At 42.8% G+C, this 71,007-nt stretch overlaps 3 protein-coding genes across 4 annotated transcripts; all 3 read left to right on the forward strand.

The window, feature by feature from the left end:
* Positions 1–12,197: 12,197 nt before the first annotated feature.
* On the forward strand, positions 12,198–20,457 carry RGS18 (regulator of G protein signaling 18). Of its 2 annotated transcripts, none has more exons than XM_058843122.1 (5): positions 12,198–12,531; positions 13,211–13,312; positions 16,333–16,397; positions 17,425–17,591; positions 19,465–20,457. In XM_058843122.1, exons 1-5 carry the CDS (start codon positions 12,416–12,418, stop codon positions 19,648–19,650), a joined length of 636 nt encoding a protein of 211 aa, XP_058699105.1. In that variant the 5' UTR covers positions 12,198–12,415; the 3' UTR covers positions 19,651–20,457. The 2 variants fall into 2 exon arrangements, with proteins under 2 accessions (XP_058699105.1, XP_058699106.1); XM_058843123.1 differs by having other exon boundaries at positions 12,199–12,531; positions 16,336–16,397.
* Positions 20,458–23,865: 3,408 nt separating this feature from the next.
* On the forward strand, positions 23,866–31,714 carry RGS21 (regulator of G protein signaling 21). The gene is made up of 5 exons (XM_058843124.1): positions 23,866–24,052; positions 26,239–26,488; positions 28,800–28,861; positions 30,072–30,238; positions 31,145–31,714. The coding sequence occupies exons 3-5, from the start codon at positions 28,819–28,821 to the stop codon at positions 31,346–31,348; spliced, it is 414 nt and encodes a 137-aa protein (XP_058699107.1). The 5' UTR covers positions 23,866–24,052; positions 26,239–26,488; positions 28,800–28,818; the 3' UTR covers positions 31,349–31,714.
* A 28,390-nt stretch (positions 31,715–60,104) lies between these two features.
* On the forward strand, positions 60,105–63,628 carry RGS1 (regulator of G protein signaling 1). The gene is made up of 5 exons (XM_058843268.1): positions 60,105–60,273; positions 60,645–60,728; positions 61,366–61,427; positions 61,995–62,158; positions 62,772–63,628. The coding sequence occupies exons 1-5, from the start codon at positions 60,170–60,172 to the stop codon at positions 62,955–62,957; spliced, it is 600 nt and encodes a 199-aa protein (XP_058699251.1). The 5' UTR covers positions 60,105–60,169; the 3' UTR covers positions 62,958–63,628.
* Positions 63,629–71,007: the final 7,379 nt, after the last annotated feature.

Below are 71,007 nucleotides of genomic sequence, written 5' to 3' on the forward strand. Positions count from 1 at the left end.
AAGGGCAGGGCTGGACCTAGCATGTACAGAGCTCAGAAACAGTTTAACTGCAGACTGGAAATGAGGAAAAGCCTGGAGATTTAGAACATGAGCAATCCTGCCCGGGGAACGAGGGGAGGGAGAGCAAAGTGTGCCATGCACACAGACAGGCTGCTGGAGGTCAGTGCAGGATGAATGGATGAGACACAGAAGCTTTCAATCCACTACATGGCTATACAGAAAACATTTTTTCCCAGGAGGTAAAAGGCCACCAGGACAGTGTGCAGAAAGGGAGCCTTAAGCTGTACACACTGCCCTTCCTGCCACCAACAGCACAGGATAAACCCTTCAGATTTGAGACTTATCTGCTTCTCTGGTCAGGACATGTTTGTTTTCCTGATGGCCCATCAGGAAAAGCAGTGGTGTATGAATTGCTGCAGCCTCCATGGCATTCTCTGGGTGGGACAGGGGGTCTCGTGATGCCTGTCTGTGCTGTGATCTGACCAGAGTGCAGGTCCTTGGGGCATGCCATAAATACATTCCTCAGTTTTACAGCCAGGAATGGCATCCTAGAAACCCAGTCCTGGGAGCAGTGCTCCACCTTGTCAGTACAGGTCATGCTTTTAATCCTCACTCACCCTGTTGTTTTTTCCCCATTCTTTACATGCACTACAACTCAGGCTGCACTTCAACCTTAATATTTCTGTTACACATCTCTTACACGTGGGAAAATCACTGTGCTCTGCCTCCTTCAGACATCCAGTAAGAGCTTGGAAGATGGGTATTACTCTTCAAGGAGGCTGCAGACCGACTGGAAAGGGTCCAGATTGCAGACCTAAAAGGTAAGATGGAAGAATGAGAGTTTGTTCAATCTAGAAGTGGGCAGACCAAAGGGACACAGGGTAATGATACATGAAGTACCTAAATATCACAGCCATAAAAGGCTGCAGTTACACAGAGGAAGATGATAAACTATTAGTGTGTCCAAGCTGGGTAAGGACAAGAAATGTTTGTCCTTAGTTACACCAAGTAAGGATTAGATTAGGCAGCAGACAAGATTTTTCCAGCTGCAAGATCATGAAGTACTAGATTGGATCACCTGGAGAAGGGCTTAAACACTGCTTTGAAGAGCTCCCACTAAAAATATAATTTATCTGCCTCTGCCTTGGAGCTTGGTGAAGCTCTAGAGAGCCTTTCTGCATTCCTTCAGAGAGGGTTTTTTGGGCAGATGGTAAAACAGGAGTTTAAAGTTCAGCTTTGGTCTCCATGTTTGTGGAGATTTGTGGCTGAATGTTGGGTGCATGGCATGTCCTGATCCCAACAATCCCACCTGGCTGCCCTGGGGACAAACACCCAGCTCTTGCTGGATAGCAGGGACCCGGTGGCTCTGCACAACCCTGACCTTCCCACTCTTGCCAAGCTTTGCTGCCCTTTGACCACTGCCCTAAGCCAAGCTAGGCTGCATCATCGAAATGGTTCACTTGTATTTTATTATTTTTTTAGCTAAATGGATTTCCACCTACTCTGCAACCCCAGGGGAAAAGGAAGTTGAATTTCTGGCTGGAGACAGCAGCTCACAGTGACCAGTCCCAAGGGAAAAGATGATATCAGTGTTTCTGAGTTTCCAGTTAATTGTGTTTACCGAAGAATACATAGCATTAGAGTGCCTTGAGCTTTGGCCAAGTCTGTAAAAGTAAATAAGGACAATTCCAGCCTAATGTTAGAAAACTGACCCTTGGATTATTTCTGAGCTCACTTCTTCCAAGAGCTAGAATAAGCCCAGATGTGTATGATGTGAAATAAGGAGCACTGGACTCATACCTTATTATTTCAGCAAAGAAACATGTTTGCTGTAGGGAGAAGGCACCTCTCCTCCACGTCAGGTCAGACCAGGGCTTTGTCTGACCCCTGTGCAGCTCAGCAAACTTCCAGCCACCCTCTCAGGAGGACGTGCTGTGTGAGGAGGCAGCAGCAGGGAGATGCTGCCCCAGGCAGGAGCTGAGCATGACCCCAGCACTGGCTGTGTCCTCAGCGAGGGCACCATCCCACAGCTCCTGAGCAGAGCAGGCTGCACAGGGACAGGCAGTGGGCAGCCACAGCCCTGGTGTGGGTCAGAGCAGGCTGCACAGGGACAGGCAGTGGGCAGCCACAGCCCTGGTGTGGGTCAGAGCAGGCTGCACAGGGACAGGCAGTGGGCAGCCACAGCCCTGGTGTGGGTCAGAGCAGGCTGCACAGGGACAGGCAGTGGGCAGCCACAGCCCTGGTGTGGGTCAGAGCAGGGGATGTTCAGCAGGAGATGGGCTTGGGGACAGACCAGCCTACAGCAGGGCTCAATCCCTGAGTTGAAATGGAGCTCCTGGTCCATGAGCAGAGGGGGCGGGTGGGGGTCCAGGTGGGGCTGTTTGGGGCAGCCAAGGCCTGTCAGTGCCCTCGGGGGCTGTGGTACCTGCCCTGTGCCCTGAGCCTGCCCACAGACAGCAGAGCCATCTCCAGCCAGGAGCCGTGCTCTGCCCAGGGGCCACGGCACCCACCATGGGCTGGCTAGCTCCTCTCTGCCCTTCCCAGCCTCTCTTCCCCTGCTGACCCCTCCTGTGCTTTGTAGCACACCTTGAAAACTGCTCTGAGCATCCCCAGCTCAGCCACTCCTGCCCAGTGCAGCCCCAGAAGCCAGCAGCTCTCTCCTGCACCTTTAATGATTCAAACCACAAAGCCATTTGTCATGCTGCATCTTCTCTCCCAGTGAGTAAAAGTCAATTAGTGTTTTCAACTTTGCTCTGAAACAGCCTGGCTCCCTCCTGCTTCTTTATGCTACCAGGAAACCATCTACAATAATGACTTCCTAGGATGTCTAGTGCTGTGTTGCAGTGGATTATGAGCTCTCTAAACTTCCCTCCCTGTGTACCAAGCACCTGACACAGACACCACGTTTTGCCGCCAGAAATTCCACAATGAATTGGGTTTTGAACCTGTCAAATGGCTGTTTTTATATTTTAATCTTTGTGCTCAAGTAAAGAAATATGATTTTGGCTTCCAGACTTTGCTTCCTATTTCAAACATGTAAATCTTAATCCTGCCTTAGTAGAGGAATAAACCCTTGAAAAATAAATGCTCCAGAAGATCTGCAGAGTCAAAGCAAGGTGGCAGTGCTGTGGCTGTGAGCTCTGGTGGCCTGCTGTCACCCCAGGGCAGCACCTGGTCACACAGCCCAGGCTCCCTGTGGGTGACCAGCTGAGCACACAGGGGCTTCAAACAAGGGACTTTGCAGAAGCTCCAAACCCAGGCTCAGAGTCTCTCATATTTGTCAGTGTTAGGATGTATTAAGGCATTAAAACTCGACTGGCACATGATAATTGTGTTAGAGCTGCAGGGGTTTTAAAGTTAAAAGACAGTAATGTTGCTAAAATGAAAAATTCAAAACTAGTGTTTTCTGTCATATTGATATTTTGATTTGAAGGAATAGCCATTAATCAGAGCTAATTGAAATTAAATAAGATTTTTAAAATTAAGTTATTTCATTGCCTGGCCATTTTTAATTAAAGAAAGCAATTCAATTATGAAATAAAATCAGATGTGCTGGTCAGCAATGAGTTTATACATCTGCTTAAATTTCATGGAATCATGGAATGGTTTGGGTTGGAGGGTTTGTCTTGTATGAGCATATTCACAGCAGGTGAGTGGCATCCCTGAGCTCCTCCACTGAGGTCTCCTACCCCACCAACCCTCCCTTCCACGTTGTGGGAGAGCTGTGAACGTCCTTCTGTTTGTACCTATCCCCTCCTGGGCAGTTTGCAGTGTGTGACCCTCCTCCAGAAGCCCTCACGATAATTCCTGCTCTGTGGCTCACGGCAGCAGAGGTGTGGGCTGCCCTTTGGTCCCTCTCTGGCACCTGCTGGGGCAGGCAGCACACGGCTCCTGGTGCTCTGCTGAGTCCCTCAGCTGATGCTCCCTGGATCCACATCTCCTGCCTGGATGGGGCTGCCCTGGGAGCGGCCCCTGGGCCACCAGCGGAGCCTGAGTCACTTTTGGGGACAGCAGCTGCCCTGCAGACACGGCCGAGGTGCGCGGGGAAGCGCTCGGGAGGGTTTTGCTTGTCTCTGATTCAGCCTTGAAAGCAGCTGGCAAAAGTCACCGGGCCTGGCTTCAGGCCCAGCTCACACAATTAGAAAAGTATTAGCTGAACTTAATAGGAAAATCAACATTAAGCAGATAGGAGCTGGTACAGTTGTTAAAGACTATGTAGTGTTTTTCCCTGGCAGAAGCCCAGGCTAATGGAGGGCTTCCAGCACCAAGAGCAGCCTCCAAATGAAGGCTTAATTGGCCTCTGAAGCCACTCATATAATTACAAACACTTTTAATGAAGCATGAAAAATACAAGAGCCTGGGCCTGGGACATGGAGGGAAGAAATCACCTCATTCATCTCAGAAAACAAAGCAAAGCTGCTTTTCCTTCTTCCTTACACTGAAATCTTCCCAGCTCCTGCCTGGCCAGCAGACTCCTGTCAGGGGCCAGCTTCCAGGGCAGTGCTAAGACCGAGGGGAAATCTAACACAAGACAAAAGTTCTGCTTTCTCCTGACTGTGGGGGACCCCTCTGCAGGTCCCCCAGCCCCGGCTGTGGGGTGGACACTGGGATGGACTTTGACTGCCCACTGCTGGTGTGCACAGCACAGCTGATTTGGCAGAGGATTTTTTGTTTGATTCTGCTGTAACTTCAGCTAAATGGCCCCTCTGATTTCTGTTCAACAGCTGCTCCCTGGAGCACAAGCCTCTGCCCATTCCTCAGCAGCAGCACCTGTAGCACCTGGTTCAGCCAGAGCCACACATTCCCTGCCAGAGCCTGGAACGTGAGTCCCAGAGGAGAGTCCAAGGCACAGCCCCTCTGCTGCTTTGCTGGGCTGAGGCAAAGGGCCATGGGGTTAATGCTGTGATTTTCTGGCTGGCTGGGGGCACCCTGGTGGCTCCTTGGTTTGTTTCTCAAGTCCTCCTGACAGAGTAACCGAGGTCTGGAAGGGAGTCAGAACCCGTCTGGCCCAGCACTCACAAAGAGCAAGGAGTGGTGGGACATCCTGTGTCCTTTCTGTAGATCAGGTGGTGTCTGGTCCCACCAAAAGGAAACTTCAACCAGGAATGTTAGGAAGGATCCAGAGGCAGTTCAATCACAAAGGCTCCCTCCCTGTGTACACGAGCAAAACATCTGCACCAGCACCACACCCAGCCTTGTCCAATTAGCCATGCCATCATCCAGGCTAATTAGCCTACTCAGAGCTTCGCAAGGCCACAGCAATGTTGCTCATTCTTTCAGTGTCAGCTCAGATCACACCACACCACTTCCCCGTATATTTCATCCCAGTGTTTATCACTAAGGCCGGGTTGGGAGCTGTGTCTGTCCATCACCCACACCTCTGCTGCCAAAGCTCACAGCTGCTGATGCAGGGAGAGGAAACACTCAGGAGAGGAGCTCCAGTGGTCTCGTGAGGAAGGGGAATGGCACTGGGACTACCAGGGCAGCCAGAAGGGCAGCAAGGAGGCAGCAGTCAGCTGTGTGCCTGCTGTGGGGTAGATAAACACCACTGAGCATCACTTTGGAGCAAGCTGGTTTCCAGCACACACCTTGAGGGATTTGAGGGCTCATGGCCCTACCTTGGCTTTCCCTCCTGGACCCTGTGTTCCTCTCTTTGGAGAGCTCTGGTGCTCACTTCTCACGTGCCAGCACAGACCCCACACAGTGCCCACACAAAGCCACTGAGACACTCAGACTGGGCATGAGAGATAGGAAATTTCCATCCTCTCCAAGAAACTGATTTTGACTGGACTTACTCAGCCTCCTGTCACTGCTGTGGCATTCACCTGCACCTTCACACTGAGAGATGGACACTGGTCGCTGGACCACAATTTTTTTTCATGTGACTAACACGGTTTGCCAGCAAATTCCATCCAAGAGTCCTAGTCCTGCACAGGCCAGACTGTGTCAAGAAATGCTGCAGGATAACCCCACACATTTGTGATCTCAGGGGGCTCCAGCCAATCTGCTGAAGCAGGCAGTATTCAAGCAAAGGGACAGAGCATCCTCTCCCACCCCAGAAGATGGTGATTAACAGCTACTGTTTCCCTGGCACAACCTGACACAGTCAGCTCCAAAGGAATGGCTTTTTCCTTGGCTTTGCTGGGTTTTACTTTAACAGCTAAAATGCTAACATTTGATCAAATCACACTTGGCTGGAGCAAGACCTGTCATGGGCTTAACTGCCCTCAAGTGATGATGAGCAGAAAGTGCAGATAAATGAGGCACCTGAAGAGGAGCACGTTCTGCAGCAGCCTGAGTGAGCCTTCAGAGAGGCTCATTTGTGCACAGGAGCCTTTCCCTCACATGTCCCAGGCACAAGGCAGGGATTTTGCTTTGAAGTATCTGCTCTGGCTCTGCCCCAAGGGCTTGCTGGGGTTCCCTGTTTCCAGCTCTGCTCAGATAACCATCACACCGGCTAAATGAGTGCAGCATGGCAAACACGGAGGCAAAGCAGTGCCAAATGATCCTTCAGAAGGCAGAAAAGGACCCCAGCTCCCAGCCCACCTGTTTTTTACAGCTGAGATGACGCGGGTTCCTGCACGCGCTCGGCTGCCGGGCGATGACTCTGGGTGCAAATATCAACAGAACAGTTGTGTCTTTGGCCACGTCTGCACAGCCCTGCCACAAAAGTCACAGAAATAAACAGGGCCTGTGCCATCCACACGAATGATTTGTCAGATTTGTCACTGATGGATGTGTCACTGGAAGAGGGTGACCAGGAAAGCAGTGCATGATCGCTCAGCTCTGGACACTGAGATCCATCAGAAGTGAGCGGGTGATAAGAGCATCCAGGTCATTCTCTGCAGGAGCAGAAGGGTTCTCTCATGCAGATCGTCTTTAAACTAAGAGCTGATGCTCTGAGTATGCAGAGTCACCAGGGCCAAGCCTTTTTCCCCCAGGCAACCGGATCTCAGAAGGATCTTCACATTGTGGCACATGTGTGAAATGAGCTGGTGTGAACCAGGCAGCAAAACTGCAGGTACAAGGGAAGGAGGCTGGAGCCAGCTGGGGTTCAGCCTCTCCTCCCAGGATATTTGTGATAGGACCAAAGTTTTAAGCTGTGCCAGAGGAGGTTTAGATTGGTATTAGGGAAAGCTTCTTCACAGAAAGGATGATCAGACACCGGGATGCCCTGGGAGGTGCTGGAGTCACCACCCCTGGAGGTGTCTGAGGAAAGACTGGACACGGCACTCAGTGCCATGGGCAGGGGCACAGGAGGTGGTGGGTCATGGATTGGTCTCAGAGGTCTTCTCCAACCAAACTGGTTCCAGGATTCTGTGTGACAGCAGGGATCTGCTGGAGGTGTGGGATGGACACCTGGGGATGCCAGAGCTGCTCTTTCTGCTGGCTGCAGGTCTGACCCTGCTCACAGAGAGCTCCAAACCTCAGGGGAAACCCTGACAGGGCAGGCTGTGGCCAAACCACCTCCAGAGAAGAACTGGAGCGTGCTGATGAAAGGGAGGAGGGTGGGAGGGCCGGCAGGAGCTGTGCCCAGGGTGACACTGGGAGCCGCAGTCCCGTGCCCTCCATGGCTCTGCCCTGTGCTGAAAATCAGATTTGTGGTGTCTGCAGCACCCCAAACAACTGACTCCTGTCACAGGGAAGCACCTGGGGAGAATATTTCCAAAAGATCAGACTATTGCACTTGATATAATGAATCAATATTATGAAATAATATTATGGAATATATATTGAAATATATGAATATGCAATAACATTAATGTAATTAATATTATCATATTGAATATATTATAATACATTGAATTCATATTCAATATATGAAATAATCTTGATTATTTCTCAGTCCTGAAGAGAGGCTGCTGTGTCCACGCTGCTGAACCGAGCCCCCCGCACCGGCCTGAGCTGGGGAGGACGGAAGGTGCCAGCAGCTCTTTCGGGAGTGGCTGCAGGACGGGCAGAGATGCTCATGTGCCCTTTTTGCCAGGGAGAAAGGACGTGTCAGAGCTTTCCCAACAGAGGGAGCACCACGACAGCCGTGGCTGCTGCCAGCCCTCACCTGCGGTGATTTATTCTGGAAGAGCTGGGTGCCCGTGCAATCCTCTGGGCAACTGTGCCTGAGCTGTCGGGGTGAGGCTGGAACTGGATCATCAGAAAGCAAATGTTTCCAACTTGGAGACCATTCCGGGTTGGAAAATACCGAACTTACTTATCCTCAGTGAAAATCTCTAAATTGGGATTTGAAAGGCGCTTGTGGATCGAGTAAAGCAGCGGCTCTCCTGCTCTGCAGACGTTCCCTAGGAATTACAGAAACTGCCTGTGGTCCCTGCAGACTGGAATGGAAATTGTTTCATACGTGCCACAAGGACACATTTCAGATCAACAGTCTGTCCTCAGACTGGCAACAGATGAAGTGCAACATTTGTATTAGATTTGGTGACCACAGCAATATCAAACTTATTAAAGTTTCATGTTTATCAAATTGGCAGCATAAGCTGATAAATGATCACCTGTTTTCACTCAACAGAGAGATTAGAATAGCTCCCTTCCTAGTGTGCATACTGAAACTGCAAACACCATGTTTCCTCTGTTTGGAGGAAGCATTTTTGGCAAGCTCTGCAAAACTTATTTTTGTGATTCCAGTTAACCTATCTGTGGCAGAAAAACACAGAGGAGAAAGACAGGAGCAGCAGATTGGGCCTGATGAGAATCTGGTGTGAAAACCAGAGGCCACCAAGGACAACTGGTGCAAAAGCTAAGAAGTGTAACATCAAACCCACAATAATCTTGAAGCCTGCCATGACTCAGGCTAAAAGCCTGAAAAATTTGAGGAATGCCCAAATGGCAAGATCTTTTGTCATGGTCATAACAGCACGGGGTGGCAGTGAGGAATCCATAAAATCCACCCTGCTGCCTGGAGTGCAGAATGAAGGATGGGTTCAATTGTTTCTGCTGTTGCTGCTCACATCTGCTGGGTCCCAGAACATCTCAGATCTTTGCCAGCTCACACAGTCTCCAGCACAACACCGCAAACGAATGAATCAGAGAAGATTTCTCGCACTACTGGAATTAAACACTCACACAAGGACTTCACTGGAGCAAAGCCTTATCTCTGCTGTGCCTGAAGCTCCCCTGAAGGCTCTCTGGGATTCACAGCCTCTCACTGTGCTGGGAAACCCAGCAAGTTTTCATGAGGGCTCCTGCAGATCTGAAGGAGCTGGATGGCAGGGCTGCACTTTGTTCAGCTGGACTGAAAGCCTGAACCTCTCAGAGCCTCCCTGTGGAAAGGAAACGTTCCCAGTGTCCAGTACACTCTAGCACTGGGAACACTGGGTTGCTAACACTGTCACTCAGCATCGCTTTCACCAAGGGCAGCTCTTGTCTCTGTACAAATCAGGCGTGACCTGATCATCAGCTGTGACAGGACCTTCTCAAACACCAACAGGAGCCAGTGCAGACACTTCTCAGCCAAAGAACAGGAAGGCCCAAAGGATCAGGAATCACCTCATCATCCTGCCCTTTATGCTCTATTCAATTTGACTTTTGTGTCACATGAACATCATTATGAAAATACATTTAGTATTCACGTAACCATTGAAAAAGGTGTTTCTACATAGAGCATAGAACATTAATGCAATATTGTTCTCACATTTCAGAGAGAACCTTGAATTGAGGGCTTAAAAATCAGTAGCCTCCTTCCCAACAGATTTGTGAATATATTTCAGTGGTTAGAGAAACAGTTGGGAATCAGAACATTTAGTTCTCATCACAAGTTTTTTTTTAGAGCTTTCTAGATCTCTAGTCATGTCATCAACATAATATTCTGTGTCTGTTTTATCTGGTTTTAAAATAACTTATTCATTTTCCTATATCGTCATCTTGCAGCACCCAAAATGTCCCAGAAGCATTTGCAGGGTCATTAACACTGTTGCTATAACTACTGCAGCCTCCAGTGCAAAACAGGGATGCTCATTAGCACCAGCAGCAGTGCTGACAAAACACAGACTGACTTGGAGGCAGTCTGGCTACTTTGTGGCCTGGATTTAATATTAGCTTTCTATTAATGGGGGGAAAAAAAGTGTGTGTGCGTGGGGGAAAGATAGTTTGTGATTATTCCCTCCCTCTCCACATTCCTCCAGACTTCCAAGGCAATTCTCAGGAGGTGCACAGCACACTGCTTCAGTCCAGACTCGATTGCTGCAGTGTAATACAGACAAAATTCCAGCATCTGGGGCATAAAACCCACGCAGAAGAGTGAGTGGGACAGGCCCTTCAGACCATGGCTGGTGGGTGCTGGAAGAGGGGACACAGCTGCTCATCCCCAGCCAGAAGCTGCCTGGCACAGTGGCCACTCATAATTCACCTCTGAATCATATTCCATGCTCCAAATCTTTCTTAAATCAGCCTAGATGGACTGTGGTGGCTACAATTAAAAATGTTTTCTGGGAACAGAAATCAGCAGGTAACAAAATGATGGCAGACGAGCACAGACAGTATTTTATACACGTAACAGGGAAAAAAAGCTCATGTGACCACCAGTATTGCAGAAAAGTGACACAAAATCATGCAGTCTATATTTATTTACTTATCTGTAAAAGGCAGAATGAATTATCAAATGCAGCTGTGGGTAAAGCCAGTTTAAAATATGCATGATACAATGCAAAAGCCTTCTCTGAAATTGAAAATGAGCTTTAAACTGTAACCCTGCTTCTTAAAGTTCCTTGGGTTACAAAAGGCAGTTGTGCACTGTTTCCCATTCAGTCTGAATTTAAAATTTGGATCACACATGTAGCACATGAGAGTTTTTCAGTTTTTCACGCTATTTAAAAAAAAAAAAATCACACTAGATATAATCTTTTTATTCTTTCAATGTTTCACACATTTGGATTCCTAGCAGGGTTGGGGTTTTTTTTATTTCTTTTGAATATTAGTGTCTCAAATTCCCATCCTCCTCAGCTCCACAAGAAAAAAGCTGCAGTGGGACTCTCACCAGAACTAAATAAGTAAAACACAAAAAATGATGGGAGGTGATGAGCTCATGTCTTCTCAAAGCTCAGTGTCCTACCTGAGAAATCAAAATGAGACACTGCCATTAAAAACATGAGAACTATTTAATTCCTAATCAATTAACTACTGCATTAAATTTAACCCTTTCCAGTGCCTCCTTCAGCTAACACTGAAGATGTTTCTTTATTAGATGTGTCATTCCTATGACACCTCCAATAGAAACTTAACTTAAACCCAAGAAACTTCACTGACATCAGACTTGTAAGTGAAGAGGTAATTCGTGCTGAACAACCTCAAAGATTAAAACATTTTTACCTTATGCAAACTGAAATGAAAAGTTTTGGGTTATTAAGTAACAAAATAAAATTGAAAAATCCATATTTATTTTTTTTTCTGAACTAAAGGCTTTTTATCCTGGCTGGGAGATTGCAAGTAAAAATAAATCCATACAGAGAAGTTAAAGAGAGAGCATTTAGTGGACAAGCTGGAAATTAGAAGTGGGTGGTTGTAGTTTCTGAAGAATGGCACAAAAATTAAAATATCTGCTGACAAAATGATTGATCAGCCAAAGCTTGGAGGAGATGCTGAGGAGCTCTGGGTTTGAAGCCAGCTGCTGTGGGTGGACCTGTGGCCAGCACATGGCCCTGAGGCTGCAGAGGGCAGCTGGGGGTGGATGGATCCCCAGGGAGCTGGGTGTGGATGGATGGATGGATGGATGGATGGATGGATGGATGATGGATGATGGATGGACCCTCTGGAAGCTGGGTGTGGATGAATGATGGATGATGGATGGATGGATGGATGGATGGATGGATGGATGGATGATGGATGATGGATGGATGGATGGATGGATGGATGGATGGATGGATGGATGGAGGGAGGGAGGGATGGATGGATGGATGGATGGATGGATGGATGGATGGATGGATGGATGGATGGACGGATGGATGGATCCTGTGGGAGCTGGGTGTGGATGGATCCTGTGGGAGCTGGATGGATCCCCAGGGAGCTGGGTGTGGATGGATCCCCAGGGAGCTGGGGACAAGGCTGCACGCTGTTTTGTGAGGTGTCACTGGCACCAGGGCTGGTTCCAGGAGCCCTGGGCACGTTTGGGAGCTCGGAGCAGCCCCAGCAGCCCAGCCCTGCCGAGCTGCAGAGTCACTTCCCCAAGTGACGGGGACACAGGCGGAGCTGCCCCCGGAGCCTGCAGGGCACGGCCACCTCCTGCCACCTCCTGCCACCTCCTGCCACCTCCTGCCACCTCCTGCCACCTCCTGTCACCTCCTGCCACCTCCTGCCACCTGCTCTGGACACAGGGCTGGCCAGGGCAGCATGTGAGAGCCCCTGGCAGCACGGACCGGGGCTGAGGCAGCCAAGGGAGCCTCGCCACAAGCTCTTCCAGAGGAGGATGGAGAACCCACTGCTTTTATTCCCCCAGCTCAACATTTCTGCTTCTGAGGATAAAGCCCATTTCAGAGCCATGAGATCGGCAGGTCGGGAGGAGCCACAGAAGGGAAACACTGGGTGAGTGTTCAGCCCTCAGAGGGCTCTGCTCACAAGGAACACTCTTCCAGCATCACTTGTGGGGCTGAATTTGGGGCACAGCTCATTTAATTTTTGACATATGTATGAGAACTCATGAACTGCAATCCCAGAAATCATATGTGTAAAATATTAACTCTTCTTAAAGAGTTATCTCAAAGAGCTCTTGTTTTTTTGAGGGCAAGAAACAAATCAAATTAATGATCTAAAAATACTAAGAAAGAGAGGTTGCAAGAAGTTCTGACAAATGCTTCTCTAAAGCCTGAATATGATCCGGGAATGCTTTCTTCACAAATTTCAAATGACAGGAAGTAAAACTTCCTTTTTTCTTTGTGAAATATTAAAAGCAGAAGACGCTGAGCCAACTGTTTATGTTCTCTAATGGCAAGTTTGGCCCCTTTTTCTTTAAAATAAATGAAAAGGATGCTGGAAATGAAAGGATTTCCATTTTGATTTTTTTTTTTTTTGCCAGCGCTTCATATGTAAATTTGTGCTAAGCTATGAAGAAAAAAGCATTAATGTGAATAATATATGTAGGAGAAGTGACACCAACATTACTGTAAGTGAAAATAGGGAGATCTATAACACAGAAGCAGAGAATGCTTAAGAGGGAAAAACTTTCTACCATGTTTCTTGAACATCTGCTCCAATTCTGTTTTAGAGCTAAGCAGAAGAGAAACAGGCTGAGCCTGCTCCTGCAGAGACCTGAATTCCATGCAGGTGATCACCTTGGCAAACCTGGAAGCCTGACAAAAGCAGCGAGGTAAACATTGTGAAAGATGGGTCTGGCTGGGGATTCCTTCCGAGGAGCAGCCGGGTGACTCAGGGTGTTTCCTGTACCCTGTGTGTGTTCAGGGGCAGAGTAACACCTTGAAAAGTGACCAGGGCTCCCCAGGCATGCAAACACTACAGAATTACCTGGTGTGCATCAAATCTCCCACACCACTGGTCCCCATACACCTGCAGAGGGGTTTAAACCCTGTGCCAGCAGCCTTGGTGGGACTCCAGTGATTCCACAGAGCAACAATCAATTCAAAAGTGCAGCTTGCAGGAAAATCCTACAGCTCCATGCAAAGCAGGTGTTCCAGAGACTTCTGTGATGTCCAAATGCCATAGGTGTTCTAAATACTGAATGCAGAGCTCTTCAGTAACTGCAATAATTGGTTGAATACTCTTGTCTCCAAAATCCATAGACTCTGGTAGGATTGTCCCTAGGATTTACCACAAAGATGCAGGGTACAATCCAGGCTTTACTGACTTCCATAAGAGTTTAATCCCTCACTTCAGTGGAGGACCAAGATCTCATTGATATATTAAGAATTGCATTTGTAGGTCCTGGCTGAGAAGAAGGACTGGATAGAATTCTGCAGCACCATGGCCTAAAAAATGTCCCAGCCCTTGCTTTCCACCCAAATCTCCCCAGAACCCTTCAGCGCTTGCCACAGCCTTTTGTCTTGTCCAGCAGGTCCTGTTTTGGGACCAGGCTGCCTGATTTGACCAAAGCTGCTTCTCCAAGCCCTCCTGATTAACGAGCACGTGGCAGAGGTCACCCAAGGGCCCAAACTCTGCTCCTAGAACCCATGGAAAGGTGGCTGGGAGGGGGTATCCAAACACCCCCCAGGCCGTGTTTCCTGCTCTTGTTCTGCAATATCCTGGTTGCAGACAAGTGAAACCATTCTAAGAGTGCATCTGTAAGGAGAAGGCAGAGCTGCCTGCATGCAGACAGGGCTGCTGGCTCCTGCACCCCAGGTATTTAATACAAATTTAAATTAAATTTAATACAAATACAAAGTACAGCCATTCACTGCATTCTTACAATCTGCCAGACACTTTCAGAGCAGAAACAATGAATCTGAAGAATTTCCCCCTTTTAACAGACCATCACTTCCTCACCCAGCCAGCTCTCTTTTACCTTGTTACTCTCAGCTGGTGCCTGACGAACAGAGATTTCGCTGTTCTTGTATGGAAGAGAAACTTGTAGATTTTTGCTGGTCTTTATATTTGGATTAAAGTGGCAATTATATTTGCCAAAAATGGAAAAAAAAACAAACAAAACAAAACAAAACAAACTAAAAAAAATGTACTCTTTTTCAAATAATAAAGTGAGATAATAGTTTGATGTTTATTAAGTGATTTACTTAGCTTTTATGATTTCCATTTTTCCAACAGAATTACTAAAATAAGTAGAATTTAATGAAACACTGCAGATGGAAATTGGGGTGATGGTACAAAAGTTAATTGAAAGTTAATTTCTAGTTTAGATGTTTATCCATTAGCTTAAATTTGTTTGTTCTCATGTTTAGAAAGTGGCAAAGCTGAACAAATCTTGGTTTGTCTGTTATTGCACAAGCTCACTGCTGCACTCAGGGGTCTGTGAGGCTCCGGGGCTGTTGCAGATTCTGAAGGAAGAACAGAAATTCACAGTAGAAGTTTCCAAACCCAGCAAAGATCCTCTCCAGCATCCCATGCCTTTGTGGACTGAGTATGTGGTCTGAAGTCATAAGGCTTTATCTCTCACTATGACCAAAATCATTTCTGCAGGTGCAGGAGCCTGCAGCTGACAGAGCTCACTGTACTTTTTGTAATTCTCATAACCAATGAACTCTGTAAGGGACTGAGGTTTCATTTTGTCTGACTCCAGAATCTCCCTGCTTTCCTGAATTTCCTTTCTCCAGCGTTTGTATCTCTCCTCACAAACTGTTTTCCTCTCTCTAGTGAAAGTTTTCATTCTTGCAAGCAATGACTTCAGCTGTGGAACGTGTGACACCTATTAAAATTAAAATAAATAAATAAAAATCTCCTCCTTTTGAGCTTTGTGCAAACTCAGGATCATTACTGGTTTAAATTCTTTCCTAAAGAGACTGGAATTTCCTTTCATCTAAACTTCATGTGCCTACAGGTTTTGCCGAGGGAGCCCAAACTGTAAATTAGGCAACAGAACAGCAAGCCTTGATGAGGAAGTGGGATCATATTCCAGAAACATTCAGTCCATAAGAACTTGATCTGACCAATTAATCCTGGACCAGTCATTTATTGATACTTTCAGTGTCCTGTGGTTTGCCTTGGAATGAAAATGGTTGTAAATATTCACATCCACAAAGCAACTGATAATATTTTTCCTTTCTTTGCTGTTTCCTTGAAGTGAAACACGTGCAGCCTGTCATACTTGATGAATATGAAGAGTTTTATAAATGAGGCACAGAATAACACAGCATTTGAAATGTTTGTGGTAAACAAACCAGACTACATGTGCTATTGCCCTGCAAGACTGACACCTAAACTATCTTGCTACAGTTTTGTCTTCAGGCTATAGAATGATGCATATTTCATTAAAAGCAGAATGTTGTAACAGCCTCAGAGTGAGAGTATTCAAAACCACATCTCAGTGCCAGAATCTCAAGTGTAAACAGCTGACAAGACCTGCTTCCCTTAGGACTTTTACCATGCTACATGGTCTCAATTCCCTTAAAGATTACCAGCACAACACAAATGCCACAGCAGAAAGCCTCTGCTCTGATGGTTTTATAGAAAGAGGAAAGAAGTATAACTCTGCCAGAAAAAATGTCAGGAAAGAGTTAAAGCAAATATTCCTGAAGTCCCTGAGAGAATGATCTCCCTTAGTGATCTCCCTTCTCTCCCAAATTTGTCCTAAAGCAGGACACAGGATCTGATGAAAGGCTTTGTGAAACAGCCCTGAGCCCCAGTGGTAACAGATGATGTGTGTTACACAGCTCCTCAATGCACAGTCTCAGCAATTCTTCAAACTCCTTTCTGTTTCTCAAGCAGTGTGTCTCCTGAAGAAGCAGTGAAATGGGGAGAGTCTTTTGACAAACTGCTTTCTGAGAAAGGTCAGTGGTTTTTTCTGTCTCCATGCAGACTGGTAGGATGGAAAATGGATGGTAAAGGATGGAAAATTCTAAAATCCAGTTATGCCCTCAACTAGAAGTGGCAGTTACTTAAACTAGGTATGATGGGTCATTTATAGCAGCAGGTATTTCCTGCTCCCCTCGTCTTCTTATGCTATAGCTTGCTGTCAGCTTGTGAAAACAGTTTAAAATTATCTTTGAGTTTGGTGTTTTATTGAACAAAGAAATATAGCAGACAGCAAAGAGTCTCTTCAATAACCAGGAGCATTTAATCTGAATATGTCTCAAATATTCCTGACTGCATATGTTCCATGTACTTAAGAAAATACCTTGTCACTCCTGGCAGAGTTTGTTTCTAAGCCAGTGACTGGATCCAAGCTGATTTGATCCAAGATCATTTGAGAGGCCCTGCTGCTGCCATAATTATCAAATGCACATAAGTTCCTGCCTTCATTTTGGAGGGGCACACGTGTGTTTCAGCTGCAGTGCTGGACACTGTGTGCTTTTCAAACCTGTTCCCTGAACAGTTCACATCCACACAATTGCATTATTTCCACAGATGAAGTGTGCTTGGGAAAGAAAATATCCTCAGCATAGCAGCAGCAGGATAAAGTAAATGATAGAGATGCTGAAAGCCATCCATTTAAAATTACTGCTGAAGAATGGTTTGCTTATGAGCAAAGATTCAAAGAGTCTTTTGATCAACCTAAATTGATATTCAGCTGGAATGAAGTCCACCATTTCCACATATAAATACATGTTTTGCTTAATGTTTTTTCTAAATTTATGAGACCTTAGTAACATTTTTTTACTGATGCTGTGAATTCTGTGATGAGTTGCAGGATCATAATGAAGAAACTGCACTTATTTTAAAACATTTATGTATTTTAAGACAATTATCTGTAATGTGGTATTATCCCAAGGGAGAAAAACATATTTTACTACTTTGAAGGAGTAACTGTCTGATAAGGATATATTCTTTAATGCAATTCAACTTTCCCTTTTGCAGCTGGGCTGGAAGCCTTCACAAAGTTTCTGAAAACGGAGTTCAGTGAGGAGAACATTGAGTTCTGGATAGCCTGCGAAGATTACAAGAAAAGCAAAAGTGCACAAGAACTTCTGCCAAAAGCCAAGACCATTTTTGAAACATTTATACAGAAAGATGCTCCAAAAGAGGTAAAGACCTTCCTCATTATACGCAGGGTCTGACTGACACAACTGCATCAGGTGAAATCTGATTTTAAGAAGTGCGTGCCCACAAGCAGCTTCAAGAGCTAATCCTGCAGTCCCCTGACATCAGAGGAATTTCATAAAAGTCAGAACTCTGGCAGGAGGATGGATTTGTATTGCTTGGCTCCCTCTCCCTTTTCCACCCCTCCACCTCCAATTGCATGTCCTTGGTACGTTACTGTCAGCATAAAACAATGCTGATATCACAATCCCCACCAACACTAAGGCCTTTTGTTAGTATCCTAAGAATGAAAAAAGTTTTCATATTTCCAACTTTGTCATTTTTCTGAAGTGTGTTAGAAATGATTCATAAATGAACAAAAGAAGTATTTTTTTGCCTGCCCTAAGAAGGAGATGAACAGGTTGGGAGATTATCAACTTTTCAGTGAAATCACAAGCAGCCTCTTGAAGAGTTTTTTTGGACTTACAGTTTCCTGTAATGCCATCACATTTGAGCAGATCAAATATGTCACTTGCCAATCAATACCTGTATTTATTTTATTTGCCAGAATAGCAGAAGTTAAACACTGACTTCTGCTTCCTTGTGATGAGGGTGAAAAAGGTGTAATTCTCATTTTAGTGGAAGGATTGCAAAGTGGTGCAGTTTCCACCTGCAATTCCCACAGATTGCATCAGGATTCAGATCTGCTTTTCCTAGGAAATTCCCACTTTTAAGGACTTCTGTCCCTTTTCCTTCCTTTCCCTGCTGTGTGCCTTTATGGGGAAGCAGCCCTGGACAGGTAACAAGTGCTGACACTGTCAGTGCTGATGATGATGAGCAGGAGTCCCACTGGGGCCAGGGAAGTCACAGTAACATGACAATTTCTTTCTGTGCCAAACCTGAGCCTGGTGCAGGCAGCACAGTGGGTGCTGTGGGTCACCCTGGACCCTTGGCTTTGGGGTGCCTTCCTGCCTTGGGTTCAGCTGAGACCACACAGCTCTGGAGCTTGCACCTCTTCTCGGACTCCTTGTCCAGCAGGACACTTTTAAACACAAATTTCGGAGCCTAGAGTTCCATAGGATCATAACATTTTGGATGAGTGGACCCTTCTCTGATCACTAATTGCCCTTCAGCTCTTAGATCGAGACTATTTGTTCCAACTAGCTGTATGGAAATAACAGGCACCTCTCGGGAGGGAAAAGAAAAACATTATAGAAGTCACTTTTTGACAGAGTTAACAATTTATTTATATATATTCTAGATTATTTTTCAAAATAATGTGCTTGAATCAGTGTCTGTCATTCAATTAAAATTCTTATACCATTAATCCCAGGGTGAATGCAGCAGCACATGGAATAAATAGTCATTTAGAAATGCTTTTTCAATCTAAAGACTCTAGAGACCCATTTAAATTTTTTAAAAAAATTTATTAGAATTTTCTCACCTTCCTGCTACCCAAGCTACACAGAATCCAGGAATTTTAACTATTCCTTAACATTCCCTCATTAGAACAAGTTCTACTTTAATCCTTAAATGAGAGAGGGGAGAGCTGCAATAGTCGGGTGCTGCGAAGCTGGGACGCTGCAACGATACAGCCATGGGTTGGAAAGTTACTTTTGGTCAAATGTCAGAGTTTATCTCCTGTTTCACCAGTTTTGCAGGGTGCCAACGATACATTTGAGGAGACTTTCTGAGAGCCATCACTGGAGGCAAACACACCAATTCCGTGATTTAATAACCTGTTGGAGGGGGGACAAATAATAAAATAATAAAAAATAAAAAAATAAAGTGACATAACGAGGGCGCAGCAGCCGTGGCTAACGGGAGCTGCGCTGTGCCGAGCTGACTGAACCCCCTCTCTCTCCCCCTGTGCTGCAGGTGAACCTGGACTGGCACACGCGGGAGGTGACGCGCGTGGCCGTGGGGCAGCCGGGCCGCGGCGCCTTCGAGGCCGCGCAGCGCCGCGTGTTCGCGCTGATGGAGCAGGACAGCTACCGCCGCTTCCTCCGCTCTGCGGCCTACCTCAGCCTGCTGCGGGGCCATTCCCGCTCCTGCCGTGTGTGACACATTCCTGCTAACTGAATTGTAACTGTTATTAAAGTTATTATTAGAGGCAAGCAAAAGAACCAGTGTTCCAAGGCAGATGCACCCCTTTGCAGATGTTACATGTTAAAATTGAGGTACAGGATGGAGTTTGGAAGATCAGTGATGTCCCAAGATGAAAATGGCCTTGAGATGGACAAAATTAGAGCGACTTTAGGCATTGGGCCTAAAACCCAGTAATTATCAGACTAATGAGTAGATTTGCATAACACAACGCTCAGTACGCACGTGCAAACCTGTAAGGTAATCCAAAGGACAATGAGGAAGAGGAGAAGCCTTCTCCAAAAGACCCCAAAAGAAGACTGGAGACCCCCTAACAACAAGTGAGGCATGGGCCGTGAAGAAAAATGACGAAAAGTCAGAAAAATGGGAAATAGGAGGAAACTGACAGGAAGCATGAATGAATATGTATAAGCACACAGTATATGAGTTTAGCTTGAGGTGTTTTGTTTTGTACCTGAGGCAGGGTGGGGAACCCCCTCTCTTGGTGCAGACATACCTTGAAGCTTGGGGCAGTTCTTAAAATCTTAAACATTGGTCCGGTTTGGGAAGCAGCTGCAGGATTTATCTGTAACTATGACTCGTATATTAAGTTGCTGCTTGTGCAATTTAAGCTTTCTCCCTTTCTCCCCCTTTCTGTAAGTGCTGAAGGAGAAGAGGAGCAGTTCCTGAGGATGGGACTTTGTGTTCATGGTTAATTTGAGTGTATATGAACTGCTGGATCTGCAGGTTTCCCTGTCTGCTTTATTAATTTCCAATAAATCTGATCTGCCTAAAGAGTTGTCAGGATTTGATTTATCATCAGTACATTGATGAGGAAGATGTGAAGACTTCACCCAGGGTTCAATTCTAGCTGTAATCACTGCCACAGTAATGGAATCGTTACTGTGCACAGAGATCCAAACTCTGGAGATGCTGCTGAGCCACAGTGACCCAGGAGCCATCTCCAAGCTCTTACCTTTACCTGGGGAGCAGAGAGGAAACATATTCGTGATGATGATCCTTGCTGGTTTATTCCTCATCCTCCCCTGACCTCAAAACACCAGGCACAGGCTCTTTCTGACAGTGAAAGCAGTCAGGGGCTGGGCACGGGGGTTTTTCTTTCTGACAGTGAAAGCAGTCAGGGGCTGGGCACGGGGGTTTTTCTTTCTGACATTGAAAGCAGTCAGGGGCTGGGCACAGGGGTTTTTCTTTCTGACAGTGAAAGCAGGGCTGGGCACGGGGGTTTTTCACTGGCTCTCAGGTGCTGAAGGAGCTGCCCAAGGGAACAGTGGGGTCTCTGGAGCAGCTCAAGAGCCTCTGGCTGTGGTGCCTGGGCTTAGGGGTGACTGTGGATTCACCTCCAGCCCTGAGGATTCTGTGCTGAGGAGCTCTCTAGCAGCACCAGCAGTGCCTGAATTCCAGTTCTCAGGCACTGAAAATGTGCATGCTCCTGTGCCATGGACGAGGAGCCCTGCTGGAAGAAGGGAACAGGTTTGAGAGAAGCCCCACCTGAGTGCTGGCACTGGGTTTGTTCCCACACAGATGTGAGACCTACAACCTTGCAGCTAAATTCTGCCCTGGTGTGATTATGTCCCTTCATATCAGTGGAGAATCCATATCTTGGGTGGATTGCCATGAAGGAAAAGAATTAAAAAATTACATATATTTAATATTGTTTCAAAAATCCAACCAAATGACAAATACAGTACCCTGAGTAAGATTTTTCTTGTTAGCAAAAGCCCAGCTGTTAGTCAGAAGGGTCTACAATGATAAATAGAAGTCAGCAGGTGCCCTTTATTTCATTTCACAGACACATGGAAAATTTGGCTTATCTCCAGGGAGGCCTTCCTCAAACCCATCAGTCTGTGGTACTGACAGTGCTAGTCCCTCTCATGAGTTTTGTAATGAAAACAAACAAATAAGATATTCCTGGTAGCTATTTATGCATGTGTGTTTTCCAAAGATAATTATGAACCCTAGCTGAATTTGCAGCAGACTAGTGCCATGGGAACTACTGTAAAAAGAAAGTCAAGATAAACTCAGAGAAAGGAAAGCAAAGGACACAGAGATAAACCAAAATGGCATCATTATCTGGCAAAGCGTGTTTTTTCCTAGAAGAGGCTCCCTTTAGTGAGAGAAAAGGAGCACTCTACTATTTAGTGTCGTGCTGCAGTCCTGGAGATGAGCTAGGCATGGATTTAGTTCAAGTCTGTGATCCTGGTCAGACTCAGGACTGGCCCTGCACAGATGTATTTACAGCACAAATCCGAGGGTAGTACCAGAGAACACAGCCAGGCTTCTCTGGTTTTGGCAGAGTCTGAACCACAGCTTTGCAAATCGTCTCATTGAGCTGCCTTAATGCAAATAATGCAAATACAAAGCCTGCTGGGCAAGTACTTCTATTGGAGATTGTTTCATGCAGCAGCTATTTATATTTATATTTATATTTATATTTATATTTATATTTATATTTATATTTATATTTATATTTATATTTATATTTATATTTATATTTATATTTATATTTATATTTATATTTATATTTATATATTTGCCACTCAGGGCTCAGCAAGAGCTTCCAAAATATTCCTCCTGTCAATACAATACTGGCCCTACCCAAACCCTGCACTTTACTCCTTACGTAGGTGAGGTCTCAAGACACAAAGCATGAGGGAATCAATCTCCTGACTCACGTGGCACAAAGGCTTCTCCTGTTTCAACACTTCCATCTAATTAGATGCTTTAAATTGGCTGAATTATGATCTGCTGTCTTGTTTAACTCGAGGGAGGAAGAAATATACAGGAACAAATATCTTCTTCGGGTTGTGGATTTGTTATTGAGCTAAAGACAACTGATTTTTCAACTGACAAGAAGCAAGAATGAAGTCTAAGATAAAGAATCTCAAAGAAGAAGACTGATTTCCATCTTCCAGTGAAGCAGGCAATCACTATCACAGCTCTTACATGCTTTTACACGCTACAACTTTTAAGTGACTCACAAACAGCAGATCATTTTCCTCTCCTTTTGTCCCCAGCTGCTCAGCCTGCCTTAATTAGCTCCTGCTTTGAATGCAGTTCCCTCTCCCTTCCACACATGCTGCCAAAGACCTCAGCTGAGAAAAAAAAATTGCAGAAAATCATCTTCCTCTCATCAGTGATTCATACACTTATGAACTTGGTCCTTGCTCAGCTGCCTATCCCAGATCCCACTCTGTTCTTTGCATTTTAGTCAAATGCCTCAGTCAAATGCCCTTTAAGCTCCTGTGTGGCTCTGTGCCCACGATAAAAATGTATTTCCTCTATCTACCACCCAAGCTTACTTCCATTTTTACTTTATTCCTTGTAAATGTGTTCCTGTCTTCCATTTGCTGTGCCCTGAACACTTTATGAGGGCTGGTCTCATAAAGCTCCCAAAGCTTTCCTCTCTCCTTTCCTAAACAGAATCTGTTTGTGTAACCTCCTCCTAATTCTTCCTTGGGCTGTACAGGAAATTATCTGCCCTCCCAGATTTACAGTTTAGCCTTTACCATTGCCTTCTCCACCAAAGGTAACAAAAATTAACTAGGAAGAAACACAGCCCTACAGCAGCCATTTGAGAGTTTTCAAGCAGGACAGAAGATAAGGATGAAGCCCTAAAAAAAGGACAACTCTGAACTCTCATTTCTTCACCATAAAATTTGCTCATAATTAAGACATTCTTGCTTCTTCACACATTTGTGGCCTCATTTTGAATTTCTCCATCTAATGCTATTCCAGTTTTTCCTGATTTCACATTTTCTTGAGAATTGTTTTCAGTTCTTTTCCACTGGAGGTTTGCAATTGTACAGCACTTGGAAATCCTGAATATGAGGAGCCCAGAGTGCTGTAAAATATTTTGACAGATTGTTCTTGGAATCAAAACATTTCACCTGAAGGGCATAGTTTGCTTGGGTGGAAAATAACAGCTCATTTTCTTATGCAAAGCAACTCTGTGGCACACTGAAGGCACACAGAGTTATTCACATGGAAAAAGATCAATTATTCTGTGAGCTGCCCATGCTGTGCAGCACGGTGGGAAGGGGGCATTTACATAGTGCTGTGATTAGGCTGAATTTGCATCCCCCTGGGACAGGCCTTTCCATGCTCTGAGGATGCCAGCAGTGCTTGGATCATGCTGGCTTCTCCCAACATAAGGGATGCACCCAAGTCCCCTGGGCTTCACTGCTCAGGGCAGCCAACGTTGGTTTTTCATTCTGCTGAGGTTGCCTTGTACAAACCGGCACTGCCCAAGCAAATCTGTGCATGGAATGGAATTACCAGAGGAGCATTAACACCCTGAGCCTGCTCCAGGGAAACAGCAGCACATCCACTGAGGTGGGAGCTTTTCTCACCTTGTGCTCAGGTGAGTACCAGGCAGCCCTTTTAGGAGCATGTGGAACTGGAAATGATTTCTTAGGTTAATAAACCAATGGTTTGAATATGTAGCATTGCTTTAGACTGTTGTGATTAGTATCCAGGTCAGAGGAACAAAAACTGGCAGGTCTTAATCCCCTCAACAGCCAGTGGCTTTTCATGAAGGAAGATAATTCAGCAAAGCTAATGCCTAAAGACAGTTAAAGAATAAAAGGTGACACCAGTAAAAGTCAAACTGTGAGCCTGAAAGTTCTGGAGATTTAAACATTTAATAACTCAAGGGTCCTTAGCAAGTCATATTGGCACAGTTGGGAACGTTCAGTCAGGTCCACACTCCCTTTCCTACAGTTTCAGCTCTCCCATGTCATCGAAGGCAGAGGACTCAGAAATCCATAGCCCAGCCCTCACAGGAACTGAAAGGTTAAACCCCAGGCCTGACAGATAAAGAGAAAAATGCCCTGCAGTGAGCTGAGCAGGTAAGGGCTCTGCAGGTCCAGTCCAGCTCTGAGGGAGCTGAAGCTGTAACTGAGTGTGTCAGCTGGCTCCAGATCCACAAGTTTAGCACTAATCCCATGAGCCATTTCCAGCCCATCTCTGCTACCTATTCCTATTTCCTTTTGTTTGCTGGGTGCTGGTTATTATGAATAGCCAACACACTGGCACGAGCAGCTGATGCATTTGTTTTATAACTAAGATCACTTTTTCTCCTTGTGACGTTTCAGTGAAATATCAGTTTCTTTCCAGACACTTAAGTTCCAAACAGAGAGGTACAACCAACTGGTTTCTATGGGAAACTGAACTTACTGATTAGTGAACTTATTTTCCTTGTCCCAGTACAAATACCACAACAACTCCATTAACCTGCTGCACACCTGGAATATTTTCAGCTTGCACAGACTGAGCAGTCACTGACAGAATGTTGTGCAGTGATGAGAGTCCCTGACAGCTTCTTTATGCTTTTGTGGATTGTGAGCAGTGCCCCTACAGTGCAAAAGCAATCCAGCTGCATCCATGCAGTTACTGTGTTCTAGAATATTCCTGAGTTCAGCCTAGCTCTGTGGCTGCTAAGACTGGCTTGAAAAATATCCATCAGTCCTGAAAAATCTTGAAGAGACATTCATGCCTGCTTCATTCAGGCTATTAGGCAGAAATTTAAAACATTCATGTGTGGCACTATCTGGAGTTTTGTTTTGAAATAAATGTATATAATCTGATGATATTAATAAAAAATAGGCACAGATCCTCAACCTTCCCTCTCATAGTTTCACAGGAGTTACTGGAACTGTGATATAACAATGATAATACCTCGTTAAAAAAAGCAAAATGCACCAATTTATGGTCACAGTTCTAAAGAGGGTGAATAGTAGAACCTCTGGGATTAGACACAAGGTAAACACTGAGAAATTAATAGAACCAGCCAAGAATTATGAGTTGCCTAATTTAGTGTCAACTCTGTCCTCACAACTGGACTGACTTTTCTGGCAGGGCACAGTTAAAAAATTCCAGCTGTAATTGTTTACACTCTGCCCAGCCAGAAGCTCCACAGATAAATATTGGTTGGATTTTGAATTATGTTTATTCTCTTTTACCAAAGCTCAGGCCTGGGACTGAATCAGGCACAAAGGGTTGGATGTCAGTACAGATGCTGGAGGTTTTCTCCCCTGCTGAAGTTAGTCTCACTAGCACAATGCACAAAGGGCTTTTGGTCCTCTCTGGCACACAAGGTGTACTCTGGAAATAAGAGAAAATAACCAATTAAGCAAAATAAGAATCACAGAGGAAAATCAGGATGATAATTAACATTTCTGTTCTTCTGCTATAAGGTTTAGAAGCAAGCAGATGCAAAGCTAAGGAATTACCAAAAGGATTCATATTTTGCTACCAGGAATCATTTTTAGTAATATGAGGAACTAAAAGGGCATCTTAGGTCATCATTTCTAGTGTTCTATTAACAAAGACAACAATTCAAAATAATCTCATAAATATATCAAGCTCTATCTTCAAAGTATAGAGGAATAGAGAGGGCAAAAAATTCTACTGGGAGTCTGTAAAAAAACAACAGTTTGTGAAGCCTTATTCTGGTTTTCAGTCTGAATTTGTTCACTGGCTGCTTATATACATTTTTTTCTTTTGTCAATATAGCCATTATGCTAAATAATTATTTTTTCTCACCAGGTTACCTCTCTGTTTTCAGAGGGCAATCATAGCTCCTCTCTGCTTTCCTCTTAGAGACAAACTGGTCTTTCATTCCTCTCCTGCAAGACAATTCAGTTCTCCTGCTCGTCCCAGTAATGCACCTCTCCATATCTGTTTCCATCTGATTTCATCTTCCTGGAGCACAATTGACCACATTTACTGGTTTTTTGTCCCATGTGAAGTTCACCAAATAGATTGGCCTGAAACTTCTTTCACAGATCTGCAAAAGGTAAGGGTAAGGGATAACCTCTTAACATTGCTAAGGGCAAAACGTGGCATGTGGTGCTTGGGCTTTTCTTTCTGACCATAGAAGGTGGACATGGCTAAAATCAGAAAGATCTTCTCAGGCAGGCAGGAGGCAGCTTTTGCTCATGACTGCACCATAGAGGAAAATAAAATGGAACCTTCAACTCACTCCTAAGACTGCTCTATTGGGTGTAAAACATTTTAACTAAGACAAAAATCCCTAAGTTGGGACAGCTGGCATCCCACTTCCTCAACCACTGGAAGTTTATGCCAAGTGGAGACATTGAGAACCAGGGTAATCTGAATAAAGGATTTGGCCTCAGGACAAGATTTGGAGGGAGACAAGAAATCAATCAGTAAGGATTGTTCAGGAGAAGGAGGGACAGCAAGGGTTATACAGAGGAAGCAGAGCTGGGCATGAAAGAATAGTTATCAAGCGCAAGAGACAAATTACACAGACCAGCAGCTGGCCACAATCCCTTCTCAGGCAGTTCCAGGGAGCAGTAAGGTCCCCCCTGGGGCTTTTCTCAGGCTGAACAACCCCAGCTCATCAGACCTGTGCTCCAGCCCCTTCAGCACCTGCTCCCCCTCTCTGGACTCCTCCAGCGCCCGTGACCCAGGGCAGGAGCGTGTTGGCATTGCCCCCAGCCCTTCTGTGCTGTGGCCACTGTTAGCTGAGGATGGCACTGTCTGGAAATGGGCCATGTTTCTGAAAGAAATGATTTTAAAGAAAGTGTTGGAAAGGGTTTGTCAATGTGCAATGTCCTGTTTGCTTATCCACATGCTAACTGTATTGTTCCTGCTGTCACATTACCTTCAGCTTGAAGATCAGTCAGGAAAAGAAACTCTGCCTTCCCTGAGACAGTCAGACAGACAAAGAGTGGAACAAAAAATGCCAGTGAAGTGAGTTGCTGTTTATGGCTATTTTAATTGTAGGAGATTTATGTGGCAGGATGACCAAGTTTGAATAATCTGTACAGCTTTATTTTCCTTCCCCCTTTGAAGGGAATATGACTATTTTGATTCCTTGTTGTCATTTCTGCTTGCCATTCCCATTCAAGTAATTCCCACATGGTCAGTGAGATCATTCCCTGAGTGGTGAGTAAATATTAAAACAACTAATATTACCCATAAGAACAAGAAGCAGAACTCCCTGCTTTAGCTTGGTCTTTCATTTTGCTTTTTTGCTTGACAAGAAAGCTAATAAGCATTTAATAAAAATCCTGAAAATTTGTTACATATTTTATAAAAGTTTCTTATTGTCACTGAAACAAACTCTCTGCTGATTAGTTCCATCATCACATGACGTCTCAAAAAGTACAACAAAATGCTATGTTTAGTTTTCATTTGTATTTTCACAGACTTGATATATTTGCACTCCAGCTTCCCCCATGTACGTATATATATGGACTTTTAAATATGCACAACCTTTTTCTTACTTCAATGTAATTGTTTCACTGTGGATACAAGTAAATGGAGAGCTGCAAAAAACTTGTTTTATTTAAAGTGCCACTGCCACCATCCCTTGTCAGAATTATAACAGAATATAACAGAAGTAGAACAGACACATAATATCCAGACACTGTTTTATGATCTCTGCATAAATTTGCAATTGGAAATTACCATTACTGGTGATGCTGAGAGGTGGCTGTGGAACACAGATCTCAAAGCAGCCTCCATGATTCAGGGAGCAGGGTTTTGACAGCTGAGCCCTCAGTCCCCACCTTAGGAAAAGCAAATGTTTTTTACAGAACTTGGGAGTCCTTGGGATATTTTTTTTTGTGTTGAGTTTTTCCGTTTCTATTTTTGTTTGGTTGGTTGGGTCTTCTTAAGAAAACTGGCAATATTTTATATAGAATGAAGTGCTTGCCCTCATGTCTAGCAGAAGCCTACAGCAAGTTGCAGAGGAAGAGACAAAACTATGAATTTACTCGGTTATTTATACCACTGAGAAGCTCCTTCTAGGCCCATGTTTCCCACTAGTGTTAACTTGGTAACATTTTAGATAGTTCCAGTCATTCCAAGCAAAAAGTGCCATATAAATTAATGCCTAATCCTTTTAAACTCAATAAGTAATTCAGTACACTCTCTAGAACATTCCTATCTCTCCTATGCTTTATTGGAGCTCCAGCAGCTTTAGGGGTATTTTCAGGATGAAGAATGCAGTCAGCAGCAGCCAGATCCCTGTTTTTCCCTGGGAGGGATGAGGGTGAGCCCTGTCCCGAGCAGCCAGCCCGGGCTGCACAGGGCAGAGACCACAATGCTATTTTCAGGGGCAGATGTTGTTTCCACAGGTCAAACGCTGGGGAAACCATGGCCTGGGCTGAGTCTGTGGATACAGTGCTAGCCAGCAAAGGTAAGAAGTGATGGAAAAATACAGGTGTTTTTAAAGCATCTGTCATCCCAGTTGCCAAACATTTCTGCTGGGTTTTCAGCTGCTCTGCAGCTCAGCTCCCCGCGTGCAGTCAGAGCTGCTGCTGGACTGGTGCTGTCCTGAGAGCTCTGGCCAAGCTGCAGGCACTGTCTGCCTTCTGGCTAATGCTCCAGGGCAGGCAGAAATGCTGTGAAATACTTTTTATTAAGGTAACTGCTAAATTCCCCTTGCAATGGTTTCATTTTTCATAATTTCTACACGTAATAAACCACAAACGTTTTCTTAGGGATTCCTGAGAAATGCATGTGCTGTGCAGTGACTTCCAGTCAAACAAATTGACATATCTGAAGTCGCTTCTCCCAGAAATGCCATTTCTACAGACCTGATACCACACACCACACACAGCTTGGAAATTTCCTTGCCCCTGCCCCATTTCCCTGTGGCAATGTGGGGCCTGGACCCTGGGGTGCCTCCACACTGTTCCTGGATAGCAGGAACTTGACTAACACAATTAAATTTGGGTGCTGTCAGCTTTCTTTACTCAGAGCTTCTGATTTGGATTCATTTTAAAACAGTTTCTTCCTAGCAAACCTTTATTTGTTTCATTCTTCCCCTTCAAAGTGAAAAAAGTAAAACAATAAAAAGAGGAACAAAGAAGTAACCAGGAGTCCCTCTTTCATCCAAGCCTTAATCTTTCCTTGCAGGGATTTGGGAGCCCCATTTGGGCAGGGAAGCTCAGCTGTGGGGGGAACACACCAGCACAGTGTGACCCACAGGTCTATTTGCTTCTCAACCCTGGGGTCAGCCTCAAATCTCTGATTTCCCAGCCACTATAAATCCTTTTGAAGACCAAAACCTCCATTTCAACAAATGTACCGGTGCTAAGGAGACCAAACCCCAGCAGCAGCTGCTGGGAGCAATCCTTGCTTGTCTGCTCACTGAAAAACTCTCGGAGTAGTCCCCTCATCAGCACTGTAATTTAATCTATTTATTTCCCCTGCAGCAGCCTCTCAGAGCTGAGATTAGTTTGTAAAGGAGTGGCAGATAGATAGGTTACACTGTACACACCCTGTAAAAACAGATATATTTACATATATGTACACACACACACACACTCGTGTGAGTATGCACACACACAAATTGCACTGGCCATTCCATTTCCCCCACCCACCATCTGATGCACTTTCCCCAGAGGGTCTGGCAGCTTTTCGGACGTTTTTGAAGTCTGAGTTCAGTGAGGAGAATGTGGAGTTCTGGCTGGCCTGCGAGGACTTCAAGAAAACCAAATCCTCCACCAAGATCGCCTCGAAAGCCCAGAAGATTTATTCTGACTTTATCCAAGCTGATGCTCCAAAGGAGGTAAAGGTTTTTTCTGGGTGTGCTTTGGGTACTGAGGATATGGATGAAGTGGAAAGTTCCAGACCTCCAGGAATGACAGAAAATACAATTCAGCCTGGCTGAAATTCCCATTTTCATGCCCATTATTCACCAGGCAAAGGCCTTGTGCAACTCTGGGAAGCAAAAATGTTGTGGTTTACACTTCACACTCTTCACACAGGAATAAGTTTACCTCAGCTTCTGAAATTTCTACCTGAAATTCTAAGGGATTTTATGCTCAATAGAATTTATTTTCTCTAGCCATTTTTCATAATGCAGGAAGCACTATTTCTTCCATATTTATGGTACCAGAGTATTACTATGTTTATGATTGCATTTGTTCTTTTGTATAGGTATTTTTGACATGATGAGAATGCAAAAATTTCCATCACAGAATTCTATTTTATCATTATTTCATTACCGTGAAGGAATAAATTGCTCATTAATCATTATTCACTTTCTGCACCCTAAACTTTTACACTGTTTTTGCCTTTGCTAGCAGGAGTGCTTTAAATGTCCCCATGTCTTACACATGATTGAAATCCATATTATTCTTAAAACAAAAAATCCTTAAAAATTAATAGGGCCAAAATCTAAAATGATGCCGAGTGCCTTCACTTTTAATTTACCCTCTGATGATTGGTACTTCACAGGATTTGATTTGGCAGAAAGATGAGAAGGAAAAGGAAGTTTTTCCCTTCTTTTTTTCGGTGATTCCATCTTCTTAAGAGCCAAATGAAATGAAGAATTCAGTCTGCTAGAAAAGGAAGGGATGAACTCCCTGTTTATTTGCATCAGTTGGCTTATTTGGGAGGAAATTCAAATGTCCTGGGCACAAACAGATCTCAGCTTCCCGAGCAAACTGACGCAGCTCCTTTATTCCTACAGGTTAATATTGACTTCCATACCAAAAACGACATCTCCCAGAACATCTCCAAGCCCAGCCTCAGCTGCTTTGATGCTGCTCAGAGCTCAGTCTACTGCCTCATGGCAAAGGACTCCTTCCCCAGGTTCCTGCGGTCAGAGCTGTACAAGGAGCTGCTGAGGAAGGAGCAGGACAGGAATCAGAAGAGGTGGCTCCCGTTCCTGTGAGGAAAAGCACCGAGGCTTTGTGAATTGATAACGTCTCCCATTGTCACTCTGTACAGATAATTACTCATTATTAAAGTGCTTGCAGAAGCCACTTTCAAGAATCACCTGTGCCAGTTTGTTTCTAAGTACAAATTACACATGATGCTTTCTAATAACAGTAGAGAAATATTCAAGAAGCAGGATGGAATATGCTAGAACCCTTGAGTTACCTTCCTAATAAAAAAGTTTGCCATTGTTACTTTTTTCCAGTGTTTACTTCATTTTTCAAAGAGATTTGAGATTTTAAAGCAGAATACTTTGGTTTTCTTGTTTGCTGTTGATTCCACGTTAGAAGTATGGCCCCCAAAATAAATCCCTTTCAGGAGATTCGAACACCTTTACTCCTTCATTTGTCATTTTATTTGTAGCTTGCAAAAAATTTTAAATCCTCTTTTAAACATGTTTTACATGAACTCAAAACAAGAGATGTAGAAATATGGTTGATAACACACTATGATAATATTTAATAAATAGGCAGCTGCTTTATCACAAATGTTCTTGGCAATCAGAGCAAATTAATGTTTCATAATACAGCTGTCTTCTGGAAGAAGGCCCTCAAAGTTCTTTGTGTTAATTTAATTTTTTATTGAAAAACCTCATTTATTAATTGCACAGGCATTTGGGAAGAAAACCACAAGTGAGTAAATCTTCCTTTGTACATTTCCAATTAATTAATTTTCTTTGCTTTTCCAAATACATTGGTGGCACTGTCCCCCCATGTACTCACGAAGAAATCATTTCATTAATTCCTGCCAATGAAATTCATTTACTAAGTTCATTTCAATAAAATACAGATAAGCAGAAAAGTAGGGATAAATAACTGTTTTAGGCTGTAAAGTAAACATGTAAATCAGGATTTACTGAAGAAAGAATACTTTAAACCATACAGGGAAGAAATAATCTCCATATGCTATGCTACGGAAAAGAATTCTAAATACAAGGGACAGCAATAAGATTTTTCAAGAAGAAAAACATGATAAAAAATAATGTGTACCATTATTCTCATTACTGCATGAAGCCAGCACCAGGAAGCACCAGGTCCACACCATGTCTGGCTCAGCCTGGGCTATCAACAGCACCCTCATTGTCAAAAGAGGCGAGATTTCTTGACACTTTGCATATGACATTAATTTGAATAATTGCACAGTGAAGAACCATGCATGATTTTAACAGAATTTAAATTAATTTAGAATGTTTTTAAGAGAAATGTACAGGAACGGCACTTCTAGGGGGTATCCCCGACTCAAGGGTAAATTAACAGTACTAATTACTGTTCTAATTAAAAGTATTAATTCTTAATTAATTCTAATTAAGTACCTCATAATGAAAACTTTGGTACTTTTAATTGACAAAATTAATTAATAAACTTTTGCTGTTGATCAAGCTTCACAAAATTTTTATTAATCTGTTTCAGATGCTAAACATGAGATGAAACTTGGCGTGATTTAAATAAACGATCACTATAAATTCCTGTGTATCCAAAGGCAATTTGGCTGCCATTCACAAGAAATTTCTCAAACTCTCAGAGCTCTATCTGCCTATAGCACAGGCAATTACACAAAAGCATCTACAGCATACTGAAATGCTTTGGGTTTTAACAATCGGATTCTGAAAATGTCTGTAATGTAATTTATCATTTAAGCATTATAAAAGACCTGTTTCAGAAAGTGTTTGAAAACACCCAGGTGTGAAAGATGGGAGGCAGTAGTCTTTATTTCTCTTTATTTCCTAGGTCTAAAACTGCTGCTTCATTCTCCTACATCACCAAAAAAAGGTCACAGCTTAGCATCCATGCTCTGATAATTTGACTTAGGAAAGGCCAAGAACAGAAGTGTGTTTTAGGGGATTTAGATTGAACTTTGCCAAAAAGACTCAATCTTGCTCAGCACAAAAAGGCAGATTTATCCAAAAAATCCTACCAAATAGAAATGAGAGTAAAAAATGCAAAGTGAATACCACATAATAAAAAAAATATATAAAACCCCAATTTCTTCATGCGGTGCCAATCCTAAAGCTGCAACAGCAGCTAGACACAGAGATCCCACCACATCCATGACAGGACCATCCCAGGTTTAAAATTAAAGGCATATAATCTATGTTTTCATTCTAGTAATATATTGTATATTTATAAAATATGCATAGAAAAATAATAGGCATGTACATAAATATAATAAATGCAGATTTGTCCTCAACACAGGACTGATACCAGTGTTCTTCTGAAGCTCAGGAGCACAAATTAAAGGCAGGCAGGTACATTTTCAGCTGCAGACAGCATTATGTGGCACTCTTCTTTATGTCTTGTCAAAGGTTTGTTAAATTCAACACTTTCTGTAAATGCTGGAGAAGAAAACTCAGTATTTTCTCTTTTGCCAGAAAATTCTCTGCTAACACTGTAATGCAAAGGCCCACTTGAGCAGACACATAATTACAGGCTTTGCACGAGAACCTCTGGGCTTTTGTCTGGATTTGAGCCAAAGAGAAAAGATCCCACGGTGGAATTCCTGGAGCAGTGTCTGCTGCTGAATAACACAGGCATCACTCTGAGAAGCCACACAACCTGTGAGGAGGATTTCCAGTGAGCCATTTCCAGTGCAAGGCTCTCCTGGGGCGTTTGGACTGATGGCAGAGCCCAGGGTCCTGTCCCCAGGGCTGGCACCCCCTGCTCATCCTCTTCCTCCCTGAGCTCCCCACTGGGAAAACAGGGCCCTTCTCACATTGCCCTCATTTTCTGGGTACAAAGCTCTCTCTTGGTGACACGTGTGTGATTACTGACCCAGCCCATCCTTGAGAGGATACATCTTTTGAAATGAACCTCAGTCGTGGAAAGAGGCAAAAACAGCTTTGGCAGCAGCTGAATTTACCCCAACACGAGCTGGTGTGGCTGAACCCTTCCAGTGAGCAGCAGTGACAAAATGTCCACTTTGCCAACTTCCCTACACCTGCACATCAAAGCTGACCTGATGTCCTGGCTCCTGTCCTCCTCCTGCTCCACACACCTTCAGGGATGCTGCAGCTGTGGGAAATCTGTGAGCCACGGTCCATGAGCCAGGGGAACGGCCCCTGCTCCCCTCCTGGGGGTTAGGGCAGACACAAGACAATAAAATCCAGCCTGAACTAGACACAGAAAAGTTCCAGGAATTCTGAAGACTACACACCAAAATTAACCTTTTTTGATTAAAAAGCTCCCTGGGTTTTGGGGAAGAGCAGCTGCTACATCTAGACTTTAATGCAATGTCTTAGAAAGGGAAATCTTCCATTTACAATTTGACTCCCGCAAGGACAAGGCAGGGGAATTAAATTGATGAAATCACCGGAATATCTTTATTTCTGGATGATAATTACACTCTGCAGTGCTGGTAGAATTTTAAAGCACATTATGGATCTGAAATTGAAGTATGGTTTCTGCCTTTTGGTTTAAATACAAGGCAGGGAGAAAACCATGAAGAGAGGCATTGTCACAGTTGTTGACACCAATTAAAGGTCTCATGTAACTCGAGAAGCAGCCTGTGCTCATTAAGAAAAAATGAAATTGAGTAATGAAGAAGAGATCCTCATGCATATTCACCTTCATTCAGCAAATAGTGCACTGCCTAGGAACGATAATTGTCTGATATGGTAATTTGGAATTAATTTGAAATATTTAGTAACAGAAAGTGTTTTGGTGAACTGACAAGTGGCACTAAAATTACTGCTAAAAGCTCTACTTTAAGTATTCTGAATTCATTTGGAGAAAAAACATCTCCCAGCAAAGTTTCTTTTCCATTTTTTCCCAGCTTTTCAACTTCTATAACATTAGACCCTGGAAATTCGACTCAATGTTTTATTACATATTTCAAAGGAGGCCCTGGATGCTTTGATCTTTAGTAAGAAAAATGAGTCGATACTAGATCAAATGCTTCCCTACTTAAACCTTAGGTTTTTATATTGTTGCTAGGGTTTCTAGCTGCAATGACATAATTTCTCTGTTCTAAAAGAGACATTATTTTTTTCCATGTATTGCATGGGTTAGGTTATTTGCATATAAAATGAGTAAAGCTGGGTTTGTCTCTCAGTCCATATCTGTTTCCATTTAGGTTTGCATGGAGGTTATTTTTACTTCTATGAATAGTTTCCCCACTATGCATAACAGTCTTGGAAAGACAAACAAAAGCAAGTACTCAGTAAAAACTGTAGGGAAAACATTTTTTCCTAATACAGTGGCTACAACTTAACAGGATCATAAACCAGGGAAGAAGAAGAGGAGGGGAATCCTTAAATAAATTGTTTCTTGAATAATTTCAAATATTCTATGCTTCTAAATAACATGTTTTCAGGGAGAGAATAGAAGAAATAATGTAGTTAAATTATTTGGTATTTTGGACAAAAAAATGTGTTGCAGAAACCCCTCCAGGACTCCAGGTGCATGGGGAATACAGCAAGACAGGATACAGGGAGATTTCCCAGCCCAGTCTCCCACACTGGTCAGTCACCCCAAAGCTGAGATACACTGGATTCACCTTTCAATTGTTGGCCAAATTCCAGCAGCAAAAAGACTTTTATTAAAATGCATTAATTTTTATCCCTCCAAGATTTAGAATAACTGCACTGCATAAACTGCAGGCTACAGAGTCCTTGGTCTTTAGGCCACACCACACATAAACAATGATATTAATAGTTATTCTCAGATGCTTATAGATATTTCTGCCACAAACCTTGGGAAGTACCCAAGGCTCGAGGGGCATTTACTTCTAGATTGATCATATAAAATAGCAAGAACACAAAGAAGTGTAAATATCACAGACTGCAGAAAGCTCATTCTTCACGTCACAGAACAGGGGAAGCTCCTCTGAAAGGCTGAACTAGTTTGTTATTTAAAACATGATATTCAAGAGGGAAGATGCATAGGCAAATTCAGGCTGAATGGGCTGACAGGAGAAGCTCAGCAATGCTCTGACCCTGCAAAGTGACATCGCACAGAGTGGGAACTGCCAGCCCCTGGTGTTTTACCTGGGAGTGGGACAGGGCTGCTCGGAACAGCAGCGTTTTCCCCAGTCCTGGGCTCTGATTTCCCAGTCCTGAGCTCTGTTTTCCCCAGTCCTGAGCTCTGTTTTCCCCAGTTCTGGGCTCTGATTTCCCAGTCCTGGGCTCTGATTTCCCAGTTCTGGGCTCTGTTTTCCCCAGTTTTGGGCTCTGTTTTCCCAGTCTCTCACCCAGACTCCTCAGCACCAAGGGGCTGATCTTGCTTCAGGCCCATTTTGAATTTGCACAGTGCTTTCTTCCACTTTGCCTTGAAGTGCCATCAGCGACTCTGCAATGGGAATAGTTTCAAATTGATTTGAATTTAATTTCCAGAACAAATGGACTGGATTTTGATCTCTGTGCAATCATTTTGCCTGTTGTAATGAGATAAAACAGCACTAGTGAAAAACTCTTGAACTTATTGAATTTCTTGCCAGCGCTGAGCTTTTGAGGGGATTAAAATGAAAAGTGCTGCTTGATAAATGGCATAAAAGGGGTTTTTGTGACATGATATCTTTTCATGTCAAATGCCAAGTACAACATATTCAAAACTAGACAGACTCATTAATGCTGACACCTTTTACAGCCCCAAATGTTTTTCACTGTTGATAGTGACTCAGTATTGAAAATTACATCTTCTGAGACAGGAATTACCAGAAAAAGCTGTACTTGGATCATGCTTTTTACTTCCTGATATTTTTCCCCCTTTCCAGCTTTTCTCACCCTTTGTGTGGCTCCCTCTGCAGTGGCAGTGCTCTTTGCCACAAAGGCGTTGGTTTTCATAGCAAGATTGCATTTTGGCATAGATTTTAAATAACAAATAATTTGATGTTTTAAAAATAGGCTTGCTGGTTGCAGTTGCCTGTTAATGGTAATCCTCCAAGCTTGTTCTCTCATCTTTATTAGGACTAACACTAGGGGGTTTTGCTTGGCATGGTGAGGTGATAAGGCTGTAAACTGGACTGAAATTAGAATTAGAGGAATGGTAAAGGAGGGCACAAATGGAAGAGTCTGGTTTTAAAAAAAAGCTCATAAAAATCTCCCCAGGTTTCTATGAAGTGAATTAATAAAAACACATGCCTGCCACCATTATTACTTTATACCTAAAAATGCATTTTACAGGGCAACAGTATCTAGAGATTTAATAATTACAAAAATAAACCCTTTTGCTTCTTTCTTAAAGGGAGTGGTTCAATTTGTTTCTTTTTAGAATGGGTGAAAATATGAATTAATTCACACTTTGCTATCATCTGTATAAGCAGGGTTTTATGCATAGGAATTGCCCAATGAACTTCAATTTCCAAAGGGCTGCTTCTCACCAATGTGTTTACAAAGCACAAAGCGTTCACAAAGCGCTACAAAACATTGCAGTCTGTGCTACAAAATCATCTGGTTTTATTGCACAAGAAAATTGTATCTCATGTCTTATTTTTCCAATAGATTTCAATATTATTTTGTATTAGTACCCATTTTTTTTTGAGATTGTGTATTTAAAACTAACTGAGGGATTGATCTTTTGTTGGCAGTCCATATGAACAAAAGAGAAATGACAAAAGGAATTATGTCCCACTAGGGGATCTCTCAAATTCTTCAATTATATAAAAGCAAGGGAAATTCATATGCAAATTGAATCCACTGGCATTAAAAAGGGAGGTGGGTACAATGTAATTGCAGAGAAGCTGCTCAGAGGCAGCAGGATAAGGATAATGACAGAGAAATAGAAATGCTTAATAATGCTTTATAGGTGTTAAGGCAATATAAGTGAGAAAAGACAGCTTGGAATGCAGCCCCTTGGGCAGGTGACAGCTCACAGCAATGTTCCTGAAAGACACTGTGTGCCTTGGTGCAGGAACTTGTTTATTCAGGTTTGTATCAGCTCCCAGCACAGCCATCAATCTGAGCCCAGAGATAGAGTTTACACAATGCCCCTCTGGGCTTCAGGGAGAGCTCAGAGTGCAGAAACTGAATTCCAGGGGCTTGGCCTCGCATTGAGAACAACCCACTGAGCTTTGCTTCGAGGAGCAAAAGCAGTCCAGATGGATCTGAACACACAGACCCACACAGGCTCCTAGGATTCAATGCATGTCCAGAATGCTGCAGTCTGGAACTATTTAGGACTCATTTCTTCTTCAAAATCCTATCAGCATGCAACAGGCAGAGAACTGTTGCTATCTAAAATTTCCATACATTGGCATTTTGAAATTGGAGGCACCACAGTTATCTGAGAGAGGCAGGAACTCAGTGACTGGGTAATTAGGGCTACAGAGGTTTGATTTATGAAGAAACATTAAAGAGAAGAGCATAAATACAGTGTCTCAGTCAAGAAGATGTGAAGCATGAATTTTAAAGTAGCTGAAAACCAAAGGACAGGCTGTGTCTTGTCGCAGGGAGGGTGGTTCAAGGGACAAGGGATGGGCTCACAGCTACAGACCGAGGCTTTGTAAAGATTGTCAGTGTTGGTTCCAAGGGAAAGGACAGAATTCCCAAGAGACTGGATACTCAGATATGGACCAGAGTAACCCTCACTGCCACAGCTGCTGCACTTCCACCACTAAAGAATTCCCCTCTGCCCCTACTCCAGCTGGACACTGACCCCACCTGACACAGACACCAAGCTGCTGCTTAATTCCCAGACAGCAGAATTGTCCAGGTTTCTTGTTCCCTTGGCACTTAAACATCCTGGCATTTTCAGGGGAATGCCTTTGCACAGCCCAGGCACAGCTGTCCTGAACAACTGGAGAACCTTAGAGCAGCTAACATGAGGGAGAAGGAAGGGGAAAAATCAGGACAGACACCAAAATTAATTTGCTTATTGAGGCAGATACCATTGTTAGGAAAACATTAAAATTTTTAATTTTAATGCTGAAATTTCATCACCTAAAGAATCCATCTTGCATAATAATTATGGCAGGAGAGCACATTGCAAACATTGGTAAATTGGTGCTGTCAGACAGACCCAGCTGCTGCTGCCCCTGCAGGAGCCCCTCTGCAGCACTAGAGGGGCATTATCTTCAAATAAAGGCACCTTTTTGCATCCTCATCTCTTCTACATTGCACCTCCAGTAAGAAAATAGCTGGTTTAGTACAAAAATGTCAAAAGCTTATAAAATACTGTGGTACCACCTTGTGGCAGCTTTATAGATAGCTCTGTTGGCATTAAGACTCTGAATGACTTTTAAAAATTAAATTAGAACAGCTAGCATTTGCTCTCATTAGAGTTTTGAGCTGTGTTCTTCACCATCTGCATCCTCCTATTAATTAGAACACCTGACATTTGAAGCAAATTTTAAATGTATTTCAGTGAATGCTGGATATCAACGTTCCAATGCTATTTAAAAGCATTTATACAGATACAATGCCTGTTTCTGAGGCCCCAGGGTGGGAAAGGCAGCAGGCTCGGCTGCCAGGTAGGACTGACAGCTCAGGAAGCTGCAGAGAGCCTGAAGGTATCAGCAACACAGGAGGCAACCAAGAGAGGAGCCCAGGTTGCCCCTGTTGTCTCAGAGATGGAGAGGAGAAGGGAGCCAGAGCAAGGTGCAGAGGGAGGACTCAGAGCAGCTTCTGCTCTCATGGTGAGGGTTAGAGGATGGATGGAAAGCTCTGGAAGGTGAACAGACCTGTAACTGAGTTGCTGTGGTAAGCATGATCTTTTGTAAAGAAGAACACAGAAATCCAGACACTGCTAAGTGAACTGGAGGCACCAGATGCAAAAAGCTTTGATTTTAGCTGGCCTGCCTGGGCCAGCAGCTCATCACCTCCTCTGGGCTCTCCTGCTCTTGAACCCTAGAGACTCTGAAGTATGACAAACAATGACAAATTTAATGTTTCCAGGAGCTTTTGGGTTGCCCCTCCCACAGCCATCTTCAGCCCTCTTTTACACACCACTGCAGGAAATGAGATCTCGTCCCTTAAACAGGACGAAGCAGCTGTTTATTCCTTGTGCTTTGGTTGAAGACTGTCCCAGGGCACTGAAGCTTAGGGACAAATTCATCTCTTACAGCTTTGACTGATTTGAAAACACAGAGCAGGAAGGAGAACTTCTTGTGTTTGAAACCAGGAGTTCACAGGTTGTTTATTATGTGTACAAGGAAGCTCTGTGTCTTTCCAAATTAATGCTTCAAATACGAAGCAGCTGGCCACATCCCAGCTTAAACTCAGGTGTGCTTCTGTTTCATTCACAGCAGTAAGCAGCAGCTTAGTGTAAAAGAGAATAAAACTGGCACAGAAATGAGGCATCAATGAGCACATTTGAAGCAAAGGCTTTTGTCTCTGCGAGGGCTGGTTGTCCAGCACCCTGATCCTCAGCTCCCAGCTGAACCCCCAAGGGAGAAGTGTTGGGACTGTGCATTGAAGCTCTTGATTAAAGTTAGCAATGAAATATGAAAATGCAAAGTTATTGTGGGCATGGGTACAGCATGAGGCTAAAATACAAAGCAAGAGAAGAGGTGAGCAATAGCTCTCTGACACCCTCTCAAGAACATTCTCTGCGTAGGCACCTTCCTGTCACACTTTCTAATCTCTCCTGCCCTGTGCCTGGGTTACCTCTCTAGCTCAGATTTAAAGAGATCACAAAAGAGTGCCAAGGTGCCCATTAGAGGAGTAAACCCCCTTTCTCCTGAAGCACCCAGATGGGTCCTGGCTCCTGCCACAATAATCAGATGTGCACTTTTGACTATTTCTCTCAGTTTTAAAAGCTGCCCTTTAAAGGCTGCCACCACCGTGTTACCAGAGTGCCCCAGCCTGTAACAGCAGTAAAACATTTTTCCACTAAGTGGGCACTTGTGTACCTGGGACACGTGTTTTCCAAACTCTCCTGCAAGCTCTATAAGGCAATGTTGATTGTGACCTGTCAAATAATCTCCCCAAATATCCATCATTTATGGGAGCTATAAGCCCGTGCCTTGATGCTACATTAAATAACTCATAACTCATGGCAAGAGAGGCAGCAGAAAGGGAAGATATATTGAGCTAATTAAAGGAAGGTTTCTTAAACAGTTTCTTTAACCTCTGCACACTAAGCACCCATTTATCACTCTGTGCTTGCAACAGACCACGTCATATGTCCTCTGGCCAGTCCAGAAAGTGTTTAAACATGTGCTCACCTCCCAGCTGCTGAGCAGAAAGGCAAGTCCTCGCTGAAAAAGCCTGAGGAAGAGCCAGACCACTTTGAGAAAACACAGCATTTTGGGGTTGGGGTTTTTTTCCAGGCTACAGACTCGGCTGAATACTGCCTCGGTATTCAGCTGTAAAACACCATGCACAAACCATCTGCAAAGTGGGGCACAGAGAGGTGGCAGGGACACAGAGCTGGAGGAGGCTTTCATCAGATATTGCTGTAACAGAGAACATTTTTTGCTCTCAACTTCTTTGTACCTCATTCCTCAGCAAGACCCTTCGAAGTCCAGACCCTGCAATACGAATGAACAACCTGAAAAAAATTCTGTTTCTTTGTGTCAAGGCCAGGATTTTTCCACAAAAGCTTTTTGATGGAAAAATTATGAGTGAACCCCCAGACTTCTTAAAAAAAAAAAAAAAAAAGAATAAAAAAAAAAAATGTTTTTTTTTTTCTCAGGATATGGCTGGAGAGGAAAGAACAAGAATAAAAACTATTGTCTTCATGACTGCAATATTTCCTCCCTCATTTGGAAATAACCAGTGATTTACAAGCTAAGCTGGGACACGAGGAGGTGCAGCAGAGCCCAGGAGAGCTGTGTCAAGTCTCCCTCACTCCAGCTACTGCTTCTCTTGTGACTAAGGGGTGTCTGTCTGCCTGGTGAAACACACTTTCAGTTCTGGTTTGGGGCTTTGCTTTATGCCAAACCCCTCATGCCCCAACTTCCCATTGCCCCCTGCTGTCTTTTTCCTTGGTTTGGTGCACTTTGGTTTTTGAGGTCCTGGTGATGTGGTCCCACGCCTGTCTCTGCCCATGGAGGGTGAATGTTCCTCAGCCTGGGGGTGGACTTGTGGCCTCATGTGCTTTTTTTGGTTTGTCTGCCTTGGGGGAGGGTGATGGAGATAGCACTCTGGCCCACACTTGAGCCTCTCCATCTATATATAGATGTATACTGGTGCTATTTCCACAGCTGTAGGGTTTAAAGGCCATCTCAAAAAGCCAGAAAGAAGGTGGTGACTTGGCTGGAAATTTCTGTCGCTGTGCCCAGCTGCTCTGCACGCCTGAGTCATCCTGGAGCGTTCCCCTCCTCGCCACTCCTGACCTGCCCATCCTGCCCCAGGCTGGGCCACAATCCCCTTCACTGCTCACAGACATCTCCTTGCCAGTCTGGGAGTAAATCTCTAACTACAGCATTTGCACCACCCTTTTGAACGAGCTGTTGTGAGAACCCAGAGGCCAGGGCAGCTTCTTTTCTCTAGGGAAACTCGTGTCTTCTATTCTTAGCACGACAAAGTCTCACCGTGCTTCCACCCACCACCTCACCCTTCCATGAGGTTCCATCCTTGCACCCACAGCCCTCCTGTTTCACACCTTCTCTCCCCACTGCCTGCAGACCTCTGGCAAAGCGAGAGCAGCGGGGGAGTCAGAGTGAGGGGCCTCACTGACCCAGCCACCCAAGCACAGGCACAAAAATAAAACAAACATCAAATTTACCAAGGTTTAGAGGGACACAAAGAACAGTAGTTTGCAGAAAAGTAGGCTTAGACAAGCCTAAAGGTTTTTTTAAAAATGTGAAGTTTGTGACCAGCAGAGGACAGCAAGGCTTTATACATGCAGAGACTGATTTGCTTCTCTGCTCTGGGAGACGGGACTGGTCAGTGTTTAGATATCCTTGGGCAAAGGCTCCCAAAGAGAGAGTCAAGAGTGCACATAAATGTGCTCCAGGAGCAAAAACATCTTAAGAAATGACTGAGCTGCCCACCTGGCACAGGTTTTACATCATCTGGATACTGAAAGGCTCAGTTCCAAATCCTGTTTGCCTTCAGCACCAGCCAGACCTGTGGGACAGCAGCAGTGAACCCCTGGAGCACGGAGAACAAGGCTCAGTCTTGGATTAGAAACACAACTCCCTGTTCTACTTCATCAAAAGCATCCAGGAGGAGATTCAATTTTTATTTAATAAAGCTCTTTAGTGCTGTTTTACATTCTGAATGGGTTCCTACTTGCCCTTAGTTGCTATTTCAGAAGGGCAGAAACTGCAAGTTCAATGTCACAGCTGACAACCCTGTACCTTCAAGTTTCAGGGCACCTGCAGTGACAGCATGCACCTATATTTAGGCAGCAGCCTCACACTCTCTGGCTTTTGGGATGAGGAAGAAATTTTGAAATGCATGCAGTAATTTCTGGTCATAGTTGTCCTTCTCCATGACTTCATATTCCACAAGACTTAATGACACTTTATTACTAAGGAATGACAACATTTATGTAGTCCCCCATCACAAATTAACAAAAACCTCCACTATTGTCTTTAAAGATCAGGATGGGAGATTCCTTCTTTAAAAGACTGGGGAAAATCAAGGATTCTTCTTTTCAACCCTGGCAAATAAGGAGTGTCCTTTTTGAAACACTCCCAATAAGACATTTTTACTTTGTTAAAAATGTTTTCCAAAAACATGAACTACTCTGTAAAAATCTCAACATATGGAAAAAAGAATGAGACCATCCCCAAATGCAATATAGCATATGCATGTGCATTCCAAATGTGATTAGGGAGTTCATTTCTGTACTTTGATTATTCATACAGAGAGGCATTAATATCCTTGCATATCGAGAGGGACATAAATACCATCCCAAACCTAGTTTTTGTCTCCATGTGTTAAAACCATCCCTTCCAAATTTAAAGGGCTTACAAAAAGAACCATAATTGGGGCACAGTAATCTCCTTATCGATAAAGAAACAAATAAGTTAAATCTATTTAATTTGTCATGGAACAGATCAACAAATAACATCATCATAACCTATAATAGAAGTAGGAATACAAAAGCAAGGCCAGTTCAAACTAGAATGAGACACTGTTTAATGACAAGATCATGTTAACACACAATAGACTGGTACTAAGCTCTAAACTGGATATCTAACATTCTAAAGAATGTTTTACTTGCACACAAGTAAAAAAAAGTTGTAAAGCTTTTATTTTTCAGCACATCAAACTAGGTCATCTAGGTCTTTTGGGGGTTTAAAAACCTTTGAATCACTATATGAATTTATTTTGCAGGTATTTTTTAGCCCTTTAATCTTCTCAGCACTTCTGTGACCTGACATCTAGCCTCACTGTAGAGTTTACTATAAACCCCACGAGCCCCAGAACTCCTCACACAGACTCCAGAATCAGCAGAACCAGTTGCTGGTTTATTGCTATTCACAAGGGACATTACAGCACTGTGCCTGTCATCTGTTTTCCCCTCAGTAGATTTTCTTCAGGCAAGCTGAATGTACCAACATTAATCAAATAATGCTCAAAAAGAGAGAACACAGAACACCCTGGCTGTTGCACATTTATTCTATGATACGCACTGGTTGCTATTAACAGTGAGAAACAGTCTCAAACTTCTGGCAGTAGTACTGTCTCATTGTCAACAGGATTTGTTAGAACATGAAAATCATGCCAATGATTAATGGCCTTGGTTAGGGAGCATTGCTCAAGTTACATTTCTGCAGATCCCAGCTGAAGGTCTGAGGCCTGAACAACTTCAGACACAGAGCCAGGGGATCTTATTTCTTAGAGACTTCATCTTATCTTGTCCTTATTATCAGAAATGTGAAACTAAACTTGGCATTAATATAAAAGTACAGAAAGATGACCAGGTTATGGTGCATTTGAAATGGAAGAGAATGCATATGAACGCATCTGAATTTTACAAGTTCACTTACTATTGGAGTCATAGCTCTCTGAACCAGGACAGTCTTGTTCCCTTTGTGTCTAATTTAAAAATAATAAAAAAATCCCCAAGCCACAAACATCAATAATGACTAGAATTTCCCTTAAACCTTTATGTAGTCTTGTCCAAGGCAAAGTTTAATAAACCTGATTGTGTCTACATATATTCATAAGAGTAACACCTGTATCAGTTTATGACTTATAGCATAATTGAAGAAAGGACACCATCTTTTGTTCTGAAGGTCTATTAAGTGGCGTGGACATGTGCTGTCACTTTATTAATGTAAAGGGAGAGGATTATAAATATCGATGTGATAAATAAATGGATTTATTTGATGCATGCAGTTAGCCTGGACAGGTGAAGCCCAGTTTGGCCATGTGAGGGATGATGTGTCAGAGCAGCGTGTGGTTCTGTGGGACGTGTGTTCCCAGCTCACAGCCACATCCTTCTGCCCCCCAATTTCCCTTCTGTCCCCCAATTTCCCTTCTGCCCCCCAATTTCCCTTTGGGGCTGGCTGGGGCTGGCTGCTTTCGCTTTAACAGGAGGAGTAATCAGCCAGGGGCTGCTCTTACTCACTGCCCTCTGTCTCTGGGACCTGGTGGTGAGCTCTGTAGAAAGCTGTGCAGGCAGAAGAGCTCACCACAGAGCATCTCCAGTGCTGGCCAGGCTCCCCAGACACGCTGCCCTGCCTCGTGTGGGAGCAGACACCCTGCCCAGAGCTGACGTGAACCCAGCAGAGCAAGTTTTGCTCTAACTCACACGGGAAATCCATGGCAGGCACAGGAACTCAACCCAGCTTACTCAGGTTTCAGCCCAGAACTCTGCGAACTCTGAAGTGCTGCAATGACACTGAAACTGCCTCATGCTTTAACACCAAACCCCACTCTCTATCTCCCAATCACCTCAACACCTCTCAGCTATTTTCGTAGCCAACAGTTGATCTATTTCCTTCTGCTCCGTCACGTTCTGTTCTTGCTCACGTCCTGTTCTCTCTGCTGTATCAGTAAATAATGCTGATGTGTGAGCAGCACACTGATCGAGGCCCTCTGGAGCTCCAGGTTTCGTATCTCTAATTCTAATCCAATTTTAATTCTGCAGCATCACACGTGCACTGCTCTCTCTGGCAGGGAAACGGGGCTGGCAGATAACAGGAGGCCTTAGCTTACAAATAAAACCAGACAAAATGGATTGGAATTCAAAATGTACAAGTTTCCAATCCTTTGTATATTTTGAGGGAGCACGCTGGTCTGCTTTCCTCCCTCACGCCTGCACAAGGCCGCTTGTCACCAGCTACAAATGTCCTCAATGTGTTTTGATGTTCAGGCAGGTTCACAAGGCACTTTGTGTAAGGATCTCCACTTTTGGACACTTGTTTCCTCACAAAACTTCGAAGAGATTACAATTTAAAGAGAAACTCTATGAAAAAGCTCATGGGTTCAACTTTTGCAGGCCCAAAGAGTACAGCATCACCTACCATTTTTAGTTTCTTTGCTTTGTTTTTGTTTTAAACCTGTGTCAGTGGCACCAGGAGTGTCACGTGTGACGTTCAGCAGTGGTCCCAGGAATACACAAAGCACATTTTGCATTGCAAATATAGACTGGTACACATGTTGGGGCTCAAGATCAATACACCCCAGAACAGAGTGTCCAAATTTCTTTGCTGTCATTTTATTAGTGCTGGGTTTTTGTATTTTTTTTTTCTTTTAAGTAAAACTTCAGCAAAATAAAAAAATAAACAAATAAAAAAAAAATTAAAATTTTCTATTATGTAGAATATACCTCTGTATAAACAGCCAACAAGTAACCAGAACTCTGTGTTAGATAAATTACACCCTTGGCAAACAGGCTGGATAGCATGTTAAAATAAGAATGCTTGCATGTATTTACTCCAAATTGCTCATGTTTAAGTGAAAAAACACCATTAGCCAGGTTCTACAGTGATTAGGGAACCACTGAGCTGGATTTTTGGTAATGAACCAGAAAATTTATCTCAAATTATGTTGAGAGAGTTTTCTCATTAATACAGGTGCAACTCAAGTATTGTTTTTAAATTAGAGCATTTTAATTAAATACAGTGGCACACTCCAAGACTGTCTACTAAGAATGATGAATAAACTTCCTAATGCTAATCAGTATTAATGCTCAGCAGTTTTCTCAGAGATCACAGATTTCTTAGAGATCCTTTCATCTGCCTTTGAAATAAGATCAGTTCTTTTCACTGTCAGGGAAGGCTGACAACAGTCATTTATTTGTACTTATAGAGAGCATCCTACAGTTCTTTGAATGCTGCATAAAACTCCCTCGTCAGCCTCTGCAATATATTCTGCAATAAAGGAATGAATACTCAGCAGGGACCCCACCAAAGGCAGGCAGACCCATTTATGCAGAGGGAATAAAGAAGGGGAGTGCTAGACAGGCACTGTGTGTATGTGACACATTTTCAAGTTTATTCCAAAGAATCCTGGCACTGGGGTTGTCCTAAGTCTCAGGTATGCCCTCCCTACCAGATCTTGTCAGCCACTGTAGCAATGAAATCAGCTGCCTTTGAACCAGGCTGATAAAGCTTGCCCAGACAGAGGAAAACCACACATTCTGAAGTGGTTTCCTTTTGCCAGCCCCTGGGGAGAGCAGCTCGGATGCTCAGGTGTCCACAGCTGCTCCAGGTGTTCCTCAGTCAGTGCAGATCAGGAGTGCCTTGGAGCTCTGCATGGATTCTGGAGCCAACAGCTTTCTGCAGGCCAGCCCAGGAGTGCCACAATGACATCTCACTGCCCTGCTCAGGACACTGCAGAGTTTAAATCTGAGAGCTTTTCATCTATTCTAAAACCTCCCTTTACACACCCTTGGCAAGTCTTGCATTTGGGACTGAGCTTTCATTGCTATTTTCACAGAACATGAAGCTTCAAGCTGAACTGTACTATCAAATTTAGGGAAAAAAATCAATGTGAGAGGAGTTGGTTTTTTTTATTTTTTTAATTGCCTTGAGAAAGTACAGGGTTGGGACTCATTCCACAGCACAGCAACAGGTTGTATGGGAAAAGTGCCCTCTCACTCTTTCAATCCTTTGCTTTTTTCTTTCTTTCCAGCTCCATTGTTCGAGTCCCTCTCAGGCTGACCTCCCCCACAGCCCCACTGCCATCATTTTGACATTTACAATGCAGCACTGCCAGAGAGAGAGGCTGAGCTGAACAGTCTCCAGCACAGAAGAGATGCCTCATAGAAAGAAGAGAATGAAAAGCAAAGTTGATGGTCTAAGGGGACAAGGTTCCAGATAAACTAAAGGTCCAAGCTGATAAATAAAAATATACAGTTTTTAGGCAATTATGCTTCTTTGTCTTCGCAACATCACATCCCCACTTTTTTCCTTGAAAATGTGAGCAGCCCATACAGTACTGGGAAATCAGGCAAGAAATCCCGAATTCTTTGTGAGTCCAAGGCATGAGACAAGTGAGGCAAAAAGGAAACAGGTGTCAGTATGAGCCACTGAAAGAAAGAAAGCAAAATTCACAGAAATTACATTTTCAGAAATAGCAGAAAATTCTGAAAACATGTCTGGTCTTGACCTGAACCTGCCAACGGGCAGGTTGGGTAAACAGCATCCTCACTCCATCGTGAACCATAAGCTCCATGAAATGTGTGTTCCACGTGTTGGAGTGCCCTGAGGCCTGTTTTAGGCTCTTGGGTTCAGGGATCATATTTTTCCAGTTGTTTTCTCTGTGACTGGAAACCACATGGAGCCTTGGGCTATGCAGTTCCGCAGTTCCCTAATATTTGGAATGTTCCATAGCAACCCACAGAGAGACTAAACCAGATGACAAGTGAAAGTGGTGCTGGTTACTCAATGAACGTAAGAGGAGTCAAAAAGAGGTTGGCTTATAAAATACAAATCTTGCTACAATAGCAGTCAAAGCAAGCTATAAAAAGAGAACAATATGCAAACAGTATTCTGAGCTTCAAATGACGCAAGTTGGTGTTGTCAGGTCTCTTTTATTATGACCTGACTTTACAGGGTTATTTGCATGAGCCATGAGAACACAGAAATGATATTTTAAATGCTCATCAAAGTTCATTGCAGCTTTCCATTTAATGTATTCTGCTCATAATATCGTGGAGGGCCGCAGTTAGAGTGGCCCTGTCATGCAGAATGTCATTTTATACATTTTATCCCTGCCCAGTAGTCATAAAACATCCTTATTTTGTCATTTTCCAAGCAGCAGTATTAGTTTATGTGAGGGGGAAGCTGCCACACTCAAGATTCTAAGCAAAATGTAACCAAACAAAAACATAACCACAGAAAAATTTTTCCTATTGGAAATAAGCTAGTAATTCATAACTGATTATTACATGAGAAGTAAGTGGCAGGGCAATTCACTAGAAAAAGACAAATAAACAGGTACAGGCCATTTTGTATTGATGGGAGAAATTTTATAATCAATTTTCCACTATTTATCTGTGTCCGGGGGCAAGTGAATTCTTATTTCTTATTCAGTTCAGAAGGGATCTTTCTTATTTGCTGAACCATTGTCTTTACTTATTTTGGTCATAGATCCCAATCTGTTATTAAAAAAGTCTAGAACACATCTTTCCCACACAAATGTTAACAGAACAAAAATACTCACTGTGAATTTGAGTTTCCTCTGTTTGAATAACAGCAGTGAGAGGAAGGAAGTGACAACTAAAAAAAAAAAGCCTCCAGGCTGAGGGAAGTGTCTCTTACCATCACAGTTAAGGGGGAAATTTGGCAGTGATCAGACCAGGACCTCTGACTTTAATTCAAACTGCATCATTACCCAACTTGCTTTTTCATTAGGAGTAAACAGCTGGGGGTGTTATTCTTCAGTTTAAAAAAAATCCCAACCAAATACAGTGAGAAGTAGGACTTCAAAAGCATTAACACATGCATGAAAATGAGAATGTGACACCAAAAAAACTAAGTCATCTTCCATTTCCTTCACTTGCTGTGGCTATTCCTACATTATGTGAGTTCATGGTAAAAAAGAAGGGTGCAATCAAATTCTAAACAATTCTAAGAAAATGACACCCGTGTTTCTATACATAAAAATAATTATTTTAATAGATTTTTATTGTCCTTCTGTCTGTCACTGCACACTGTTTCAATTCAGTGCTCCAGTGTAAAACATGACATGGTTTAAATAAAAACCAAGAATAAACTGTGAGAGGAAACTTTGTGACTTGGATGTCACAAAGTGGATTTTAAATAATGCTATTGATAAAACACACGTAGATATCTTCAGATATTTCCTAACAGGCATTTGTTCATCCAATCTGTTGCAAGCATTCTGATGTTACGTATCACATGTGGAAAGAGAAAAGGATTTTGGAGATAATCCAGTTCTACATACACATATCAATACCCACACATGTTTTTATAAATATCTACACTCTTAAAAAAAGAAAAATATTTTTAAGAGTCTCTTTTTGCTTCCTTTCAGCCCTGCCTGGGCAGTGCCAGCCAGCAGAGCAGGTATCTCTCTAAAGGTTTGCTAGCCTGTGGTTTCCAGGCCCACGGCTGAGGTTAGAGGAACACGTACATCAGTGTCTGATGACTCTTTCAGAGTAACTCAGAGCAGCACAGGAAAGCTCAGCAGTTAGGAGCAGAACTATTATTGTCATGAAACTCAGTGGGTTCCGCTTCCTGCTGCTCATACAAAACCTCCCCTCCAGATCTGCTTATCTTGCTTCGCACATTGAAATTTTTTTTGTGTTTGTCTTCAAATTCATTTCAAAATGAAAGGGAAGTGGTGGCATGTGTCAAAGCTCACCTGGTTTCCAGCCACGCACAGCACACGGGCGGTGGGGAATCCCAAACAGGGCAGCCCACGCTGCAGGAATGATGGCAGTCTGAGTTCTCTGTGGAGGTCAGAAAAACAAGGCTGAAATAAGGAGTTTTCACCACAGGTGGGGAACTGGTGGAACATGGGAGTTTGGTTTTTCACAATGACACATATTAGGAAAATCCATTCTGAGGATATGACATCCCCTCTTTTGCACAAAGATTACATTTCAGTACTCTTGTCAGCTGAGGTCTGTGAGCTTCCAGACAGGTAATTAATGAAGAACTGAGCAGAGGTTCAGAATTACAGGGGCCCATGTCCTGTAATTTAGATGTAAATTAGAGCAGAGTCATTTCCCACGCACTTTAGAGAGGAGACAGAGATGCAGGGACACAAAGAGGTGTCTATTCATTTTAGCAAAACCATGGGGACATACATAAACTCTGTTCCTAACCCTGCCAGGAGAAGGTGTGTGAAGGATCAGGCTGTGCTCAGTGGAACTCAGACACCAAAGGCTTTGCTGAACATTCATTCATTCATTCTTTGGCACAGGCACCAGTGACATGGGTGAATAGTCAGGAGCATTTGTCTTGTCAAACACAGACCCACTTGTTTCTTACTGATAACTGTCCTTAAGGTTAGGGAGTTCAGTGATCCAGGAGGAGTTTGGTGTTCAGGGAACTGCAGCAGAGTTGAAGTTTAATAACAAACCTTTGCCTCCATCCTTCCCAGGAATGATCAGCTGCCTGCTGGAACGTCCCCAGATGCGCGGCTGTGCCAGCATTCTCCAGCAGCAGCCAGGCCAGGGCAGGCACTGCAGAAATTCCTGAAGTGCTTTGACTTGGAAGGGGCCTTGAAAGGCCAGGTCCAGCTCCCTGCCTTAGGCAGGGCCACCCTCAGCCAGGCCAGGAACCCCAAAACCCTGCCCAGGCTGAGCTCAAGCATTCCAGGTGTCCCAGAGCTTCGGGGGGTGAAATTCACGTGGAAGGGAGGGAGGTCACCAACAGCATGGATGGGTTCTGTCCCTGGGACACAGCACAAAACTACAAATGCAATAAATAAAGGAAATTCAAGTATTTCTGTTGCAAACATTCCAGTTCCTGAGAAGTGAAATTAGACAGCAGGTGAGATTCAAAGTAAGTGACAGGAAATACAATGAAGCTCTCTTCCTTTCCTGGTTCATCACAAGAAGAGCTGGTTCTCAGAGATCATAATGGAAAACATGTAGCTTTTAAATCTTTATAGATTTAAATTGAGTCCTCATAGCTATCTTCAATTTTCCCGTTTCTTGAAGTAACTTTCTGTTGTTTCACCTATATGCCAGGCAAGTATTTTCAGAGGGAGATGGAAGAAATGGGGATTTGAATGTTGCACTTCCAGTGTGTACTTCTCATTCAAAAAAGTCAAGCTGGAAACCTGGATTAATGTATACAATTACCATTCTTTGCCAAGTAGTTCTTTTTTAACTGAATTAGAATATTCCAGTCATTATTCATTAGTTATACACAGAATCTCAGGATAAATCATGCTGGGAATAAACTGAGGAGGTTTCTAGTCCAAACCCTGCTTTCAGCAGGATCAGCTCTGAGCTCATATTGCTCACAGCTTTATCCAGTCTGGTCTGGAAAACCTTCAAGGATGGAGAGGACTCAGCACAAAGATGATTTTCTCTATAGCCATAGTTTAGACAGTGCTTCTAATTCCCTTCTCTTTAGGACATCCATTTGTCCACTCCCTGTAAGATGTTGGGGTTTTTTTGGTTGCTGTTTGAGTGCTTTTTTTTGTATTTTGGAGGTTTTTTTAAGTGTTGCTGATTGGTATGGTTGCTGTATTTGGGTTTTTTTGTTGTTGTTTTTGAGGGTTTTGGTGGGTTTTTTGTGTATTTTGGGGTTTTGTTGTTGTTGTTTATTTGTTTTGTTTGGGTTTTTTGTTTTTTTGGGGTTGGGTTCTTTTGCTGTTGCTTAAGTTTTTTTTAATCTGAGCACCATCATGTGTTCCTTACTTAGCCAAAATAGAGTCCTGGTATATCTGCTTGTCCTCCTGAGTGTCAGGACAGATCCTCCTTGTGTCTGGAATGGTTTCCATGAACAAGGAGATCTTTGGGTGAACCCGTCCTTGTGAGGGTTTTTTTGTTAAAGACACCTGAAGACATCTGGGCTGGCACGGAAGTGAAAACTCAATCAGGAAATTCATAACACCAAGTACAAAATGGACGCTCAAAAGTGCAATTCTTCAGATATGTCTTTATCAGCATAATGCCACTAAAAGCTTCAGTAATATTTCTGTGGTTTAGAAGTTCTTAAAAGCATTTTTTAAATGGATACCATGAGTTTTAGCTTGCTGCGTTCAATCAAATAATTTTATTTGATTGATACAATTAATATAATAGATTATTATATATTATTACATACTATCATGTATTATTATATAATATAATAATAATAGATGTAAGAATATAATACATATAATTAATTGTAATTATAATACTGAAATATATATAATTTTAGCATCTCTGAGAGAAAAAATGCATCTGATTTTTCTCCATTAAGATTCAGATGAAACTGAAGCCTCCAAGCTTTGAAAGCTAAGCTTGTGTTGTGTTCCCATATCCCATTTCCATTCTGGCAGTGGAAACCCAGCAAACTGCTCCACACCCCAGTGCCACAGGCCCTGCTCTCACTGTTTTGCTTAATAACACATGAGAAAGAAGGTGCTGCTCCAGTGCAGGTGTGAGGAGGCAAAGAGAAATGTGTGTGTTTCCCAGACAGTGAGCAGTGAACACTTCCTGCCCTACCCAGCAGCAGACACAGGAAGCATCACCCAGAAGTCACTGTGCTGCACAGTCTTCTCCTCTCTTCTTTATTTCTTCTTCATCAAGGGGTCAGCTGAGAACAAAAAGTCCCCTGATTTCACAGAAATTCAACAGTAAATTTATTTCAGATAGAAAGCCCCAGAAAGAAAAGGATCAGGTTTCTGATAAACTGTATAAGCTGCTTACAGTCAAATTAAGAAATGGTTATAAGAAAGAAGGAATTACTGGGTATGCATGTCAGTGAAATGTTTTTTAGTATGGAGAAATACACATCTAATTCCTTGCACTGTTATATGAACACAACCCTTAATGCCAACAACATTTATCATAAAATATTGATAATATTTTTCTTTAAAGCCAAGCCATGAAAGTTTGAAAGCTTTAAAAGATGCCATAGAGAAAATAATAACCATAAGAATAAATTTCTTCAGCAAAGTTTCAAATCAAAGGCTTCCTGTAGGTAATGGTGACTTACAGCAGCCATGGGAAGCAGTCAGAGGGGTTGGGGACACAACTAAAGTCACAGCAGCTGAGAGCAAAGCACTGTGCTTAAATGTGGAGACATTTAAAGGCTGAGACAGACAAAGGAAGGACCTGTTGTCATCTCTTCACAGAGCCAGTAAGCCTAGGAGAATGGGTTTTAATAACTGTATTTTAATCCCCCTATGACTGATACAAACAGGGAAAACAGCATCGTGTGCTCTCCACAGTGACTTCAAGAGCCTCTGCCAGGTTTCTCCTTCACTTCCACGGTGCAGAAAAACCCCCAAAATTCCACAAGGTTCCCTCAGAAACGAGGGGAAGCCCTACCAAAGGACAAAAAATTTCCCCTAAAAGCATTCTGCAGATACTTCAGAGACAGACGGGGCAATTTGGGGCTGAACTGGAATTTCGCAGGAAAGTTCCTGCATTGTCATTTTATAGGAAGGAAGTGAAAGAGCCAAAAACAGATTTTAGGAAATCGCTGGTCCCTTGTCCTTCAGTGTCAGGTCTCTCACGGACCTGATGCCACGAGACTCCCTCAGGTGCTGCTCAAAGTTTTTCACTGCTCAAAGCTTTTCACTGTTCAAAGTTTTTATCACTGCTCAAAGTTTTTCACTGCTCAAAGTTCAGCTTGTAGCTTGTGGCTACTCCTTGATGTAGGTTGGCATTGGGCTCCATTTATTTTTCAAATCCAGAACTCCTCCTGTACTTTAAGGAGTCTGATGCCATTCAGCCCTACTCATGCCTTAATGGTTGCAAAATTAGAACTCACTGAATTAATCAGGAGCAAAACTTAACATGGGGAACATTTTAACTTCGAAAACAAATAGCCCTCAAAAAGACCCAATTCTCAACCAAATCAATCCAAGCCCACTAAAACCATTAGCAAGATTTTTATCTTGGTAGGCTCATAATTTCTTTCCTGAAAACTTTGCTTGTAGGAGAAAATAATTCTAAAAATAATTGATGATGGCTACTATTACTCTGTTATGGACTGACCTCATAATTTGAGAGAAAATGTTAACATTTCAAATGAATATCACTGCAGCGCAAAAGCACCTTTTTTTTTTTTCAATGCACACTATTTCCTCTCCCACAGAAACTAGTTTCTATTTCGCTTAAGTGACAGAGAGATGGATTATCAGTAGTTGATTTCTTTAGGTCACATAAGAGACAGACGCATTTCAAAGAAATCACTTGTTTTCACAGCTGAGCTAAGGCTCAGTTACAGGATGGGCAAGGGGAGTTCTGCAGCCTGGCTGGGCACTGGAGCTCAGCACAGATCCGCTCCAGGGAGGTTTGTGCTCAGCAGCAGAGCTGGAAATTGGCCACGTGAGGAAGACAACAACCTGCCCAGGCCAACAGAAAACTCAGAAACAAAGAGGGGCTGAAATGGAGAACGAGTGAGACAGATGAGAATGAATGGCCAGACAAGAGTGACCAAAAAGAAACAAAAAAGAAGAAGTCAGAAGGAGAAGCTTGAAATTATTTTGACCAGCGAATGGGACTTGGAGTTCATGGAACTTTTTGTCCTCTTTGCTTTAAACAAACTTGTCCAGTGTTGTAACCTTGGAAATTTTCTCTTTTTTTCTCTTATACCACATCAAATGGTCTCCATAAAGAATAGAAAATGAATCACAGACACAGGTTGAATATCAGCAAATATTTGTAAGCATCTTCCGTGAACATAAAATTACTCTTCACAAGCCTCCAAGAGATCTGGAATAGAGTAGAAAGCAGCTGGTGACAGCCAGCTATGCTGCTGCTCCTGCAAAAAGATTTTCTCTGTCCTTTTACTGGACAGAATCAACCAAGACAATGCCAACCTTAAGACAAAGAGGGTTTTGTATCAAATATTGGGATTATTCTAATAAGCCCTAAAAATGTAAGGCTTAAAATATATTTTTTGCAATTTCCTGTAATATCAGGAAAAGAGACTGGTTATTAAGCAAGAGAGTATTTCAAGCAGGAACTGGCCATCATGGATGAAATAGAGAAAATTATTATATTGGTAGATTAAGGTTGTGGGAGATTAAAAAGGCAGCTCTGTTACCAGCCATTCCATGATGAAACTGAAAGAAATCCAGAAAATTAGGAGGGAAGAAGTTATGTGAAAAGCTTTCTGCTGGGTCAGGACATGACTGTTCCTCCTGGTATCACAAAATCCCACCAGACATTTCTGTCTGCAGGAAACAAGCACAGTGACCCTGAATATGGATGAATGCATATTGGTTTGAAGCATCGTATTTTTGAAGTTGAAAATAAGTAGACTTTTGTCACTAGAAATGTCAAATCAGAGTGTTCAGGACAATAGAATCATGAAAACTGTAGGGAACCAGCATCTAAACCCACCTGGGGGACCTAGTCCAGCTCTTTCATAAAGCAGAATCCCCTACAGTAACCAGAGTTAGCAAAGAATTTTTTACTTGGGAAACTCCATGCAGGTGTCTCCCTGGTTCTTCTGTGGTCTGTAGCAGCAGAGTGTTGCTCCAGCAATAAATAAAATTCTTGCCAGCCCTATGAATCTTGCAGTTCCTCTTTTCCCTCTTGCTTCAGTTGTACACGTACCGAATTCTCGTACGGAGTTTTTCCCATGGTTGAGATTGGGAAACTTGCACTGGGCTCAACAAGTGAAGTCTTAAAGATGAGTAGGCTTGCACAGAAAGAGTGAATCAGTCAGTGAAATATTCCATTGAGAATAAAAAGGATGCCCTGAAGATCAGACTTACTCAGAGGAAGAAAGGATTTGTCCACAGTGGAGGAAAAAAGTGACTGATAATCCCACACTGATATGTCAGCTAACGAATGCAGTGGGTTTTGGTTCTGCAGAGTTTGAGCAGTGTTTACAGGAAGATAGGAGGATATCGAGGCTTTACGTTGTCTTTACACTTTCTATGACCCTAAGCTATGAGTTTATGTGCCAAATGTTAATCCCTTCTCCAAATCACACACTCACAACTCCCTACATTTGTACATTTCTACACATAACCTCTTGCATGAATCATTACCAAGTTTACAGATAGACCTGGCTTAGGGTGAACCAGGGAGGCAGCACTGATATATACATATAGACAGATAAAGATATATAGATTTATTTTTTTATTTTATTTTATTTTCCCAGGGATAAGGAGCACCAGTTGTAATGCAGAGACTGGGGGTTAGTGAGGTGAAATACTGGAGAGGACTCCCCAGTGTGCTAAGAGCACAATTAATTCAGGATATGAAAACAGAAGAACATAAGAACATCAGCTAATTCCAGGTGGTCTGCTTAGTAGACACAACGTTTTCCTCCTTCATAGTACAGTATTCCACTCATTCCTACTTCACTTCTGACTGCATTCGAGTCCAGTAGCATCAAGACCCCAAAAGCAAAGGTTACCACCTCCCCCAGGGTCCCCTGTTATGGTACCTGTACAAGCAGCAAGTCACCTGGGAGTTATCCCACACTAACACCACTGGTCTCCTCCACTGAATAAAGTACCTGGAAAGCAATTAAAATATTGTGTGATCCAGAAAAAAATTAAAATATTGTGTGACCCAGAAAAGAATTCAAATATTGTATGACCTGGAAAACAATTCAAATGCTGTGGGACAGCAGCATCACCCTGACATAAATTACAGGAATGCCGTTTTTTCTGTACTCCAGAGAATATTTATTGCAGGAAGGTGAAATACAATGAGACTCAGTGGTGTGAGAATTCCTTTCTACAGGAAGGTCCGACTCAACACCTGCTATGTGTGTTGATACATATAAAATAATCCCAAAGATAAAGATAATAACTTCATTTTAAATGGGGAAAAGGCATTCCTCATCTTGTAAATGACCTGTCAACGGCCCATCATTGATAACAGGTATAAAACAGCAAACCTTCCTGTTCTTCAAGGAATTAACACCATCCCTCACACTCACAGACCTTCACTGGTGCATTTTTTGTAATTACCAGCTGCTAAAAGCTCAGGACATTGCCCCACTTTTAGCCTGAGGCTACAGAGTTCTGGGAGATGAGACGGGAAATTATTTTCCCTGCTGAGGAATTTGATTTTCACCCTTTTGTTGCCCCTCTCTGAGAAGGGCTGGCTGCAGCATCTCCCTGACCTTCCCAGCAATGGGACCTGGCACCGAGGACAGCTCCTGAGGGAGGGAACGCGATGAGACTGAGCGGAGCAGAATGTCAAACCCCAGCAGGTGAGATAAGAAACAAATCCAGCACCGATAACATCTCTTCCTTCCTTCCTTCTGCACCCTGTCCAGGGGGTAAGGGCCGGTCAACAGCTCTGCCCCGCACGAAGGGCAGCGCCCACCTGACAGCGCAGGGATGAATTCCTGCAGACACCTTTGTGTCACCGCCAGCACCCAGGGGAGCGGCCGTGCTGCGCTTAAAACCATGGTGATGCTGTCCGTCTGTCCTTGCACAGCTGTCTGGCACAGCTGTCCTTGCACATCAATCCTGGCACATCTGCCCTTGCACATCTGTCCTGGCACATCTGTCCTTGCACATCAATCCTGGCACATCTGCCCTTGCACATCTGCCCTTGCACATCTGTCCTCTCACCTCTGTCCTTGCACATCTGTCCTGGCACATCTGTCCTTGCACATCTGTCCTCTCACCTCTGTCCTGGCACATCTGTCCTCTCCCATCTGCCGGTGGCTCTCGGGCTCCCAGTGCTGCGTGTCCCAGCTCCAGGGGAAGCTGGGGATGTGTCAGGAGCTGCCACCATCATCTGCAGCCCTGCACACACCACTCACAAACTGCTTACAGGTGATACACGCTGTTCAGTGAAAAACAAAAAATGAAACAAAAACAAGCAAACAAAACCCCACACCAGCTCTGAAGCATCACAGAAAAAAAGAACCCAAGCAAACAGGCAGAAATTGGGATGCTCAGGGGCCAGATTAAATATTTCAGCATCTAAATCATCATCCTGGACAGATAAATAGAGAGTTACACTTAATTCTTTGTCTTGCTTTATATCCATGGCTGCTTTTTTGCAGTGGAACTCAAGTATGTACAAACAACTCACACCTCCCTCAAACAGCCTGTGATACTCACACTGTTTTTACAACAACAGCTCCAACCTAATTTAATATTTATATGTGCCAAGTCACTTAAAATTGGGCAGGTATTCCTAAAATATGGTATTGTGCTTCCAAAGAACCTGACTCGAAAAAATTAAACTAAATTAAATTCTTGCTGCTTCAAAACCCCTTCCTGAGAAAACCACTTCTAAATATTTTCACATAACCTGTCTAAACAAACCTGTGTAAGGTAATGTTCTGGTTTGAAGGGCAACAGGGGACTTGCAAATAGGTTGTTGCATATGGAACTTAATTACTGGGGTATTTTAGAGTACCTTTCCTTGTTTTCTGCTGAGCCCACCTAAACAACTGAAAAGTATGAAATTCAGGACACAGGCATGCAACAAGTGAATTTTGTCAGGAAAAAACTGCAGTATTTGCATCTCTGTTGATCAAACAAAAAAATACTTCTGACTTGCAAGTAGCTATCAGAAATGGACAAGAATTCAAAGTTCTAGAGGGTTATGGTTTGGTTTGTTGTTTTTTTTTTTGGTAACAGACATAGACAGTCACACATAACAACCCCAAAGCAATTCAGCCTCATCTGGTTTAACCTCAACCACGAGACACCGCTGTCTGTTTTCTTTCTCAAAAAGACTCACGTCACTGAGCACTGAAAGGGGAACTTGCCGAGCTTGTGATGAGGATCCACGATAAACAGCTCTGCTCCCCCCAGCCTGCAGGGCTGCCTGCCTCAATAAAAGGCGCAGCAGAGGCAGGGAGCTCTCAGCTGGGGCTGGAGGATCAGCGTGGCCAAGGGCGCTTCACCTTAAAGCCCAGCAAAATGCCAGGATTCTTTTTCTCCCACAACAATGTGACTGAATTAAATGGAAAAGAAGATTGCAAGCTTGCAGAAGGCAAAGGCCATAAAAAGAAACAAAAAGCTTTGTAAGTATATGCAACTTAGTATAAAATTTAATGTATTAGAAGTGAAAATAACACCCTACTAATCCTGGGGATTAAAAATTAGCACTATCGTTCAGGCTAAATGAATAAAACCTGCTCAAAGCCCAGGACTGCAACATCATTAAAAAAAGCTTGTGCTGAGGCATACCCATTAATTGATTCAGTAATCAGAAATAGAATTTGGATACTGTGGGGGCCTCAGTCTTTTTAAAAAAATTACTTGGATATGTAACTTCCCAGACTTTGGTCATAGGATGGAGCTGTGTCTGTTTGAAAGTCTGAAGAAAATTTAAATAGAAGTTAAGTGCAACTTCAGTTCTAATGGATTAAAATGTGTCTGTTCATTGTTTCAGTGGTGCAGATCTCAAAAGTTATTTGAAATGCATGGTGCCACATATTGAATCTGGGATCAAGACTTCCAACTCCAGAAATATCATGTAAGTACAGAAACAAGCCAAGTAATAAAATACAGTTGTAGCTAGATCAATGTGTAGTAAATTACTTCATTTCTAAACTGCTTCTAGAACAACAAATCTTGTAAAAATATCTAGAATTTCCAAAATGCAGGAGAGGAGAACATTAGTAATAAGAAACTACTCATGGAGTTAATGATTTTCAATTAGTGATTTGATTTGTTTGCATCAAATAGTGAGGGAGAAGACACTTCAGTTAAATCCATTTCTATCAGAGGGACATTGTAACTGTTCTCTAAAGCCTGACAAGAAAAAGTACTTTTCACTTGAATGAGGAGTAGGGGTATTACCATTCTTATTGCAAAAATATGGAAACAGAAATACAGGTACAAACTAATTTTATCACAGTTGCAGTAAAAGACTATATTCCTGGGAACAGAATTCAACATCATAGCTTCGTATTTTTTCCATCCCTGATTATTTTTCTTGATGTGGGCTGTCTCCAGGATCTCAGATTATGACAAAGCCATAGATTTAGTAAAATACCTGGCACATATTTCTGGAATATAATAATAAATTATAAAAGTTTTCTCCTTCAGACGTACAAATAAAACCCCCATGGTTTCTTGCCTGAAGCCTTTTATTTTTCTTGTCACCTTAGGCTCTCTGCAGAGGAAGTTATTCAGTGGTCACAGTCTCTGGAAAAGCTCTTGGCCAGCCAAAGTAAGTCTGTTACTTCAGTCTGACTTTGTTCTTACTCTGAGGACACAATTTTACCTAATCTCAGCAAGTAGGCAAAGCTGTAGTGTTGTATAAACACTGTCAGACAATGGGCAGCTACACTTCAGTTTTTTACAACTCTAGTGTAACCTGGACACTGCTACAGCTCGGCTTCCAAGTTGGGTTTTGGGGTCTTTTCCCATTTTCAGTATAGCAATTAACCCCCAAATAGCTCATTTTGATCAGTCTTCAATCCTTGGATTTAATACATCACTTTAATCTGGAATTTTCTCACCACTTATACCCTAAGACAATCCATTTAGGAAGGACTAGAATCCATTCTTATAGGATTGTTATGGGATCAGGACCCAGAGTCCAGATCTAAAAACACTGAACATAATTAGGAAGACTCCCATGAGCCTTACTATTAGAATATCTATGAAGAAAGGAATAAAAGTGTATTTTGGCAAGATTTTACATCAGATTTCAATCCAACTCCTGCTATTTATTTTCTCCTCCCTGGCCACAGGTATCATAGAGTAAATGATGATTTATTTGTGTCGGCTTTAGGTGGCCAAGGTGTCTTTCGGGAGTTCCTGAAGTCAGAATTCAGCGAGGAGAACATCGAGTTCTGGTTGGCTTGTGAGGATTACAAGAAAACCAAGTCTGATCACTTACATGGCAAAGCAGAGAGGATTTACGAGGAGTTTGTCCAGTCAGATGCCATTAAGCAGGTATGTATAAAGCCAGCTGTGCAGAGTTAGAGCTGTGGCTGTCCTGGGACGCCCAGACCCTCACTCAGTGGCATAAGAAGACACAGACAGGCTGTCAGATCCCTTCTTGCATCACAGCTTCTGCAGGGCCATGATCAGACCTCACACACAGTCACAGCCCCCAGCAGAGCCCAGCACAGGATGCTCTCAGCTGAGCCAGCCCAGCTTGAATTGCTGGTGGCGTTTGGACATTCTTTGTGTTTGCCAGGGGAAGCACCACAGAACATTTCTTGTCTTTTAAAATATGTCAGCCTTCTGGAAAAGTTAAAGTTCTGTATGTTGGTCATACTTAAACTGGAGACATTCAGCACAGGATTTCTCTGAGTAACTGGAGGCTGTTCCTCCAAGCTGAGCTGTAATAATTCCGACTCCAGAACAAACTACATTTCTATAGTGAACAACAATTTTTGTGCCTAACTGGGATACAGGCATTTGATTTCCCCTAGTTTACAGTTCTGACATTGAACTATCATAGAGTTCTAAGGCTGCCCATGCATGTATTGACAAAGAGATATAGAAGGAGAACACATTTAAAGTTAAGTTTCTAACAGCATTTATATTTTTTTTGTTCCAGATCAATATTGACTATCAGATGAGGGAAGCAACAGCCAAAAAGGCTCAAGACCCAACTCACACAAGTTTTGATGAAGTCCAGAAAACAGTGTACATCCTTATGGAAAGGGACTCATATCCCAGATTTTTAAAATCCAAATCCTACCTGAACCTTTTGAACCAGCTGCAAACTAACACTTCAAAATAAAGTGTCTGAAGTGTGAAGAGCCAAGTAGACTCTGTCAAATATCCTGTGAAGAGATCCTCCACAGTGGCTGGATCTTGCCAAGGAAAATCTCTGTCTTGGGAGGAGGAGCACAAGGGAGCTGCAAACAGCTCCACAGCCAGAGGATGCAGGATAGGAGCTGGTGAGGCTGTCCCAAGGGTGAGAGCAGCACGGGGAGAAAATCCCCTCCTCCCCCATGCCAGAGTCAAGGCAGGACAGGGAAACAGAGGTTTCACCTGCACTGTGAACACTGAGCCGTGCCTTACATCCCAAAGATCTGCTGATTGTTAGGAAGAGCAAGACTCAGGAGCTGAGCACTGGGAAAGGATTGACAAGCTCACAAGACAAACTAGGATGACTGACAATTTGAGGCATAACAAGAAAATGCCAGGACAAGACTGACCTCTCTTTTATGTGATGTTTGATGAACTTTCATGAAGTGTTAATAAGTGTGAGTTCCACAATGTTGTTATGCTATGTAAATATATTCTAAATCGACATGTCTTAAAGTCTGTATGGTTTAAATTATATAAGAATTATATAAGCTGTATTTTTATTAAGTTTGTATTCAACAGGCAGGTATGTAGGATCTTTTCTGTTTAATTTATTGAAAAAGAATAAAATATTCATTAAAATATACTTTAGAATAAAGATTCATTGTGGTTTTACATCTTGTTTGAAGTGATTTTCCCATTGTAGTTACTGAAATATTGAAACACAATTCCTTTCAGTCTCACTGTGCTACTACTTCTCATCTCCATATTCAATTACTAATTTTACCTCCACCACTCCTCTCTTTTTTCCCATTTTACACAACCATAATCTGAGTTACCTGGAGCAGGTAATACTGACTTACAGAGACCCATCCTCACCACCCCCAAAAAAGAACAATTGTGACTATGCTTGAGATATGTAACCAAGAACAAGAGCACTCCCAAAACTCAAGTGTTTGAGACCTCGTGACATGAGAACTTATAATGAAAATAAGTCAAAGAATGCCTTGGTTTTCATGAGTTCCCATCATGAGACACTGGTATCACATGGGTGGCAATACAAGATTTTATCTCAGCCTTGCAAAGTTTCCATTTTTCCAGAATAACATGAGATTTGTGAGCCCCACTCTGTTCTGTACCAAAGGGAGAAGCTATAAATTCAGAGACATCACCTCTTGGTGAGAACAGACCATGCTTTTATTGCCACCCTTTAGGGACTTTGGGACCTCCAGAAGAGAACCAAAATCCGTGTTAGAAGCAAAAGAGCTGGAAGGAACACAGAGAAGTGCCAACCTCCACTATCACCTACTGTAGTAGCTGGAAGCCATTGCAAATTCCATCTTCCTTTCAGGACTAATAAATGCAGAAGAAAAGACTTCTTGCAGTATTATTTTTAAGTTATATGGTCCTGAGATTCTGACTGCAAAACCTGAATGTTCCTGGAATAATGTAAACTAATCTCCAGCTGGCATTCTTACATGAATTGATTTTCCAGGATCACTAGGAATAAATCTAATTGCTGTGAAGCAGGAATAACCACAGTGCCTCCACACAAGGTGCATCACCATGTTTGCTCTGATATGGTTTAGGTGGACCAAATGTCTCTGTTTGAAAAACTTCAAGCTCACAGAAAATAAAAGAGAACTTCAAAATATCAGCTCTAATAACCTCTAAACAGACACTGCATTCAACATTATTCTTCTGACTGTAAATCCCTTCAATTATTATGGCCCCGATCTTCCTTTGTTCCCCCTGTGGTTTCACAATTTTGCTGTCATTTAGCCAAACACCCATACGAAATTTCTGACTAAAATAATATTTCACAGCACAGATATTTAGGATTTTTACGTATTTTGAATGGCTTGTTGCTAGCAGAGAAGATTATCATAGCAATTGCACCAACTTGTATTACACAGTTAGGATAGACCAGAGTTTCTGAGGAGGGAAGAACAGACTTTTGACTTTCTTCCACAAGCATCTATCCCTACTTCACAATTTGGTAGAGTGAGAGAGCAGAAATGTATTTTTCTTCTTAAAAAAGAAGCTGTTCCACTCTGTACAACACAACAACCTTGGCTATTTTCAAATATCTCACCCTATTTGCAGTAGATGATATCAACAATAAAAGTAAATTGGATATTGTTGACTCCAGAGATATTCCAGCCCACTCGAGCACCCCTGACAACATGACCACAATTCTCCAAGCAAAGAACAGCACAGCAGAAATTCAGGGCTGGCTCTGGGATGCTGGAAGCCCGGGATTTTATGTCTGTTGCTATAGCAGGTCTGTCCAAAGTGGTTTTACCGAGGTCTGAGGGGTCTGGATGACACAGAACACACAGAACAAAGGACTCAGTGCTTCTGTCACCCTTGGTTGATGGACAAGGTGGGTGCACTAATCCCCCTCCACTCGGGCTCAGGAACAGCCCCAACATCACACATTGGTTTCACAGCTGCAGGTTTGTCCTCTTCTTTAAACTACATTTCACTTTCCCTCTTTGGAGAAGATGTACCATGAGAGAATGGAAATTTGCTGTTCTGTTCACTGTCTCTAAAAGAAACGGATGAACCAGGTTGGCCATCAGCCACAGAGCAGTGCAGGAAAACAGGACACAGCACATGGAAAAGCTTTAAGATCTGACAGTAGTGACTCAGACTTTTCTTTAAGTGTTCTACCTTACCCTTGAAAAAACATTTTCATTGTTTGTTAATGTTCCAGTGGAAAAATCAACCACTGTACCATCTTCAGGTACATTTGTGAAGCAAATTAACTTCTCTCTGTTGCTGTTTTCTTTATGGAAGGACTCAAGAGTCCAGCAGACCCTGAATGTGTATTTAGAAGACTAGCTTTGACTAGTATTTGACTCCAATTTGGAAAACTTAATTACCCAAAACAGATTTTTTTTAATATTATCCTAAATAAAAATATGGTATAGCGTAGTATAAATGTCTCCCATATATTGAACAGTCCACCCATGGAAACATTATATTATTATGAACACTGAAACAGGAAGGAAATTCAAGCTGAGATAATGATGAACAGTTTGAATTCACCACCACAGACCACTCAGTGCCACCCACCCCAGCCCACACTCTGAAGCAACAGGCTTTTCACATGTCACCTTCTCTATGGCTGTGAAATGAGTCTGAAAAGAAAAAATAGATAGTAGAAAGTGGAAAAAATAGATGCTCTCATCTTGCATTCATAGACATGAGTTGATTATATCAGAGTGTGCAATGTCTACAGACGAAGCTCTTAGAAATTAAATCTTTAGTCATTAAACAGACACCTAAATTGAAAAACAAGCTTAATGTTTATTGGATGATTAAAATTTGTCTTGGATGCTCAGAAACAAATTTAGAGTAGTTTAAGGTTATCCCCTGTCTTTGTTTGGGTAGATAAAACCTCAAGGGTTTTAGTCACTAAAAGGGAATTTGCATCAAACAAGAACCAATGTGCCTGTTTTGGAAATAAACTCATTCCCCCTCATTTCTCAAAACATCCCCAGAAATTACCCTCTTGAACGCCCCCAAAGATGGCAAACATTTACATTCTACTGAGCACTTCCCTTCAATTTCTTCAAGCACCACACAGCCTTAAAGCACTTATCTAAACTAGTTCAGTGACCTGCTGCCACATGGTCCCTTCCACTAATAAAATTAAAAATAGCTTGAGAAGGGCATGAAATGCAGAAATTTAAACCTTTCAGGACCACTCTGGTCTTGTGCTCAGAGAGAGAAAGAAACAGAGCAGATAGCAATGCTCCTCTTCAAAGCCTGTGACACAGCCAAGGTACTGAAGTGGCAGCATCAGCTGCCCTACAAACTTGACAGCACTGCACTCACAAGGGGTTTGGGGCTTTTTTCAAGGCACTGTGGCCAGAAGGTTTCTTCTATTAGAGGGCTAACTTTAACCATAAAAAAAGATAAGCACTCTTTGCACAACACTAATAACTCAGTAACCCATGATTTCCGTACTACCTATGGAAAAAGTCTGTAATGTATTTACTGTGGTAAATGGTTTGTCAACCATGAGGGTCAAGAAGGCAGCTTCAGATCCAGAGAAGAGACTCAATATTGAACAGAATTCAACCAGCCATGAGTTTGGGAATATGCTTATTTTTTATACCAGTCTGAGGAAACGCTGGACACACTCTGGATGTTCAAACAAAGCCCAAAGTCCAGCCAGGATCTCTCCAGGTGCTGGAACAAACATCTGGAGGAAAGGGGAGCCCTGGAGAAGCACAATCATTCTGACTTGGCCCACACTGAAATCAATAATTTGGCACTGAACTGGCATCTCCCAAAGGAGGACAGCCCTGCAAGGGTGTGAGAAGCCTTGTTCACTGCAGAGCTTTGGTGGAAGTGTGACCCAGAGTCTCAGAGAGAGCTCAGGGCACACAGTGCTGGGTATCCAAACCACAGAACACCTCTGGGAAGCTTTACTGAAGGGCTAGGGTGAGAGTTCCTGTAAAAACTAGTCCAAGCTTCTCATGGCACCATTTCCTCTCCTACTGAGATGGCCGCAGAACATCAGGCTCACACAATGACATCACAGATTTTAGGAATAAAAAGGGAACAGAAAGGTCACAGAGTACAGCTGAGGTCAGGTTTCCAGAAGTGCTCTCTAGACTCCAGCCTGTTCTCACTCAGCAGGACAATGGTTAATAGAGTTTACAGAAATGAGTCACAATGTAAGATTTGTCCAGCCTTACTGATAAAACCTAAAGCTGTGAATATGGAAATGATTCAGATTCCTCAGGCAGTGACTATCAGCAGGCCATGCCAACTTCTACCCAGAAACAAAAATCGCTTCATCATCTCATTATCTGCAGACAACTTATTGGTTGTTTTGACCTGCTGTAAAGACTGAAGCTGTGAACGCTGTTCCCTGCATCCCTGTGAGCAGAACTTTGTTGCACAGAGAACCTAACTTTTTGTGAGGTTATTTTGAAATTTATAGCCAGAAAGTTCACAGCAGAATTTGTCAAAACCACCAAGTAAGATGTAATTAGAGAAGCACTTCTCTGGAAACAGCTGTGGTTGAAGTGATTTTCCCATTGTACTTACTGAAATATAATATGAAATATGAAATATGAAATATGAAATATATAATATATAATATATAATATATAATATATAATATATAATATATAATATATAATATATAATATATAATATATAATATATAATATATAATATATAATATATAATATATAATATGTAATATATAATATATAATATATAATAGTATAGTATAGTATAGTATAGTATAGTATAGTATAGTATAGTATAGTATAGTATAGTATAGTATAGTATAGTATAGTATAGTATAGTATAGTATAGTATAGTATGGTATGGTATAGTATGGTATAGTATAGTATATTTATTATAGTATAGTATAGTATAGTATAAATATAATATTATATTAATATAATTAATAATATAAGGGTGGAAGGGGAAAAAACCTGAAGAGAAGACAAAAATTAAGAAAGCTGATGCTAGGTCAGTGAGTGCAGGAAAGGAAATGAAAGACTGAGCAAGAACTCCTCTGGGAGATTTATTCCTAGTGATAAGAAAAGGTGGTTGCTATCAGCATGGTCAACATACACTGGCTAAACTGGCAGCTGAGGGTTAATCCCTAGAAAAAGAACAGGTCTGACAGTAGATAAACAGCTCTGATATGATATGGCCATTTTCTCAGTTTTGGTACCCCTCCATTTCCCTTCATTTCTCTCTGGACAGCTCGTCCAGCTCTGGAATAAACCAAGCAACAATTGACTCCTGTGTGGTGCATCCCTTCATGGTCACAGAGCTGTGCCCCACGGCTGGCTGGATCCCACACATCCCATCCAAAGGGAAAAGGCCCCAGCAGAAATCACCTGCAGCTCTCAGAGTCTCACCTGGAGTCCTCCAGGCCAGGAGGGAGCATTTGGAAAGGTGACACTCAGTGTCCCCTCCCAGACCCTGCACCCTCTCCCACCCTCCCAGGGCCAGGCAGAGATGAGGGACACGGAGCTTCCAAGCCTCTCCTTCACACGACACCAGGTGACATCTAGTGGAGTTCGTGTGCAGTACCAGAATGCTGGGATTTAGGTTAAATCGTGTCATTTTACAGCCGCACACCTGGTTAACAACTGAACTATCCCCTCTCATGGGCTCTGATCACTCTGGAAAGGGAAGTAGGGGCGGAACGTTCTGGGTATTGAGCTATAGTGATGGTAGCAGAAAGAGCTGACACAGAGAAACACACTGTAAAATCATTTTTGCAACACATTAAGTCTCAGTTTTTCTTTAGAGCATGGTCAGGGATACAACAAAACATTAAACTAGCACCTAATCCTGCACCTAAATACCCCTCCACTGTACAAGGCATGAGAGGTTTGCCCAGGGATTTTCTTCAGTTTAATAGCAAAAAAAACTTCATGAGTAAACTCCAGGATGAGTTTATTTCAATTTTAAGCAGTATTACAGCACTTTTTAATGCCTGTAATACAGAAAAGAAAATGTTTGCACACAAAGTCATTGGTTACTGATTCTCAGCCATTGCACAATTTAACTTTATAAAGATATCTGATCTTATTTGTGGTTCCCTGAACATCAGCTCATAGAAAAGAAACCAAACCCTAAATAGTTCATTATTGTTCATTTTAATAATGATATTTTAGATGAGTTTTCCTTTAATGCAAATAAAGTTTAGAGTAAAAAATAAGATATATTTAGGCCTTTGCAAAAGAACGTGCATAAGCACATATAAGGTTTTTCCAAATAAATGTAGATCAAATGGTTAAATACTGGTAGAAATCACTGGAGACTATCACCATAATAGGGATTTTCATTCTGTAACTTTTCCAGAGTCACATTTATTAATAAGGTGGGGTTTCTTTCTTAGTTTAGATGTAAGGAGTTCTACAAATGAGATTCTTTATAGACACATTTTAACACGTCAAGTTCAGGCCCTCAGGTGCTTTAGTATATAATTGCCTGCATATGAAGCATTAGAAGTATGAAGAGGCATGAGACAAACTTGAAACATCTCACTGTTGTGATTATTTGAGCAATCAACTCAGTTTAATTTGCTCCTGTCCATTCCCCTTAGAGAAATGCAAGAAAAAATACACCAAAATCCTGTGTAAACTTACAATGAATACAGAATGAGATTTAATGGAATAGCAATCAGCAGAAAACTGATTTTTGCCCTTCCTAGGCACAGGCCAAGGTCTCAATGCTGCCCTGCTCTGCCCAGGTTGTGCTGGAGGTGAGCACACCACACACATTTCCTCCCCAGCAGCACCAGGGCTGTGGGAAAAGGGATGCACAGCTCAGACACAAAGCCTGTGTACCAGCAGGGTGAGCTGCAATAAAATAAATGATTGTACTGCACTGCTGGATCCTCAAACCTCAGTTTAAGTTCCAATCCTGCACAGTTCCTGCTCTGCCTGGGAGGCTCTGTAAGGGGAAAAGAAGATGAGTCAGAGCAGAGAGATAAGACTGAAGGAAATATCTCAGCACAGAGCTGGGCTGTCAGAGGGAGCAGGGACGTGACCAACCTTCCCCTCCTGACAGGGTCACTCTGTGCTTCGTAGGCCATGGCAAATTCCCAAAGATCCCCATCACAACCACCCCAGGAAGGACAGAAAGCCCTCCAGAAAGATCCCCTCCTCTGACTACTCTGCAGCAAGCAGCTGAGCCAGTGCTTACTCTCAAATCTTGGCAGTCAGTCTTGTCAGTTTTTCCCTGCCAAACTTCAGTGCTATTGCACTGCACAGCTCTTTTCAAACAGCTGGCTGGAGAAGAACGAGCGAAACGTGGACCAGTCCCAAGTGAAAATGAAGCCAGAACCTGGACAGCAGCTATAGGAAAAGTGATAGAGGATCTCACACAAGGTTTAAAAAGTTTTAACATCCCTGAGATGCTGTGCAGTAACAGGTTGGCCAGGTGGGAGCATGCAAAATCCAAACACTGATGGGTCAGAGCAGAAAAAGGTTCAGCCAGAGCACTCCAAAGGGCTTCAGAATGCTGCCTGTAAGAAGAAAGTT

This window comes from Poecile atricapillus, chromosome 7 (assembly GCF_030490865.1).
Source record: "Poecile atricapillus isolate bPoeAtr1 chromosome 7, bPoeAtr1.hap1, whole genome shotgun sequence".
In the NCBI taxonomy this organism is placed as follows: Eukaryota; Metazoa; Chordata; class Aves; order Passeriformes; family Paridae; genus Poecile; species Poecile atricapillus.

Excerpts from the sequence above, each read along its gene's own strand:
- RGS1 (XM_058843268.1), top strand. The coding sequence starts at position 60,170 with ATGCCAGGATTCTTTTTCTCCCACAACAATGTGACTGAATTAAATGGA. Across the intron at positions 60,274-60,644 it reads AAAAAGAAACAAAAAGCTTT|TGGTGCAGATCTCAAAAGTT; the intron begins GTAAGTATATGC and ends TCATTGTTTCAG. Across the intron at positions 61,428-61,994 it reads AAAGCTCTTGGCCAGCCAAA|GTGGCCAAGGTGTCTTTCGG; the intron begins GTAAGTCTGTTA and ends TGTCGGCTTTAG.
- RGS18 (XM_058843122.1), top strand. The coding sequence starts at position 12,416 with ATGGAGAACCCACTGCTTTTATTCCCCCAGCTCAACATTTCTGCTTCT. Across the intron at positions 13,313-16,332 it reads AGCCTGACAAAAGCAGCGAG|CAGTGTGTCTCCTGAAGAAG; the intron begins GTAAACATTGTG and ends CTGTTTCTCAAG. Across the intron at positions 17,592-19,464 it reads AGAAAGATGCTCCAAAAGAG|GTGAACCTGGACTGGCACAC; the intron begins GTAAAGACCTTC and ends CCTGTGCTGCAG.
- RGS21 (XM_058843124.1), top strand. The coding sequence starts at position 28,819 with ATGGCCTGGGCTGAGTCTGTGGATACAGTGCTAGCCAGCAAAG. Across the intron at positions 28,862-30,071 it reads TACAGTGCTAGCCAGCAAAG|AGGGTCTGGCAGCTTTTCGG; the intron begins GTAAGAAGTGAT and ends CACTTTCCCCAG. Across the intron at positions 30,239-31,144 it reads AAGCTGATGCTCCAAAGGAG|GTTAATATTGACTTCCATAC; the intron begins GTAAAGGTTTTT and ends TTATTCCTACAG.